General features: G+C 33.7%; 2 protein-coding genes across 2 annotated transcripts; one reads left to right on the top strand and one right to left on the bottom strand.

Moving 5' to 3' along the window:
• Positions 1-5,735: 5,735 nt before the first annotated feature.
• On the bottom strand, positions 5,736-34,557 carry Cp7Fa (Chorion protein a at 7F). Its single transcript, XM_072524930.1, has 5 exons — positions 34,487-34,557; positions 24,811-25,170; positions 14,525-14,827; positions 11,823-12,072; positions 5,736-6,360 (listed from the first exon to the last, which is right to left on the bottom strand). The coding sequence occupies exons 1-5, from the start codon at positions 34,532-34,534 to the stop codon at positions 5,966-5,968; spliced, it is 1,356 nt and encodes a 451-aa protein (XP_072381031.1). The 5' UTR covers positions 34,535-34,557; the 3' UTR covers positions 5,736-5,965.
• Positions 34,558-40,401: 5,844 nt separating this feature from the next.
• On the top strand, positions 40,402-52,757 carry Es2 (ess-2 splicing factor homolog). The gene is made up of 5 exons (XM_072524929.1): positions 40,402-40,770; positions 41,110-41,621; positions 45,700-45,887; positions 46,433-46,570; positions 52,394-52,757. Exons 1-5 carry the CDS (start codon positions 40,467-40,469, stop codon positions 52,689-52,691), a joined length of 1,440 nt encoding a protein of 479 aa, XP_072381030.1. The 5' UTR covers positions 40,402-40,466; the 3' UTR covers positions 52,692-52,757.
• Positions 52,758-64,906: the final 12,149 nt, after the last annotated feature.

Here is a 64,906-nt window from a genome sequence, read left to right as displayed (position 1 = left end):
CTTCTTCAAAACCGATACTGACTAGAATGTTACAGTCAATGGTGACCGCTATAGAGCCATGATTACTAACTTTTTTATTCACCAATTGAACAACCATGATGTGCAGGAGCTGTCGTTTCAATATGACGGCGCAACATGTCACACAACTCGTACCACAACTGATTTATTGAAGGAACTGTTTGGTAACTGCATAGTTTCACGTTTCGGACCGTCAATTTTCCTCCAAAATTGTGCGATTTAATACTGCTAGACTATTTTATATGGGAAGGTGCTAGTCTACACCGATAAGCACTAAACGATTGACTACCTGGAAGACAACATTCGCCGCATTCTTGCCGATATACAGCGACAAATATTGAAAAAAGTGAACGAAAATTAGATCTCCAGATAAGACTACGTCAGAGCCAGTCATGACGTCATGTGCCAGAAATAATATTTAAATTATAATGCCAAAAAATTACCTTTCGAATAAAGTCAATTTTATGTCAATTAGTAGTAGTAGTAGTCAAAAGTAGCCTGCAGCTATTATTTAGCTCTTTAGGTGCCCCTGGGCCTAAAATATGCCCCTCGAAAGGGCCAAAAATAGCCCTTCTTACCCTATATTTGAAGAGCTATATCCCTGAAGCCAATGGACCAATTTTAACTCACAATATCTCATTTTTTTTTTTCGTTATAATGTCAACTTTTTCATGAAATAATTACAAAACCGCAAAAGATAAGTTTTATTTTATAGGTCAAGAAAAACGAAAAGAAAACTTACAAAATTTTATGATTTTCAATTAATTGTCAAAATTTAAGCATACGAAGAAAAAATTGTAGAAACAGGTAAATTAAATTATTTTTAAATACCTTTCAATCGAGCATTGGTAAACTACAATCCATTTAATAGATTCGAACATACAGCCTTTTAAAAATAGCCAGTATTTCGAAAATCGCATTTTTTACATTTGTATACTTATGGTAGTTTTTTCTGACAATCTCAAATTACATAAAAATTTAGGAGAAGGTAGGTAGCTGTCTCTATATGTATACAATTTCTACTTATCGAATTTCTTGGCCCGAGCCTTCAACTATTTTTGTTTGACCGCCTAATAATTGAGCCTTTTTACTCTATATTTAAGGAACTATAATGTATATCTCGGAGCCCAGTAAACCTATGTTAACTCACAAAGTCTCATTTTTTTGTTATATTGTCAACTTTTGATGAAATAATTTACAAAACCGCAAAAGATAAGTTGTTTTATTTTATAGGTCAAGAATAACAAAAAGGAAACTTACAAAATTTTATGATTTTCAAATAATTGTAAAAATTTAATCAAACAAGTAAACAATTTTTGGAAACCGGCATATTAAACTCATTTAAATACGTTTTAAACGAGCATTGGAAAATTAAAATCGATCTAGTAAATTCGAAGATATAGCTGTTTAAAAATAATCAGTTTTTCATAGCTGAAGAGAGTCATAACTCTGAGCTATGTTCACCGAAGACTCCCAGCTGGTACCACTGAGATTCGGGATAAGGTACTAAACAATACAATATAACCAAGCAATATAAGAATTTAAAATAAACTCTTCTTTCCATAATCTTTTATTCTGTGCTACTTATAATTAGAATTTAGAAAAATTATATTTTAGAAAAATAAGGAGATATACTGTAAACTAATAATGTTGTGTGTGTGTGTGTGTGTGTGTGTGTGTGTGTGTGTGTGTGTGTGTGTGTGTGTGTGTGTGTGTGTGTGTATGCAAGTGCATATGCCGGTGTACATACCGTATATACTGTCTTGTGTGTGTGTATCCTCGTGTACATGTATATATTATGTGCTGGTGTGATTATTGTATGCATTCAAGTGTACGTGCTTAGTACAATAAACTAATCACAATCAGCAACATTAAGTCTAGGCTGGTATTACTTAATATAACATTTACTTCTTTGTATTTAAAACGTCTTCATTGTTGCCTATCTAGAAGTACAAATTAGGTACATACAAAAAAAGTTATTGATAAACATTGATCCTTGTATAACAAATTATTGTAAAATATTTTTATTATTATATTATTTAACGATCGGTAATGTAGGTCATAACTTAAATTAAATTAAATCAAATTTTAATCTGGAATTCATTAGTTTAGTTATCCCATTAGGTACCACAAGTTAAATACTTTATCCTTCACTAAAACAATAAATACTAAGAGAGAAGTAGAGAGAAAGAACTTAATTCACAAATATTAATAGTAATATCAATAATAAACAAACAATGGCAGCAGGTTTGTGACAATCCAAAGGAAACTGTGGTGTACTGTGGTGTAACTGGATGATTGCGAATACGCCGATAAAATAAATATATCTAAAATATATAGCAATATGTAAACTAATCTAAAATCACAACAAATACTGTATGTAGAATAAGTTCATCCAGGACATTGTCGACATAACTTACAGCGTCAAGGTTACCTACCTTTAATTACTATAACAAATTAGCTACTAATATCTGCTGGCTTGTCTAAACTAATTTCGATCCAAACCACAGAGTTCCATCACTCAATTGATATATTTCTTAAGCGGTAACATATATAAGATATAGAGAATATATAAGAGCTAAGAACTACATACTACCACAAAAAGATTCTTACAATAAATTTTTCAAAAACACCATTTATGCCAAATTTAGTCTACAGAAAAAATATTTCAGTTGAAAACAAGGACATTGAGCCAATTGACTCCTACAAATATTTGGACCATAAGATCAGCAGCCAATACAACCACATAATCGAGCTGAAGAGAAGAATATACCTAGCTTGGGCTACATTTGGAAAGGTAAAGGATATTTTAGGCCAAATATTTCAATGTGTTTGAAAAGAAAATCATTTAATCACTGCATTCTGGTATTAATGACCTATTTTGCAGAAACCTTAACGCTTACAAGAAGAACAGTGAATAAAAAAAACGGGTGTGGCAGTCCAGTGGGACTGCCGATAGAAGTTATACTTCTATACACGCGCTCGTCGTTACAAATTTATATGGGAGTCAATCTGCACAATCATTACATATGTAGTGCTATAGGTAAGAGAGAGCAGAAAGAGAAAAAGAATTAGGTATACAGGTATATGGTGCATCGTTTGCTGTATATAAACATTTGACCTGTAATAAGAGTATAGTAAGTTTGCCCTTAATTTTGCAGGCCAAAATTAAGGGCAAAAGAAGTGTGGGACGAAGAAAAATATCGTGGCTTCGTAATCTACGTGAATGGTTCGGGTGTAGTTCGATTGAACTTTTTAGGCGCGCTGCTAACAAAGTCGCAGTGGCCATGATGATTTCCAATCTCCGCTAGGAGTGGCACGAGAAGAAGAAGTAAATAAAGGATTGAATCAATATTTTGATGAAAATATATATTTTTATTTTCATATATGTATAAAAGGAATTGAATTAAAAAAACATTTTTACACGTACTCTGCAGTAAAATTCAATGTTTATTTTGTTATTAACATAAAAGTACAATACAATACACTGCAACATAATTCAATATAATAATACAATACAAAGTAAAATGCAATATTGATAAGTATTTAATAATGACAATATACATAACTTACTTACGCATATGTTTAATTTGCCATGATAACAATATTAATAAAAAAATATTGTTTGGAGATACTGTCAATTTATCTGACATTGACAAATACAATATTTAATTGTTGTTTGTTGTGTATATAAGTACACATTTGAACTTTCTTGAGATATTTACAAGTTTTCATTTATAATTTAACATGCCTAACGAGGCTTGTTACTCCCGTGCAAATTTCCGATTCACTCCCGTGCAAATTTCCAAAGTCGAACGCGAGTATAGAAGTATAACTTCAAAAATCAACAACTCGGATTATGTTGTAAATTTTCATTTTATTTTAAAATTTTATTTCTAAATACGAATTTGATACCAAAAGTGAAAATCTTAAAATGCTGCATCTAAAATTGTCGAATAAAAGCGTTTCCCGTAGATAAATTAAGTCACGCATTCAAAAAAGCTCCGGGAGAGCAACATTGTGGCAGAGAACTTAAAATATGGAGCAGAGGCCTTAATAAACCAACTTAGTGAGCTAATACTAGAAGTGTGGGATGCCGAAGAAATGCCTCAAGAATGGAATAAGTCGATTATAATTCCTATACACAAAAAGGGAGATAGAACTGAATGCGCAAATTATAGAGGAATATCTTTATTAGGGGTAATATATAAAGTGCTCGCCATACTAATTAAAAAACGATAAGAAATATATGCAGAGAAGAATCTAGGAAAATACCAGGGAGGATTTCGGAAAGGAAGATCAACAACCGATCAAATTTTTATGCTAAAGCAAATCCTGATCAATTGCTATGAATACAATATTTCAGCATTAGTACTTTTCATTGATTACAAAGCCGCCTGCGATACAATACACAAAAACAAATTAATACAAACGCTAAAAGAATTCCAAGTGCCAGAAAAAATAGTAAGATTAGTAAAAATGACAATTAGACAAACCATTTGAAATGCAACGGTACAGTCTCAGAAGAATTCGAAGTGAAAAAAGGTGTTCGCCAAGGAGACCCGTTGTCTACATTGCTATTCAATATAGTTCTAGAAAAAATTGTAACGGTTAGTGGGATAAATAGATCCGGCACGGAGCACCAATGCTTAGCATACGCTGATGATGTGGTTCTTATTGCAAGAAATAGAAAAGAACTGGCAAATATAGCAAAAAGATTTATTCGGGAAAGCTGTAAAATCGGACTGAAAGTTAATATTAATACATCAAAGTACATGGAAATCTCGAGCAAAAAAGAATAAACACCAGGGGATCCTTTAAATTGAAGGTGGAGGATGGATGAGTTGTAGAATTCGAGAAAAAGGATGAATATATTTACTCAGGTACTCTTATTGACCAGACATGTAAGGAAGAAACTGAAATCAACCTGAGACTGACCAAGAGCAATAGGTGTGCTGGAGCCATGCGCAAAATAATTAAGGCAAAAGATATATCTCATAATACAAAAATATGAGTATACAAAACTATAATTAGACACACAATGCTATACGCTACACGCCCACTGTGCGGCGTCCCGAAGCCCTTCCTTACCAGCCGCCACTGGCTTTCGAAAGGTAAGTTTATACAAGGATACTGGGAAAATAGAAACAAAACATTTACAGTCATTGCTTTTAATTTCACAAGCAATTATATAAGTAACTAAAGTAACTTAAAATTAAAATCACAGATAAAGAAACGCGTGTGCGCCAAAACAAAACCTAAAATAATATATACAAAAAAATTGATACAATTCAGTAAAAAAAAGTAAACTTAAAAATAACTAAAAATAAATCACAGGACAAATGAGACTTAAAAATAAACCTAAAGTATAAATAAAAAAAAGATCACAGATCGACTAACTATAACTAAATTAAAAAAAAAACTGAAATATAAAAAAAGTTAAAAAAAAATTAGAGAAACAAAAACAAACATTATAAAAACCGAAAAAATTGTACTACTTGAAGTATATTTGTTGCGTCCTTGTTTTTAATATAATGCATTAAAGTTTTATTAGATAACGTGTTATTATTTGAAAATGTTAAAACTAGTTCTATTAAAATAAAAATTGTTTACAAAGTATATTATTATGTATATTAAGTTCAAGAAGTAATACAGAATTTAAAAAAAAAAGCAATTCACCCAGAAAAAAATATACTACAATGCAAAATAAGGGACTTAACGATATAACATTTCAATAAAATACAATAAAAAACGCTGGTCTACTTTTAAAAACGCTAGTCATGTAGACTACTCATTTACTTCGACAGGCTATTCGACAATTATTGAAATGTTAGAAAAGAAAACTAAAACAAAAATAAAAATTACTGAACAAAATAAAAAAAAACTAAATCATAACATTCATATATCAGTGTCATACAATTGCTTGCAAAATGATATTAACATAGTTTTAACATAGTTTTTCAATGGTGACGCAAGTTTTCTTGCATGAGTGATTGCAGTGATGCTGCTTGACGCAAACCGGAACGCATGCACACTTAACTTGGTGGCCATCATCTTCTTCGATTTCGATCTCAGCAGATTCGCAGCTGTCTGGAACCACTGGTGGTTTCAAGCAGATTTGTTGTGGTTTAGGCTTGCACTCGTATTTGACATCTCCCGGAATAATCTTGCAGTCGCATTTGTGGCCACCGCAGGATACGCACCCGCCGATTTGACCGCACGCGTGGCCACCGCAACCATGGTGGTGGCCGTGTTGGTAGTGACCACAGCCGCAGTTGGTTGAGACATCTCCGTGGCATGTGGCCTTGTGGGCTGGTACTTCGGTTAGGCAAGGTTTGGGTGCTGCAAAAATAAATAATAAATTATCTGAATAAATTATTATGATAAAGTTTTTATTTATGGTCCTTGCTTACGTTTACTCTTATGACCTTTGTTTTTCATTTACTCTTGGTATCTTCGCTACATTGCCATTTTTGTTGCCATTAATATACCACTTTCATACTTTTCTTTATGTTTTGTTGAAATTCTAATCTGGTTTATTTATTAATTTAATTTATTATGGATCTTAAAACAAATTTACCATTTTTGAGTGATTTTGTTCTGTAACAATAATTTAGTAAATCAGTTTTGTCTCTATCACTAAGCCACTGATTTGTATTAATATTATCATCACCCAGCCTTCTGCTTCCAAAGTTGAACTTAGGCCTCCCCTAATTTCTTCCAAATCTATAGGTCTTGAGCTTCTTACAGCCAATCCTCCTCCTCCTAAGTGCCTTCTCTGTTGAGATTGCCGATCAATATGGCAAATTTCTCTCTGTTCTGGGCTTGATGAATTAATTCATTTCCTTTTGTGTGGGTCCAATCTCTGATGTTTCGTAGCCAAGATTTTTTCTTTCATCCTATGCCCCTTTTACCTTCAATATTGCCCTTTAATATTACCTGGAGCTGCTCAAATTCCCTATGGCGCATTATGTGTCCTAGATATGACGTCTTTCCAATTTTGATAGTATTGACCAGATGAGGGCGTGTGTTCATTGCTCTCAGTACTTTTTCATTAGTAGTTCTGCTGGTGCAGCTTATTCTTAGCATTCGGCGGTACATCCACATTTCAAATGACGTCATACTGTTTTAATGTCCAGGTCTCACAGCCATATAGTAATAGAGACCACACAACACTTTAGCGTTCTCAATCTTATTGAGACTGATAGCTTGGGGTTAGAGAGCATTTTACGCATATTCATGAAACCAGATCTTGCTATTTCAATGTGTCTTCTAATTTCTTTTGAGTGGTCTCTAGTGGAGATTATTTAGTTCTCTGCCCAGGTATATGAAGCTTTGGGAACTTTGAAGGGTGATACAATTGATTTGTATGTTAGGTGTAGCTTATTCATGGAGGTTTTTGTGAAATACCAGAATTTTGGTTTTGGAAAAGTTAATATCCAAGCCTAGCCTGTGACTCTTCTGATAATATGTTCATCAATATTTTTAGTAGGTCTTCTGTTTCTGCTAATACGACGGTGTCATCGGCATATCTTATATTGTTAATGATGACTCCGTTGGCTCTGGCAACTTCAGGATGATCTTCAAGAGAAGCTCTAATTATATGTTCGGCATATACATTAAATAATAGGGGGATAAAATGCACCCTTGACGCACTCCTTGTTCTATGTTAATGTACTTGGTGTTTCCGTTCTCTGTTCGAACGCATCCTGTGTGGTTCCAGTATGTATTACTTATGATAGCTATGTCGTGTTTGTCCAACCCTACTTCTTTTAGCACCTCGATCAATTTTCCGTGTTTGATGCGGACAAAGGCCTTTCTATAATCGACAAAACACACATACAGCCGTTTATGAACCTCAAGATACCTTTCTGCCATCAGTGTCAATCCCATAATTGCTTCTCTGGTGCCTGTACCCTTTCTAAAGCCATATTGAGAACGACTCAGGTATTCTTCACACTTATTTTGAACTCGGCTATAAATTAATCGCATAAAAATCTTAGCGGCATAACCCATTAGGGATACACTTCGATGGTCTTCACATTTCCTTGCTTTTTGTTTTTTAGGAAGAGTTATATATGTGGATGTTAGCCAGTCATGCGGTATTATGCCATGTTCATATATAATGTTGCTTTGTTGCCTAATTGGCTTTACAGCCAATAGCCAGCTATTCTTTTTACGTCGTTTTTCCGTCGTGTAGGTGGTCTACCCTTCTGTCTCCAGTCTCGGCTCGTGGTCTTCACAATGTATTTTTTGGGTTTACCGCCCGTCATTCATTCTACCCAAATGGCCCGCCCAGTTTCACTTCAGCCATGCTATGCCTTCTATGATATCTGTGACGCCTGTCCTTATTTCTTCGTTTTTAACCCTATCTATCAGATTCAGTCCAAGAAGCGAGCGTTCCATTCTTCTTTGAGTTACTCTGAGTATAATTGCTGTAGCCTGGATTAAGGAAAACGTTCTGGCGTCGTAAATCATGACTAGAAGCACACAATATAACATCGTTTAATTCTCCCCAAATGATCATTATTCTGGACCGAACCTCTTTATCGATTTTATGTTTTTGATTATCACTTTTTCCAGTCCTAGTGTATCCTCGTAATACTTTCAATTACATCTTAAAATTTTAAATCATCTTGACACTTTGAAGATTCACACCTGGCTTTGAACGTTTAGTGGCTTCTTGTGGTTCTGTGAATTTCTTTACAAACTTTTATATCTGCGATGCCTTTATATACATTATAATTGTTTTACTTGAGACTCATAAGGTTAGAATTAGTATACGGTTTGTTTTCTAGATAGCGACTTTCCAAAAATCGTCCTTTATGTTTTTGTTATATCTTTTATTTTGTTAATGTCTAGTGGAAAGAAGTAGAAATAGATTAACTTGAAGAGGGACTTTCATAAGAAGTATAAGATTTTGCTAGGTACTTGTATCTACTTTTATTGACGTAAATAACTCTGCCTGCGAAGTTACCGATGAAGATCACAACGACGATGGCACAGTAGAGAAGAATGGCGTTGAAGTCTTCAACCCCCCAACATTACTCATCGCAGTGACTTATAAGGAAAGGTTGTGTAGATAGGCAGGACAGGAACGAATAAGACGTAGCCACATAAGTAACTGCGGATCAACTTGGGACATGACAGTAGACAGTAATTCCTGAATTAAAGCTATTTAAAGGATTTCTAGCAGGTTCGATCTCTCAAAGAGGTTAAGAGATTGCAACCACATAATCATAGACATATAATACAAATAGATTAAACGTTGCAATACAGAGTCGATCCCCCAGTACGACAGAGACAACTGACGGAAATCAGTCTCTGCATCTCTTTTTAATGGACCGAATTTTTGACCACGTGATCTTCTTCTTCTTTCTTCTTGTATGTAGGCTTTAAAGCCTATTTCTTCTTCAATATTAGCCTCCTAATTTGTTTAAATTATCGCACCATCTTTTTCTTGGTCTGCCAATACTTCTTCGTCCATTTGGTGACTTATATCGTGCTATTCATACTATGCTATTCTCTGCCATTCTACTAATGTGTTCGTTCCACTCCTGTTTCCGTTTTGCCACCCATCCATTGATGTCTTCTATATTACATGCGCTTCTTATGTTTTCGCTTCTCTCCTTATCCAACAGACTTTTCCCTGATATTCTTTTCTGAAGTCTTTTCATCTCTGTTGTTTCTAGTAGTCGTCTCGTTTTAGTCATTTGTCAGGTCTTGTCTCTGCCGTGTATGTTACTGCATATGGACTTATAATTAAGGTCATATACGATCTTTTAAAGAAGAAGTAATGGACAAATGAGAAAACTAAGTTAAAGCCTTATTTTTAAAGATGATCAGGAAGAACTACCTAACTTAAATTAAAATATTGTACCATCAATCTTAACAGCTCCAGTGACAAAAGCAATATACCAAGTCAAAAACAATAATAAAAATATACCAAATTAATTCATTGTTCTATTCAATTAAATATTCGATCGTATAGGTCAAAATCAAATTTACTTCTCTCACTAAGAAACCATTCTTCTTCTTCTTCGCGTGCCATATCAGAATTATTCGACGTTGGCGATCACCATTGCGAAGGCTTTTCGATCTTCGGCAATATGGAATAATTGTCCTGCATTTGATATCTGTGTCCATTCACGAATGTTTTTTAACCAAAAAACTTGTTTTCTTCCTACACCTCTACGGCCGTCTATTTTACCTTTAAGGGTCAATTGTAATATTTTATATCGACTTCCCCTTACTATATGTCCCAGATAAGACATTTTTCGATGTTTAACAGTCTTTAGCAGTTCTCTATCTTTGTTGACGCTCTGTAGTACTTTCATTAGTTTTCCTTGCTGTCCAAGGTATCTTCAGCATTCGTCTATGAACCCACATTTCCAATGCTTCAATTTTGTTCATGATCGATACTTTTAGCGTCCACACTTCTGCACTATACAAAAGTACGTACCAAACATAATACTTAACCATTCTTTGTCTTAGTTCTAAACTGAGTTGATTATTGCAAAGAAATGACTTCATTTTCATAAAAGTAGTTTTAGTCATTGCTATTCTACGTTTTATTTCTATGTCCGGATCTAGTTGGTCCGTTATCACAGTTCCCAAATATGTCATTTTGTGAACTTTCTTCAACTTGGACTCCGTTTAATTGAAGTTTTGCATCGGGATGTAGGTCACGACTACACACTTAACATTTGGTTTTGTTTGAGTTTATTTTTATGCCCATTTCCCCTCCTACCTCGTGAATACGATCAAGCAGAATTTTGGAGATCTTCAATACTATCTGACAGAATTACTGTATCGTCTGCATATCTAATCACATTAAGAAACCATACGTTAATAAATGTAGCAATAGTAAACTCATTGGTTTGATAAGCAATGCCGTTAATTAGCAATAAGTGTGACGAAAAAATTAGTCAATAGCAGCTTGTTTTTCAGAGAAACCTTGGAAATAGAAAAGCACTATTTTCTATGGAAACGTAAAAGAAAATTAATGTATTAAAGGTAATGTTTCAAGTATTGCTACTTGCCCGAAGGTTAACTAAGGCTTGGTCGATATCAGGATACCACACCGATTATTCTACTGAACTAGTTTGGGCAAAGAATATTAAGCTATTCAGCATTGCTTAGTGCAAGACGAGCTAAAATACTACCAAATGTGCTGGCAGATGTACGGGTATACAAGCCAATAAATAAAAGAAGACGAAGAATTACCTGCCCAAAAAGAAGATATTATAATCAACAGGCAAGTTTTAAACAACATTGGATTCGTAAAGGGCGCCAGAATATAAAATAATTCAATATTTAAAATCTAAAACACTTATTTAAAGATTAAATGATATGTACCCAAGACAAAGAAATAAACCTTAAAAAATGTAATTACCATTAAAATTCGTAAAAGCAAGCGTAGATAGAAAGGTTGGTGGATATAAAGACCTACGCATTTGGGAGCTCCATAATATTTCTGGCATAATCAACACTTGTTGACTGAGCAATATATTAATTGGACTGTTGAATAGAACAGAATTCTATAAGGTGAAAATTAATCAACGCCCTCAAAAAGAAAATAATATTGACCATCTTGAACATATTGTAACAGGATCTAAATATGCATTATTACAAACATAATGAAAGGTAGAATATAAGATAGAAGTAGTCAAGGGAAAGAAGAACTTCAATAGAAGAAGATCAATATTATTATATTGATCTCAAACCTCGAACAAGGAACTGGAATATAAAGAGCAATATTCGTTTCTGTAAAGAATATAACCTAAAATTTAAACAATACTTACGTTTAGCTACTTTGTATCCAATTTCGCAGAGAGCTACTTTTCTGATTGGACATTGTACTCCCAATTGTGCTTCGGATCCTCCGTTGGCGAGGATCTCTGCTTCCTCCTCTTCAAGAGCTAACAATTGTTCGGCGGCTTCTTCAGCTAAAGCAGCTGGACTGTTGCCCGCTGAAGCTCTCACTGGCATCAATTCGACGATTTGTCCGTTCAAGTTGAAGATGCCTTCTTCAGGTACGTTAGCTTTGATTATCTAAAAATCCGAATTTAATTATTTACCTTCTCGTTATCAGTCTAGCGTTTGTATTACAAAGCAAGCAATGTGATATTTACGTTCAAGAGTAAAATTAGGATGAACTAAATGGAAGAAGACAAGTGGGAAGTTGTCCAATTTGTAAGATACCAACGAATCTTACACAAAACTGCAACTGGAATTATAACACAAAATTATTTAGGCTGCGCTGCTTTGGTGAAACAAAACAATGCAATGCAAGATAAGAATACAGATGAAAAAACTGAAAATACTAGATGGCCTAGGAATCACAATAAGATCGTATCTCACTGAAGCATTAAAGTCAAAGCTTGATCTACCCCAATTATCTATAAATGTAAGGAGGATCGCTCCAGAAACTCTCTTTAGGGTAAGATTATCTAAGAACTGACAATCGTATCATGTAAAAAAAGTGAAGGGAGGGATTCAATGCTCTTTGGAATGCTCCTTGCAGATGAAATCATATTAGTGAAGGAAAACAAAGAAATTTTGAAGAAGAGGTTGGAGAAGGGCTAATAAAAAAGGAGGATTTTAGTTTAGCAGATCAAAAATGAGGTATATATGGTTGAAAGGAACAGGAATGGTAAGAAACATCAAATTTCTTGGAGAAAACCTAGGAAAAGTAGAAGAATTTAGATACCTCGGTTCCTTATAATGGAAAATGGGACACTAGATCAGAAAATTGCCCACAGAATACAGGCTGGTTGGTTTAACTGAAAGCACATGAGCGGAAAGAGCTGAAAGGAAAGATACATAAGAGTGTGGTGAGGCCAGCTTTGGTGTACAACAGTGAAGGGTGGCCTGTAAAGAAGGTTTAAAGATGGAGATAGCTGAAATGAAAATGTTACGGTAGAGGTTAAGTAAGACTAAAAGGGACAAGATTAGGAACAACGTGATTTGGAAAAAAAACCATTACAGTCTCAAAAAGGTTCAATAACAAATATTGCAATAGTTTGGTCACTTCAGACGTTCAAATGAGAAACATATTATATAATGAAGGAGATAGCTGTTAGAAAACGTGGGAAAGAGGAGTAGAGGAAAACCGATAAGAAGGTAAAATGATTATGTAGCAGAGGACTTGAAAGATAAAGGTTTAAAACAAGGGTTTAAAAAAAGAAGATGTACAACATATTATGGTTGGAAAACAACATTTAGAATTCTTACTAAATATTATCTTACACGACTGCCAGTTAACATAAAACTGTCAATATTATACTACGGGTCAAATGCATACAAAGGAGAAGGAATAGGAGTTATTGCAGCAGCCTACTATCTAGTCATAAGTGGCAATAGATTATTGTGCTCAAAAATAACCTCGCTTCTACTAGAATATTTATTGGCTGAAGTTATAAGCTGTAATCTGCACTGAGGACTCTGAAGTTTACAACATGTTAGTCTGTAACAACTAAATCTGCAACAAACAGTTGGTTAAGTAGCTAATATTTCTTATATCAGGTCAGAACCATTATGCGTTATCACGAAAAGTAACGCGTAATAGTAAAAGATTTGTAAAAATAGAAAAAGGGACCTACTGCCTACTGGAAAAGTATTCCCAAGGGCAAGTAAAACATTATTAAAAGTTTTTTTTAGCAATGAAACAATACTCTTTAAACTTCAAAGAACTGAACTTAAAGTAATTAGAGCTGTTTTTACTGTGGACAATCTTCACTCAAATGTTTCAGTAATGTAGGTAAAGTGGAAAAAGCCACAAGCAGATTTTGAGAAAATATATAGGGGGATCGGCAAAATCGATAATCTAGAACTTCAGGGTTAGTATTATTCAAGGTGATAGATATCTGAAACAGGTCCTTTAAGAACCTAGTCGTATAAAAAACTCAGCTGCGAAATGGATAATAGGCTTTCTTGGAAGATAATTATAAAACATAGATATAAAGTCTAATGACAAAACATCTTTTAGATCCTAGTTTGAAAAGAAAGCCAGACGATACCTTTAAAATCTTAGAAAACTTATTTTAGTAGTAGGACTAAAAATTAGGCATAGTTGTAACACAATATCAGCACATTGTATTAGGAAAATTAAAAAATGTTATTAAACTAATCTAAAATTACTGATTTTCTAATTCTTAGACGATTTTAGTTGGACAAACTGGGCTAGAAAACGAATGATACAAAACGAACTGTAACACAAAATATTGTTGATAACGACCAAACAATATTAATACTAAAAGTAATATAATAAAGTAAGAAAACCGATTTTCATAGATAAAAACCGGAGTGGTTGTTTGAGGGATTTTTCTGTTAACCAAAGTTCTAAAAAAATGCTCGATCAAAAATGTCTCCATAGACTAAATACTAAAAAAAGGTTGTTTGGAAATTAAATATTCTTTGAATAATCTACTACTAATTAATATACAGGAAAAGTTAAAACTATCTTTATAAACTTTACATAATTTCTATATTTACTGGCGCTTACCTTCTTGGGAGGAAGTTCGATGGGGATCTTTCTGAAACCAAAGTTGAGTTTGTCTTCGCTTTGTAATCTTACAAGATCAGCTTCTCTTGCTAGTTTATATGCGAGATCTAAAGAAACTGAGTCTGCGGGAGATAAGGGACCATATCCATAACCTGGGGCTCCTGATCCTCCGGGTATACCTACTATTCCAGATCCACCGGGAAATCCTCTAAGATTTCCGTTAGATCCAATAACTCCACCGTGAGGAATGATAGGCCCGTGTCCGTAGCAAGGACCAGTACCGTGCAGTGATCCACAGCAAGACTATAAAAGAAGAAATATATTAATGTAATAAATTATTTTTAAATTTAGCGTGAAATGGTCTTGATTGAAAGAAAATTTAAAATTTTCATACTTGAGATACGACAATTTTTAACTGAATAGGATATCAGTAATAATGAAAAAGAATACTCCAAACATAAACATATTATAAATGACAAACTAATTGAACAAGTTGAAAAGTTTAAATATCTAGAATGATGGGTATATGAGATCTTAGGCTCAAGACAAGAAATTAAATGTAGAATAAAATAGACCGTGTTTATTTTATTTATTTGGTTTTATACTTTTGTTTATACACATAGGTTTAGTATTTACATTTTACTTTTTAACATTTTAACCTTTTATTTATACAATTTTCTATACAGTGATGAGTGTCTTACCACCCGGCAAAATAGCGGAAAGGATAGAAGACAGATTAAGTTGTGAGATAGTACGAGATAAAGCTAATTCTTAGACGTGGCTATTTTACTTCAGTCATAATTATACGGATGACCTCGAAAATATTTTATTTTAATAATTTTTGATGTTAAAATAAATGGTTGAATAAATTAAGATATATTATAGTAAAAAACATGAATTAGTAGCGATTTTAAATTATAAATCGTTAAGTTTATTTAATAATAAAAATAACTCAACTGAAATATTTGACTAAACTAAAAACTTTGTCAAAGCTTTGACAAAGTCCTCGTATACATACCGTCTCAGGACTCGCAACTAATGTAGAGTCATATGTCGCCATGTTACCAATCCAACGGTAACTTTAACATCTTAATTGTAAATTAGACATAATGTAAACCAAATTTTATTTATTAATTTTTAAAGGGTTTTTACCCACATATTTAGTGGCTACATCCATGTATTAACTAGACACTGATGATGGAATATTTATTCCGAAAACGTTTTGTCAATTCAACATAGCCCAACTGGGTTTTTTATATACCTTTTTATAAAGGATTTTATTCAAAAATTTTTAATATATGGTATACAGCCAAATACAGGAACTTTGTTTCCTTGTGGATTTTAATTCAAATTCAATTCCAGTTTTACAGTCTTCAGTTGTGAATGCAAAATAATCCGGTGAATCTCAGTGTTAATATCAATTCCTCTGTACAGATAGATTTACAGTTCTCTGTACAGTTTATTTTTGTAGAATTTTTACTTATTTCAATATTCTTTAAACGTTCTTTTAATTTTGAAGAATTTTTACTTTATTTTCAAAGTACAACGATACTTTTTTTTCAATAAGATATTTATGTTTAACTTTAAACACTTCTAACACTAGTAACGAGTGACATAAATGTTTAGTGATTCAAAGCAAAACGATCTCTGCATAATTTCAAATTATTAAAAAAAAAAAAAAGAAAACCACAATGTGGGTTTTGAACTCTAATCGTCTGCGACGTCTGTGTCGCAGTGTCGAATTCTTACCACTAAGCCACGAAGGATTGATAATTATTCTGTGACAAGAGTGTATAAAACTCCTCAAATTATAGTAGAAATTATTCTTGGTTAATAATTTAAAACTTAAGATTAAATAATCACTATTAATTAAATTATTTTATTCACATTTTTGCTTTATTGTGGTCAATCAGTTTTTACTTTATGCCAAATTAAAAATGGAAATACGTCACACAAACGACGTTACACATAATAATTATGACCAAGGTGATTTAGCTCGAAGTTAATGTCTAAAGGTGTGAGACTATCGATAGTGGTAATGTAATGTAATGTAAATTATAGGTTTCTACCGATTATTTCCCACCTCTACGAGTTTCATCTCTTTTTATTTCACAAGGTAACTGTGTTTTCTATCTCTTACGTTAAAAAGCCGGGTGGTAAGACACTCATCACTGTATATTTTACACCCATTTTTTTACATTTTTACATTTTACTTTTACATTCTATCTATACACCAATTTTATTTATTTATTTATACAATATTTTATTTTACATTTACACATATATGTTGTCCTGTTCATGTGTATGTGCATGTAACCAAAGAGGGGTATTGCCCAGTTAAATCTGGGCATATACCCAGAGTGTTTGTAGAGAGTAAGGACTTCGAGCGTGCGTGGTTTTTTCCAGAGCGTCGAGTGTTCCTTTTATAGTAGAGAGTTGTGATTGTGAATATGTACCCGTCAGGGGTACACCTTATTGATACCTTGTAGATTGTTTGATAGAGCGAGGAAATTCCTGCAAAGAGGTGAGCGAATAAATCTGGGAGGCACCAAAGAGATGGTATATCCACACAGGATGTTTCCATTTGGCGTTCTCTGGAGAGTATGGCGGTGGTGGTTTTAGCTGGTAGCGAGCCCTTTTGGCTCGAGTCCGTCACTGTTCTATGGAGCCTTTAGCTCTGCAGTTTGAACATAAAGTCTTTCCACCACCGTGAACAAGAAAAAAAAATAAAAAGGATAAAACAGACCAAAATCGCATTTCTAAAAATGAGACTTTTTTCACCGCCTGACATCTTGATCTAACTGTACATTACCGCTTGATAAAATGCTATATACACAGTATCCTACTACATGGCATGTAACCCTAAAGGCGGGTACACATTTGCGAACAGAACTGTTCGCGAACCGTTTGTGAACGCTATATTCGTTAATGTGTAAGTACGGCAGAAAAAACCGCTTGCGTACTGTTTCATCGTGACTCGTCGCGAACCAAATTGTTGCGGTTTATTTCACGACTTCAAAGGAAGCTCGGCTTTCAGTTTGGACGGCGCTTACTAGACGCAGCGAACATTTTTATTGTGTCATCAAATCGACATTGTGTGAATGACGTGTTCCTTCCTAGAGAGACGTGAGAAAACAGTAAACTGATTATTGTCATGGACGTATAAATAAAGATAAAATCTTTATTTATACGTCGATGATTACTGTACATAATTTTATTTTTGTTAAACAAGCAAAAACAGGAACATAAATCAGTACCCAAATTATAAATAAAATGAATCATTTCGCACGTTTGTTCGTTGTTGGTTTGTCGCTTTCCATGGATCGAGATAAGTATGCGATTAGTACGATGTAGAATATTTTTCAAGGATCTGTACGCGTACTGTACGTATACCGTTCGGCTCGCATATGTGTACCCACCTTAAACGTTGATAAATAGCTCGTTAGGAAGCCTGGAAAAGGCTTTGCCACATTCTAAAAATTCTATAGACTAAACTTGCTAATAATGAAGCAGTTTTAAGACGTGTAAATAGAGATCATAAACTTATAGAAATTATCAAAAAGATGGAAATCTTATTTTGGACATATATTGAGACACGGGAGAAATAACTTCCTTCAACTAATAATGGAATGAAAAATAGAAGGAAAACGCAGTCCTGGCAGACGACCAATGACGGCTGCGTAACATTAAAGGACTAAACCTCCAAACCATAATGAGAAAAGCTCAAAATAGAGCTTTTAAAATAGAATAAGAATTTTTAAAAGTCGTCGCCAACCTCCATTGGAGACGGCACCTTAAGAAAACATGTGGACCGACCACGGAAAAGATGGAAGGACAATATAACCTATAGGCACAATTAAAGAACAAAGAAATAGGCAGAATTGCCTAATAAGAAGGTAGAAGAAAAAGAATAAAGAAGTTACCTAAATAACAAGATCTTAATAGTGCCAATAAGCTGTATATACGTATCATTAAATAAAATTCTTGTTACCATTATTACTATTATTACTTATTACCATGTATTTCGTTTTTCTACTAATATCTAACTTTGTATCTACATTGATAAATATGCTTTGCAAATAGAGTCTGCACAAAAGTGACATTAATTTAATAAAATTGTATTCTGAGGACAAACAGCATCCCTAAGAATTAGTAATAAGCTAAATAACAGCACTACCATCAGAAGAAGTGTGAGGCATACTTTGTCCAACTCTTTTTAACTTGTACTTACAATTAATAGAATTGTAATTTCAAATCGTCCTTGACAATATTCCAAAAAGCATAACGGCAACACTATTATACTAGCTGGCAGTCAAGAGAGACTCCAAAATGTCATTTATGCAGTAACAAGGCAGGGTACGCTTTTAAATTAAAAATAAACACAGAAAAAAAATTATTTCCCAGAATAGAAATGGGAATACTTAGTTTTACTTAGTTAGGAACACTGGTTTCTCTAAAGAAGACAATACTCCAAGAAGAAGAAGAAACGTGTCACTTTATCTGATATTGTGTTTATCTAGTATTGTTAATTATCATAATTATGAGAGGTTATTAATTTGTTTCTAATGGCGTAGATCTTCTTAATAAGAAAGATCTATTGGTAAAATCAATTTGTGATCTCAAATGGAATAATCTCATACGACGTTGCCCCATCTTCATTGCTTGTTCGTGTGAATGTGTATACTATGTATGCATCTTCATTCGACTGCGGCACGTATTTTTCTCGCTTTACACCACTTGTAGACACCGAACATTTCTTTTAAATATAAATATTAAGATAAATATTGTGTTTATATGGGAGTAAGCCACAATTTATTGTAATGATAATTACATTTTTATCTAAAAAATTTGACGTTTCGGTTTCAACTCGGGAAGAAATCGTTCTCAAAAAAGATTATTTAAGAATTTTGTTAAATCAAAAGTGCCAAAGTTGTTGATGAGGTTATGTAATTTCATAAAGTTGAAAATTGACACACTTGGCCGCGGTTTTATGGGCAAGTGCCATGCTTTGGCTTAAAAGATATGGGATGGTATTTTTGCACTGTGTAACCTTAAATTCCGATTATTCTGTGTTCTGTAATATTATTATTTTCTATAAGCATTTGTGTGTGAGAGTGTTCCTGTATTGTGTATGTGTGTTGTATGTTGCATATGTATTGTGCATGATTGAAGACGATGTGTCTCAGAGTTTCATAATCCGCTATTGTTGGTATATTCTTGTTGTTGACTTCTTCTTTCAGTATTGAAAATCAAAGACTGCTACATTATGCTAATAGGTTTGCTAAGATGGTTCTTTATATAGACACAGTATATATTTCATAATTTTATCTGATTCAGCACCTACAGTTCTCTTTTATAGGGCCTAGTAACAAAGTAACCAATCGTAGCTTTACTTAATCGTAGTAAGTTAAAGAGCAGGTACTGCAGAATATACTCATAGAATTTCTCTACAATTACAGTAACAGTAATAATTAATCAAATTGAAATAAAAAATTAAAAGCATAGATTAGCCTCATAAATAAATCGATAGAACGGAGTGTTACATCAATCCTCTCGGTACGCTACTGATCCCCATCCTAACGGCGACGTTTTGACGTCGACAAACGTTTACATGACTCCACAATGTTCGAAAACGCGAGATTCCAACGGATTGATGTCGCGAGGGGTCTACGCACCGATTTCGAGATCATTCCAAGGTATTTGAGCGGCGCTGATACAGTTCCAGAATCACTGAAGCGTCTATATATGGAGATAAATTGAATGGTAAGAGTTAGTCTAAATTAAGTAAGAAGAAGTCTGTGAATCAATTACAAAAATTGTAAATAAAACATTACAGGAGTGTCGAAGAATCCGACAGAATTCTAAACACATTTGCATTTTTTAGCATTTAATGAATGTATGCCCTTAATCTTAACAGATACTGATAGAGTCTATATAAAAGTGGTAGTGGTAGTTTACAAATAACCCAATTGCTAAAAATATACTCAAGATAAAATAATTGTACGTTTCGATCACAGATTTGACACACTATTTATGTCCTAAAGGAACTGCGTATTAAGGTTCCAAGGTAGTACTACATTTTAATACTTTACGTCCTTTCTATATGGAGGTATCTGTTACTTTAATGACCTTCAATCTATTAACCCCTAATTTGAAGGTTCTTCCTTGGAAGAAGAGGAACCAAGTACCAAGTTTCAAGATTCTTGGACTTGTCTTCAAGGGTTGTCGCAGAGAAGGGAAATAGATAAACAGGCAATGACAAGATTTTGAAAATAACTTTTCCTTACAAGTCAGAAGGGTCCTTAATAAATAAAATGCATATTAGAAACACCGTCTCAGTAATACAGTTATGGGTGCGGTATTCTTCAGGCAAAGGGAAATTTTAGTAGGTCAAGAGTTCGAATTTCGCCGAGTATGGCGAATGACTAAAAAAATATCATGTTCTTCAGAACGGTATCGGAGGCTCCGCAGTTATTCACCTTGGATATAATAAGTGGATTCTTGTCTTTAACAAAAAAGACAATAAAACCAGCTGTTCATAGTATCTAAAATATCTAAAGTAATCTAAAATATATTGGAATGAATTATAAGCCAAGTCCACATTGTCTCTTCTCCTAATTTTTGAATTATAGACAACAGGAAAATTTTAAAAATACAAATGTTGGCAATTAATGATAATGATGATTGCTATTGTCAAAAAATATTTAAGATAATTAGAAATTATTCTAAGGTGACGACAGTTTCTTGACGAAAAGAGTGTTCTTCTTCTTATTCTTTTATTTGTGTAAACATGACTCTGACTGTTTTCAATGTGCCTCTAGTAACTTGTCGTTCCATCGTTTTTATGGTCTTCCCACTAATCGTCGTCCTATTGGGGAACCGTCTTTTGCCGTCTTTACTACTCTATTTGTTGTCATTCGGCGTATATGATCTTGCCAATCTATTCTTTCATTTCTTACCCAATTTGTGATGTTCCCCACCTTGCATCTCCGTCGTATATCTGTACTTCTAGCTCTGTCTCAGAGTGTCGTACTATCGATTTTTTAAATCTTATTCATCTCTGTTGTTTCTTTATTTTTGTCCTCTTTGTGTGGAAAAATTCAAATGTAATTATAATTTTGAATTGTTTCTAATTCCCTGTGTCGTCTGCACAGCAGATTATTTTAAGTTGTTTGTCTCCCATTTGGTATCCTTTTTAGTTCTTACCTTTCGTATAATTTTATCTATGAGCTGAATTTCATCCATGAATAGTAGTAGACTTAAGGAATCTCCCTGTCTTCTCCATTGTCAGCTTCAATTGGGTCAGTTAGCTCTTCTTCTAATTTTACTTTTATTGTGTTGTTCTGGTTGATATTTTCGATCGTTTTGAAAGTATAACTATACCAAATATATATACTTTGGTAGTATTTTCGAGAATATAAAGCTTAATAAGATAGGTTTAGGATGTTCATTTAAATATGGAGCCACTTATTCAACTACTACTACTACTACTTGTCGGTTTATAACGTTCTCCGCCGTTTTCCGACTTCCAATCGCCACTTAGACCGGTTGTTCCATAGATCTTCTTCTATGGCCCTCTCTCTCAGTTCTTTATTTATTCCTTCGCTCCAACTTTTTCTCGGTCTACCTCGTTTTCTCTTTCCTTCTGGTTGCCACTTTAGTATTTCTTTTGGCATTCGTTGTTCGTCCATTCTTTGTAAGTGTCCGAACCAGATAAGTTGTTTTGTTGTTAGGTCATCTGTGATTGTTCGTTTGATTCCCATTATTTCTCTAATGCGTTCGTTGGTAATCCTTTCTCTTCTAGATCTTCCTGCGGCTCTTCTCCAAAAATCCATTTCCGTCGCTTTCAGCGTTGACAGTGTTCTTTCTTTCAGTGGCCATACCTCACAGCTATATAAAGTGATACTTTTTACTATAGTCTCATATATCCTCTTTTTATTTTCTTTGCTGATGGATTGGTCCCATAAAATGGTGTTTAACATTGTGATGGCTTTTCTCTCTGACGTATTTCTCTCTCTTATGGCTTTGTCTAATGTTCCATCTTGTGAAATAGTGATACCTAGGTATTTGTAGTCACAGCAGTGCTTTATCGTAGTGTTATCGTCTAATATGAGAACTTTTTGTTCTGCTCCAATGCACAGGTATTCGGTTTTCTTTTTATTTACTTCTAGACCCCATATATCATACTCTTCAATTAATTTTCGTGCCATATAGTTTAAATCGTCATAATCTTGAGCCATTATTACTTGATCGTCTGCAAAGTTAAGCGTATATACCATAGTATTGGTGAGCGGTATCCCCATTGTCCTGCATTTTTGTTTCCATCTTTTTAAAGCACTTTCGAGGTATATTTTAAATAAAGTGGGAGACAAGCAACATCCTTGCTTTAATCCTTTTGATGTTATAAATCCTGTTGTTATTTGTGTCCCCGCTTTTATCTTTATTATTGGTTGGTTGTATAGCACTTTGACGGCTTTTATTAATTCTATATTAATATTCGTGCTTTCCATTGATTGCCACAGCTTCTTCAGTGGAACGCTGTCGTAGGCTTTCCGTAGGTCGACGAACAACATATGAATCTCTTGATTCCTTGCCATCTTTTTTTCTATTATCTGGGTTAAGGAGAAAATGTGGTCAATAGTGGATCGACCCGTACGAAATCCTGCTTGTTCTTCTGCTTCATAATACAAGTATTCTCTCTCGATTCGGTTCTTTAACACCTTCCCATATATTCGACTCATAGATCCAGTTACAGCTATTCCTCGGTAATTTTCACAATTATTTTTATCACCCTTTTTATGTATAGTGCTGCCACTTATTCAACTAGGGTGTTAAATTTGGATGGTAAAATAATTTTGAAAAATACTTGTACTAATTGTCTAGAATTTATATTAAACAGAAATGGAGAAATGCATATAGATGTATGTCGTAAAATAAGAGCCGAGTGGATGAAATGGACGGAAACAGGAAATATTTTGTGTGATAGAAATTGTTCAACAAATTTAAACGGTAAATTCTATAAGATAACTAGAAGAACAACTATGACATAAGCAGCTAAAAGAGAAAAGTTTTAAAAAATCATGTTTTCGAAAAGACAATGTCTATCTGGATCGACGAAGTGACAAAAAATTGATAAAATTGATAGTGGCATCTGTAAAAGTCAAAATGGGGAGCATATTTTAACACGATGCTGGCAGTTTGCAACATTGAGATAAGGATTATTCAGTAAAAAGCGTCATTAACTATCGAGTATCAGAAAGGAGTAGAAAATCTCAAAATAACTTGGAGGAGAACAAAGTATATGTGTGAGAACAATTAATATTGGTATGACTTAAGAGAGAAATATCTGGAAGAATATAATGAAGTAAATCGACTTCGTATAGGGATACAGGAGAAAAAATCATAATGATGATAATTTCAATGGTAATATGGGTGACTAAGATAATTAAGATCAATAATAAACACAAAATATAGGTTTAAACACTGAGAAAGCAAGGCTATAGTAACAGTGAAGAACTTACTTATCAAATCAAAATTTGTATGTTGTTGCAAGCAACTTAATAAACTGGCACAAACCAAGACGGTGTCTTTAATATTGGTGCTGTAATCGAACAAGTAGACTCATTAACAAAACGATTTTCAGACGAAGAAGAAATCCGTACAAAGAAACTAATAAACAGTTTCCATAAAAGACTCTACTGTAATTTGATCAACCTCAGTAAGCTAGATTTAAAAACAATCATTGAAATGGTGTATACAATATATGTAAAGTGAATAAACAATGGTGCATACAATTTAAACTGGAGGAATAAACTGCGGTAGATATCATTTGAAAGTCTGATTGCCTTAGTGGTTTAAGGAGGACATGCAAAGAAGTTCCTAAATTATCAGTAAGTCAGCTGCTATGTTTAGTCAAAACACAGGACTTATTGGTAAAGGATATGTCATAGTACGATGGTGTTATGATCAAGGGCTAGACATACTCGTGTCACTGCTTTCTCTGTTATCTTCTTTATACATTATTTGATGCCGTTGCTGATTATTTTATACATAATATATTTTCTTCTTTATGGTAGATTTAGAATGAAAAGCTAATTTTAAATTTTAAAATTTCTTTACACTTGAATATAAGCAAGAAGAAAGTTAATTCTTTATATAAATCTATGATAGTGGTCTTTCAATTGGAGTAATGAAAATGTGAATTCCTGATACTAAAATTTTGTACAAAAATCATCTGCTAAAAAATAAAATGCATTATACATACAAAGAAAATTCTTAATACTTACATGGTGTTCGTGATGGTTATCACATCCGCAACTTTGGCGATGGTGATGTTTGCAAACTGGCTTAGGTAAGACTGCTGGTTTAACGATGGCCTTTTTAATGGCACATGGGTTTGGCTTGACGCAAGACAAATCGACTTCCACTCCTGGATTTACGTTAGGTTTGGGAAGATCGTGTGGTCTGACAACCAAAGGAACGCAATGGTGACCTGTATTGCCACACCAATCCGACTGAGGTAGTTCCTCCGTGTTACAATGTTTACGACATGGAAAACGGAATCCACATCCACCATGGTGTTCCTCATGATAGTGCCCGTATGAGCCGTGGCAGCTAGAGCAACTGCTGCATCCAATTGCACTATTCTAGAATAAGTAATAAATAATTAAAACTAAAAAATAATTTAACTATTTATTAGGTTAAAAAAATTATTAGGGTACGAAATATAAAATTGATATATTTAATATTTCCCTAAGTATAATTCTGTTTCCAACAAATACAGTGGCGGCTTTAGCTCACCAATTATGTCACTAGCTTAACAAGCTGGAGGGCACCCTGATTCGAAGGATATATAAAGCATTCTGTTCCGGCTATGTAAGTGGTCATTAAGTCATGTTAGGAGTAGCTTGCGTGACTCTAACACTAGACTTAAGCCAGATAGTTCCACGAACTTTACTTTACTAAAAATATAAAGTATAATCAAAAGAAAAATATGAGATGCAAAAGAAGCGCACTCTTAAAAAAAATCACTTACAAAATAAATATGACAACTTCAACTTGCATAAAAAAGTCAAAGAACTAACTGCAATAAGAAAACGTAATAGGTAAAAACATATTGTTAGATGATGAGGGAAAAATTATTATGGAAACGCATAATAATTTGCATGGAAGGAATGCATAGCGGAATTATTCTAGACTAGAGTAAAGGAAAGTCATCTGGAAACTGTTGAAGCGGATACCATTAAAATGTAATATCACTATAAAGAAATTAATTCATAAAGAGGTTATTCATGCAATATGATTCATGAATATCAATAAAGTAACCTGTGATATCAAAAAAGTAATACAACAATTTCAATGTGGGAGAAATCGCAAGACCACTTAGAGTCAGTAAAAATGAGTCTGAAACAGCAATAACAGAGATTTCGACAAATCTCAGATACGAAAACATGCCTGGAACAATGAATAAACCGTACAAGGAAAAGATGCATCAACAATCATGAAAGAAACAAACATGAAAAAAGAAAATCAAAGATGCAGCTCTCATCCTACTTAACGAAGAAAACAGACAAGAAAAAAGAAAGATGAATAGCAAACCCATCAGTAGAATGCAGCTGGCTTTGGTTGCAAACACTAAAATAAGAAGTCACCAACAATAGCGGATCGAAGGAAGTGGCATTCATTATCTACAATTATACACAATACAAATGCAACGTACAATACACAAGCATATAATCTATATTAAACACAGTTTTTACAAAAAAATAAAACAATAATGCACACACAACAGAATTTGATATTCCGAGGATAAAAACACCACCCTCAGATTTTTGTCAGCCAAAAGGAAACTATTGCCTACAAGACCGATGCCAAGTAAGTCAACCATCAATTTAAAAAAAAACGTAACCTAGTAGAAACTGTTAATTAGACATTTTCTCTTAATTATTTTAAAATACTCAATCAATTGTGGCTTAACCCCATTAAACATAATATTTAATGGTTCATAAAAACCAGAACCACACACATCAGAAGGCACTATAATTACAACTAGACATTAGGTGCTCGTAGTTGGGTTTTAGTAATGATGTGAACTATTTATTGTAATGGTTTTATTTAAAGATGCTTAGATACTAACCAAGACATTTGCGTCTGCCACATAGACTACAACAATGTCTTAGATATGGTTAAACATGATAAACGGATGGATATCCACAGAGACCAAAACCTGGATAAACGAGACATGTCATTAATTTCAAATTTCCACTATAAGCAAACATATGTAAATATCAGGATTGAAATTATTATTTAATGCCAACTCAACGGAAGTTAATAAATAAAAATATATATTAATGCTATAATAGGTGTAAATCATACATGTAGTCCAGGCGAGATCTGTCGAAAGCAGTCCATAATGGACATTTTTCGCAGGAATGTTTTTTTTAACAAAATTTGAAACAATTTTGGCGCCCATATTTTCGCATATTATTCTAGCTATATTTATTGGGAAAAAAGTGCAAAAAAATGCAGTTTTTCCTTAAATTTTTTCCGACATCTTAGATATAATTTACAGCCTTCATATTTCGCCTATAAAAACTTTATAATAACGACTAAGACGTGTGCTAAATTTCATTACAATCGATTTAATAGTTTCTAGATAATAATTTTGCAATCCATTATCTGCAATAAAAAATTGCAAATTTTGAAAAATTATGCTGAGCCAAAAATAAGGATTTTAAATAGTGGACATACAGAAAGATTTAAACCTTTAAACACACTTTAAAAAATAAAAATAGGTCAACCAGATGAGTCTAGGAAATTTTTTTAAATTATAAACAATTTTTTCAAATTATACCAAATTATAATATTTGCAAATAAAAATACGTTTTCAAATTTAATAAATTAATGATTATTATAAAACTGATAAAATAAATTAATTTTAATATGTAAATTATTTTAAAAAGGTAGATTTTTTTTAATTTTTTTTTTAATTGACATATTAAATTAATGGTATTATTTAAAAAAATTGTTTATAACTTTTAAAAAAATTCTAGGCTCGCGTAGTTAACCGATTTCAATTTTTCAAAGAGCGTTTGAAAGACTAGAAGAGCCTTTATATGTAAAAACAGTTTCGACTATTTAAAGTGATTAGGCTCCAGTATAATTTTGCAAATATGCAATTCTTTTTTGCAGACCCTGAATTTATAAAGATTATAACTGTTTCTAAAGAATATGAAAGTGTAAGTTATTAAGGCAGGTCTTACACCAAGGCGATATCCAACATGCAATATACAACATCCAACATACGATAAATGTTGCATATTTCAGAATAGCATACATCTGTACAACGCAACGTGAGATAACGTCTCATATTTCATAAATAGAATACAAAAGCGTACCGATTCTGGAACTTGGGTAACTGAAATGTCTTCAAGTGAAAGAGATGTAATTGTAGCTTGGCAATTTCCAAAAAGACGTCAGAGAAAAAAAGAGAAACAAAAAAAGAAAAAAAGTGGCGGTCTAGACTAGCGCAGAGCTTCATACTATGTTTTCTATTATTTATTTATTATTTATATTTTAAACAAATTTAATAAATTATTGAATTGATCGAGAGTAGTGAATCAATGTCAAGAACCGCTATTCTGTGACCCTACCCGTGACGACGCCATCTTGTGGCGTTAGTTCCGAGACGGTTGCCTCAGCATTTTACTGTAGAGAAAAAAACTAATACAACGCCAGTACAGAAGCTTCGTTTCAAAATGGCTTAGATATTGGATTCATCCGCTGCTTGAATTTAACATATTGAATAGTGCAGCAACTGTTTTTTCAAAAACAGTTGAACCTCCATCCTGAGAAATTTAAGGAATATTGTAATATCTTAGAAGACATAGAAGATCTACAGATTGATGACAACGTAACAATCAAAGGAAAGGATAAATTCAAATACTTGGAGTTTATAATCACGAAAAAGGCAACAACAGAGGAAGAAATTACACAAAGATTAGGACAAACAAGAACAGAAATCCGACAACTTAACTCAGTATGGTGGGATAGACACCTAAATATGAAGACAAAAACACAGATTTATAAAACATTAGTGCGAAATGTTATGACATATGGGGCTGAAAATTGGATCATAAACAAGAAAAACAGCAGTAAGATAGTAGCAACAGAGATGGAATGCCTGCGAAGATGCTGCAGAGTAACAAGAATGGAGAGGAGAAGTAATAACGAAATAAAGAAAAGAACATCAATAGAAACAGACATACTAACATATATAGAACAAAAAAGACTAAAGTGGTATGGGCATGTAAGAAGAACTAGCGACAGCAGATGGATAAAGAGAATAACCGAATGGAGCCCCATAGAAAGGAGAAAAAGAGGACGACCCCGAAAATCCTGGAGGAACGGAGTAGACGACGCCATGAGTAAGAGAGGCCTAAACGATGGAGACTGGGACAACAGAGAGATATGGAAACGGTTGAGTGAGGGAAGGCAGTGAATACTGTAGAATCCCTGAATATATATATATATATATATATATATATATATATATATATATATATATATATATATATATATGTAGTATCTGGTTCCTTAAATGCTTCTGTCACATACCGTGACGAAATTGGGAAAATGGGTTCTTAGGTTATCTGGTTTGTCCGTTTCATGACCTTCAGGAAGTTCTGCGATTTGAAGAAACTGTAAAGAAAATTGTGAAGGTGGCTTGGATTTTAGATAATTTTAAACGAATACGAGGAGGAGAATTATTCTCTTCAACGCAGTTGGGATATGACAAATCAATTTACAAATGATTGAACGATGATTGAACCAAATGATTTGCGACCATCAAGATGGTCGCAAAACAACATTGGCAATAAACTAATGTGAATTTAAGTGAAAATAATATAATTAAGTATGCAATTATATCATATTATATTCATATTATTTACTTATACATTTATAAATTAATAATATAATTTTTTTAACAACATTAATTTTAAATAGGGAATCGTCACACGCCACTGTCATATTCGAAGAAATATCTCAAGAATTGCACAACATACATTGCGAGAAGATATGAACCGAATGTTTAAAAAACTCCATTTTTTGCACTTTTTTCTGAATTATTGCTATTTTTTTAACAGTAAATACACATTAAATTTTCAATTTCTAGCTAGTGAAATATTATGTAAAAGTCTTCTTCTTATTATTTTTATGTATACATGACTCTGTTTTCAATGTGCCTCCAGTAAATTGTCGTTCTACTTATCGTGTTCCTATTGGGGAACCATCTCTTGCCATCTTTACTATTCTATTTTTTTTTTTGTACGATCAATATCTCTTTAGTTATAGGCGAAAATTTGGACGTAAAAAGCAAAAATTTTCGATTTTTTTTTCAGATTATATTAAATAAAAAATTAAGCATGTTTCCGAATGGCGCATATCGTAATTATTGATACAAGGTATATTCTGAAGTGATTCCAGTAAAAAAAAATAGACATATAGAAAATGTCCAATTCAAATCAGATCCCGCCTGGACCAATGTGTAAATCATTATTATCAAATACATTATCAAGATTCTTCACTACAATAAGTATAAGAGATATACTCAACTAATTTAAGGAAGGGTAAAGGATTAAGTACACAGTCATAAAAACTAACAGCACATACACGCACAATAAAAAAGTTATACTGGAAGCTATCGCATTTTAGACAGCAGAAATAAAAGTGAATGGGTTTTTCAATAATAAAACTAGGTATACTATAGCTCCGTAATAATAGATAATTCAGTATATCTAGAAAGAATAGTCAATAAGATACTAAGGTGTAGTGGAGCACAGTGTAGTTTTAGGCTGGTTCAGAGTCCATGTCTCGCTTCCATACGTTATTATGGGACGAATTATTATCTTATACACTCTTATTTTTGCTGATATTGAGAGTATTTTTGATTTAAGTACGGTCATTAATGAGTAATATGCCCTGTTTCCTGCAATGATCCTGGCTGCCACGTCCTTTTCATATTTATTTTTAGATGTTATGATCGCTCCCAGGTACTTGAATTCTTTGACGACTTCAAAGTTGTATTCATTGATTGTTACGTTTTATCTTACCCTTGGTCTTGGGTTCTTCGTGACCACCATGTACTTGGTCTTGTCCTTGTCGTTGACCTTCAGACCAACTTCCTTTGCTCAGTTTTCGAATAGGGTGAAAACTTCTTTTGCATCTCTGGTGGATTGTGCAATTGTGTCCACGTCATCTGCAAACGCCAATAGTATTTTTGATCATTGGGCGGCAATTCCGTTTGTCAGTTGTGGTTGAGCTTTCCTTACCGCATGTTCCAGTGCAAAATTAAATAGCAGGGGGCGAGAGGATCTCCTTGTCTAAGCTCGGTATCAATGAGGAATTCCTCCGACGTTGTGCTACCAATTCTGATCCGTGCGGAAGCGTTCTCTGTGCTCACCCGTGCTAATCGTACCAGCTTTCTAGGTACTCCCATTTATACCATGGTCTCCCACAATGCTTCTCTGCTAATAAAATCGTAAGCTTGTTTAAAGTCCACGAAGATTTGGTGTACATTGAAATGTTCCATCTGTTTCCTTGTTGGCGTTGCTATCTCGTCTTTAGCCTTGTTCTCATTTTTGTTCTGACCAGGAAGTGGTCAGAGTCACTTTCTGCTCCCCCCAGACTGTGTGCGCTGATGATATTGCTAGAATATCTTCCATTGATAAGCACATGGTCTATCTGGCTTCGTGTGATTCTGTCATTTAACACCCAGGTTACTTTATGTATATCTTTTCTTTGGAATTGTATCAGTACACTATCTATCCAGAAAATACAGCCAAAGAAGAAAGCGTAATAATTATTAAACAGAACATTCAACAATATTAGAATATGTGAAGGCAAGCAGATGAAATACAAGCCACGGCTGTGGTAGTCTCAGCTATAGTGCTCGCCAAAAACATCAAATATAGGCAGATTTGTACACATCATTTTAAAACTCCCAAGGAAATAGATTTATCATCGAAGGTTATTACAATGCCAAATATAATAAATAGGGATCAAGATTAACCACCACTAAAGGAAGAGACCTCGCAAAAGCCTGCAGGCAATTGAACTTGAAGTAGTATCGAATGGAAAGCCAACCTATTAGCCAACGGATCAGAATAAAATCCCTAACATAACTATTAGGCTGTTGTTAAAAGACAAGTGGAGAAACTACAAAGGAATAAATACTGTATGCATTAAAGAAACGGAAAAAGTCCTGAGCCAGATCCACTGACTATCAACATGGTTAGATATAAAATAATAGATCATAAGTAGGTACATGGATGTCCTGGTAAAACTATTTATCGAAATTTATCAATCGGGTGAGAAAGCTAACGAAGGTTTGACCTCAACATTCATTTGTCTCCATCGCACAGAATGGAGCGACCACCGCACCATCAGTCTGATGTCTGACACACTTATACCATAATATTATTAAAGATCATTCAGAGACGAATTAACCAAAAAAAAATTAATGTGCATATTAAAGAAACCCAATTTGGATTACGTAGAGGCATATGTACTCGAGAAACTCTCAATTCTACTCTCATTAGATGCTTGGATATTACAAAATATGTACGTCTGTTTCATAGATTGGTATAAGGCTTTCGATAAACAGCGAACGGATGTTCTCAAAACAAAAGCAATAAACTACAATGCTCTTCGAATTAATAAACACATTTCATGAAATTTCATACAAGAGTTAAAAAAAATCTACAAAAAACTGCTTGGTTCACCAAAAAAAAAATAATAAAACAGTAACAAAATGCGCAAGCCAAGGGAATTGAACATCAATTATCAACATTAGGTATGCAGACGATACTGTCGTAATGGTGGACAACCTCCACGACCTCCAGACGCTAATTAACAAGATAGTTGAGTATGGAGAATGTCTTCTTATCTTCTTCCTCTTTCTCGGCAACTCCTTAATGTTTAGTTTGGGCGTCAGAGTAATTTTCCTATTTTTTGTACCCACCTCCTCCATTCCTTCCAGCTCCTAGGTAGTTCTTTCATTTGTTCAAATGATTTTCCTTTTTATCCTCCTATTTTTAGTGATTGTTCCAACCATTCCTTCCTTGGTCCTTCCTTTCTTCTCTTACCATATCATTACTCATCCACTTTTGTGACACCAGCTATTTTTCTTAGTTGTTTCATTTCCTCTCTTCTTAGAAGTTATCACAAACTCAAAATAATGATGAAAGCCTAGTAATTAACGGTAATACTTTAGAACAACTAGAAAACTACAACTATCTTGGCACAATACGATAATACACATAAACGATTACTCCAAAGAAATCAAAGGTCGAATAGAAAAGGCACGAACAAACTTCAATAAAATGGGAAAGGTATTTTGTACAAGAAAACTAAAATTAGACTTAATAGTTAGGCTATTAAAGTACTATATTTACTCGACTCTGCTTCACGGAATAGTAGCGTATGCTCTTAACGCGGCAACTACTAAGAAGCTAGAAACATTAGAACTGTGGATATATGAAGACATCAAGCACCGAGCACGTAATAAATACCAAAGTAATGAGAAGAGTTAACAAAAGAATGGAAATAATGGAAACCATCAAAAGACGAAAGCTGCAATACCTGGGGCATGCCATGAGCGGTGAGAAATACGTCGTGCTTCAATTGATTATACAGGGGAAGATTCAGTACAAGAGAAGTATGGAAGGAGAAGAATCTCATATCTGCTTAACTTGAGGGAATGGTACGGATGCACATCAATAGAACTATTAAGGGCAACCGCATCTAAGATCAGAATAGTCATGATGATTGCCAACCTCCGTCGGTCGCGGAGATGGCACGTAAAGACGAGGAAATATCATATTTTAACTGTAAAATTTGTTATAAAAAGACTTCATTTTTCTCTAATTTGTGTAAAGCATTTGAATAATATAAAACATTGCTCACACACAAACAATGCTCACCAGAAACAGAAATATTCACAAAAACATTAAAATAAGCTTAATATATCTATAATCAAGCAAAAACTTTATAAATGTAAAAAGTTTTATAAGATAAAAATAGACAAAAAGATCAGAATACCGACGACAGTTTTTGGAACTAGTTAACGACCGAAAGGAACAAAAACTAATAATCAAAAACAGTGAAAATGTCTGATATTTGGAATTTGAAATGTGATATTTTACTTCACAATAGACAAAGACTTCCATACGCTATATTTGAAAAAAACTGAGCATTCGATCATGGTATAAATACTTAAAGAATAAATTTTTCTATCTCTATAATTTCCTATAATAATTTAGAAATCTGAGAGATGAGAAATATTTTAGAATATCATGGATACAACACATAACGAATTGAACAGTATTAAACTACATAAATACAAAATTAGAACTTATAACACCGATTAAAAAAAGAAAGACTTGGTTTCTACGCTGTGTATTGAAAAATGACAAATATAACCTACCACGAATAATAATAATAATAACTGGAGGCAAAGAAGGCCGAAGTGGAGTAGGCAGAAGAGCAGTGATCACAAATATCTAGTAATGGAGTACCAGAGCACCAGAAGAAGAAGAAGAAGAGAGATTAGTTATAGCAGCAACAGAAAAAATCTAAACATGGATTGAAAAAAAACAATAGCACTGGACTGGAAATTCACAAAATGAAAGTGCTGAAGATTAAATAACCCGATGATGCAATACAGGCATTATGACTACAAAATATATAGGAAAATACCACAAATGACATAGGCAGATAAGTTAAAAGATGAATTTTACTTATATGATCAGAGCACAAGACAAGAAGCTATGAGAAATAGAAAGAAAATACTGTAGCAGTATGCCAAAATGGATATCAATTCATGATATCAATATTTTTTGGAAGTTTAGATATATTTCTCTATTTTTTTTTAACGTATTCAAAATGGATTTTTCAACTTACATGATGGACCAAAGCCACTAATCCGATAAACAATATACCCAACTTCATGGTGTCACTTTAGATCTATAAACCTATAGACAAAAGTGAGTGGATGCCTCGACCAGGAAATCGTTACGTTTTATATGTTTAAAATTGTTTTTATTTTGTGACGGCCGGCAAGGTTATATTTGCAGGAATTTACGTCTTCAGTTTATGAATATTATAGGAAAATATTTAATGCAATCGTAATACTATACGTGCAAATTAGTTCGGTTATTGAACTTCGACGATTACGTTATACTGTTGTTTATTATGAGTTTTTGAGACTACGACAATCTTTATATAATTATTTGTATAATAATCTTTAAGGAAACAAACTACAGATTACAAGTGCCTAAAATGAGTAAAATTAAGTTTCAGCAATACAAAAATAAAAATTTATACATTTAAAAATATAAATTAATCAAAATTTAATGAAAAATATAGGTGAGTTAATTTGAATTACGTAATTAGGTAATTAATAAATGTGTATGATTATAATGAAATCACGTCAACTATTAAAAGAACTAAAGATGGTAAAGCGGTAGGACCTGACGAGTTTTGTGCAGAATTCCTAAAACTTATCGATGAACAGGGAATAAAATGGATAACAACTGTATTCAACAACATATACGTAACTGGAAAAATACCCCAAAGCTGGTTAAAGTCGACCTTCGTGACCATACCAAAAAAAGTAAATGCCAAAACATGCGAAGACTACAGAACAATTAGCCTAATGAGCCACTTACTTAAAACGTTCTTGAAAGTGATACACGGCAGAATATATAAAAAATGCGAAGAACAAGTATCATGGACGCAGTTTGGATTCCGCGATTCCTTAGGCACCCGAGAGGCTTTATTCGCTGTCCAAGTGCTTATGCAAAGATGCAGGGATGTTAACTGTGATGTGTATACTTGTTTTATCGACTACAAAAAGGCATTTGATAGAGTAAAGCATGATAAACTTATAAACATCTTGAAAGAAGTGGGGTTAGATGATAGGGACTTAAGAATCATCTATAATTTATATTACAACCAAACAGCCAATATTAAAGTGGATGACTAATTGACAGAGGCAGTCGCCATAGATAGAGGAGTGAGGCAAGGATTCATTCTGTCCCCGGTGTTATTTAATTTATACTCTGAATATATCTTCGGGCAAGCGCAAGGCCAACTACAAGAAGGCGTATTAGTCAACGGAATACGTCTAAACAACATCAGATATGCCGACGACGCAGTAGTTTTTGCAGATAGTCTGGACGGTTTGCAAAGAATAATGTCGCGTATATCAGATATAAGTAGAGAACATGGACTTGATCTTAATACGAAGAAAACAAAGTACATGGTAGTCAGTAAGCGCGAAATATTAAATACACAGCTTTTGGTTAACCAACATCCAATTGACAGAGTGGACAGCTACACATACTTTGGTACCAACATTAACAGCCAATGGGATCACTCCAGTGAAATAAAACAACGCATAGGAAAAGCGAGATCGGCGTTCATAATGATGAAGTCTCTTTTCAGAAGTCACGATTTACCACTTGCTACCAAAATCTCTCTCATTAGATGCTATGTATTTTCTACGTTATTATACGGAGTAGAGGCCTGGACACTTTCCGAAGCTTCGTTAAGAAAACTCGAGGCATTCGAGATGTGGTATTACAGACGTATTTTAAGAATTTCATGGGTGGATCGTGTGACTAATGTTGAGGTCCTACGTAGAATAGGCAAGGAATGCGAGATTATTAACACCATCAAAGAGCGCAAACTAGAATATCTTGGCTATGTTATGAGGAATGAACGGAGATACGGCTTGTTGCAACTCATTCTTCAGGGCAAGGTATTTGGAAAGAGAGGACCAGGGAGAAGAAGAATATCTTGGCTTCAAAACCTGAGAAAGTGGTTTAATACATCGACAACCGGACTATTCAGAATAGCAGCAAGCAAAGTTAGGATAGCCATGTTGATCGCCAACATCCGGAACGGATAGGCATCGTAGGAAGGAGAAGAAGAAGATAATGAAATTCAAAACACAGGGCAGAGTTTTGTTCGCGAAATGGATAAAGGAACTATCTACTTAAAGGTAACTATGGAATGTGCCTAAAGGAGGGTATTATTACCACCATTATGGAACATGACTCGAAGCGGAAATCCAATAAGATTGAAAAACCAATAGACATTGGTCATATCTATCACACACAAGAAAAGCAGAAGGGACGACAGTAACAACTATAGAGTCAGCGCTCTGACAAACTCACTCAGTAGAATATACGGAAAATTGATTAAAGGTAGAAGAGAAAATGAATACAAAGAACTAGAAGACGAGGAACAAGCGGGATTAACAGCAGGTAAATCAACTATTGACCATTTATTCTGTCTTACACGTATGTACTATTGAAAAGAAACTTATCAATAATTATGAAAGTAAATCATACAATAGTAGAAGATATTGGTAACTAACAACTAAAGATTGAGGAAGCGTGAAGATGAAAAGTTTAAAAACAAGTTTTGAAACGATCTATGATGATCTAAAAAAAGATTTTAGGATTATTAAAGAATCTACCACTGGCAACAAATCAATGGTTGTGCTGAAAATGGTGCAGATGTCAAAGGTATCGATGCAGTTTTTGGAGAGATACAAGACAAGACCCGGAGAGACAAAAATATTATAATATATAATGTACCTGAAAATCATTCCAGTGAATCTAACATCCGTGCTTAACACGATAGAAGAGAGGTCCAAGGAATTCTCAATAAAATAGATGTAACGAACAGCACCTTTAAAGCTTTTCGTCTTGGTCGACTAACAGATAAACCAAGACCTCGCATTTCATGATTCAACAATAGTTATCGCACGTTTAAAACATCGCACAGCTTTAATGGTTTCTAATTTGTGCATTGAAGTTGATCTTACCCTTTTACAACGTGAGAAAGTGAAGGCCGTTTATCAGGAGTTAGAATTCAGAAAAACACAGAGTGAGAATGACTTGAAGATCGAGTACTTTAATGGGGTACCCAAAATTATTGTCAGTATAGACAATAAATCAAAAAACGATCATTGAACTTATATTTTCAGAATGTTGGCGGTATGTGCACCAAACTTCAGAATTTCAGACATGCTGTGAGTCTCTCTAGTTATGATGTTATTACTATTATTAAAACATGGCTTACATTTAGAATCTTAGATTCTGAATTGGGATTGAGTGACTTTAATGTGTATGGACATGACAGAGACACTCAAACTAGTTCAAAGACTCGTGGTGGTGGTGTTCTTATTGCTATTCATGAACGCCATCATTCAATAATGGTTAGGCCTATCGATTCCTCTGTAGAACATGTTTTACATAGGTAATATGTGGCACAAAAAAGTTAATCATTGGTGCTGTGTACTTTCCTCCACGGTCATCTAGGTCAGTATATGAGGAGCATTCCACCTATATGTTGGACTTAGCGGATAGATTCAGTGATTGTGAATTCTGTATTTGTGGTGACTACAACCTACCTGAGGCATCCTGGGATAACCTTAATATTGGTGTTACAGTTGAGTGTCCGCATCACTCTCCAGCTGCCTAACCTTAATATGTAATAAATTTTTAGATCTAGTTTTCTGTACTCAAAGGGATGCAGTTTTGTCGATTTCAACTGATATTCTATTGAATACTTCGTAACATCATTCAGCTTATACTATAATGTTTATATGCAGTCAATTAAAATTTGTTTCTTAAGTATGATGTCTTCTCACATGATTTTAAAAAATGTAATTATCAAGTTTCAAATGAATATTTAGCCTCAATTTTTTGGAACAACGTATTAGATAAATCAGATAATAATTGCTGCATTGAAAGTGTTTATAACATACCATATAATATACCATATTTTATATAATGCCATCAATATGTTTATTCCTATCAAACGGTTTAAACCATTGAACTTTCCAGTTTGGTTTTTGCGAGAATTAATTGAGCTTGTCATACAGAAAAAAATCGCTCACAGGAATTTTAAAAAATCAGGCAACTCATATGAGGAATTTTTGATGTTAAGAAAAAGATGAAAATCATTACAAGCAGTATGTTATAAGAACTAGTCCCTTTCAAGCCCGCTCTTTTTGGAGGCATGTTAGTGCTGCACGTGGGTCTAGTGCTTATCCTAATGTAATGTCTAATAAAGGTAGGGATGTAATAGCTTGAAGTGGTGATGAAATAGTCAATCTATTTGCCACTTATGTCTCAGGTAGGTACAGTTGAATAATCTTCAATCATTTATATCCTAATAATAGTATAACAAGGTCGAATGTCAATAAATTAGTAAAAAGTTTAACGAAAATTTTGCAGGAAAAAATTTATCCAAATCATAGAGCAGAAAACCTACAGCAGCTGAAAACAAATTCATGTTAGTGGTGTATCAATTTTTGTAGAAAAATTAGGAATTATAGAAAACCACTAAAGGCGATCGCAGAAGCTTTTCAAAATGTAAGTCTACTTCAATACAACAATCCATGCGATTTTTAAAACTTTGCAATACATTTTGCAACATCCCTGGCTGTCCAATTCTTCTTATCTCTGTGGTAATCCTATGTTTTAATTTTTCGTCACGGTTAGGCACATTAAGAAGGAAATGATGTAGTCACTCGAAGCAAAATCTAGAGAATATGGTCACAGTATAGACAACAACATATGGTGCTCCACAATTTTTAAACATGCATCACGAATAGCAGACAATCAAAGACTTGTGAGCTGGTGTGTTGTCCTGAGCACAGCTTTCCTTAACTTTCCCCGTCTCTATTTCTTTTATGTATTCTACTTTTTCTGTATAGGTAATCTAAATAATCAATCCACAATATACTTTGTGCCTCTCAGAATACTAAGACCAAAACTTAAGTGGCTGACACCACGGCTCTAAGCTTGCGAGTTAGTGGTGAACCGCCATACTTTCACTGCTTGCTCTAAATGTTTCTCTCTGTTATATACCCATATTTCGTTCATTGTCACATACCGTATACCGTTCAATAAATGACAACGCCGGTTTTATAAAACTTACAATAATAAAGAGATATTGCAGAGTCAATTTTGCACTTTGGCTTAAGTTGCGCTATTGAAAATAGGTCCTGCCGTTATTAGGGGAGCCGTTACGATGTGCAGAATTCGTTGCGCTATTTTCTTTCTCAGGGTATGTACCTATGTTGTTTGTCTCTCATTTAAACCAAGTTTATTTGTAATAATTTTCTAAATTGAGTACATCAGACAGTAGCATAATGCAACAATATAATTAATATTTTGAGATAATGATTGAGGTGACCAATTGAATAAACGCTGAAGATCTTTAAGCCCGCTGGGATATGAAAGCCTTCTCATCGCTCCTAAAAACAAAAATATAAGGGCATAATTTCAAAAGTAATGTAGAATGCAAATGCATTTACCACTAACAGAGTTTCTAGTATTGGTATGAATAAAATCTGGTGTAAAGCTCTTGCAAATGTAGGAATATCTTATCTGCTAAACCTAAAATTTATTTTTACATCTGCTTCCAACATGTTTTCTAAATTAAATTCTTGATTTTGTAGATGTAATACATGTTCACCCACAATGTTATTTAAAATGATGTACTCTACATCATCATCATCAGCATTTGCTAAAATAAGTGCTTCAAAACATGATCCATTGTCAATAATTTGCGAACAAATGAAAAGAAAACATAAACAACGTAAATAACGCAACAAAATATGCATAAGTTCAAGCAATCGGTGTAATTTTATCTATGAAGCAATATCTCTATATATTTGTGATGTGTCAGCCGTATGCCAAAACTGTCGAAATACCGCGGTGTGTAAATAGTGCAACGCTAGCTAAGGTTAATACTTCTGAAAAAAGAAGAAGAATGTCATTTGTCACTGTCACTAACCTCTTATAAAACGTAATATAAACATTGTAAATTGTATATATATTTTGTGTTTTTGTGTAAAATGAGTAATAATATTCCTGAAAACTCACCTGGAAGAAAGGCAATAGAAACCATGGAAAACCTTCACAAAGACCTTGTTTTTAAAAAACCATTCGGTATTATTAAAAAGAGAACAAAGAGAAAAATTCTGGAAGAAGATAACTATGTAGAAGAAATAGGCAAAATTATTCAGAGGGATTTCTTTCCAGACCTAGAAAAATTAAAAGCACAGAGTGCTTATTTGCAAGCATTGGAGACGAATGACACATTGAAATTAAAGGAATTATATGCAAAATATAGTGGTAGTCAACATCCACCAGAAAGAAGTAAGTTCATTTTAATCTTTGATTGTTATTTTTTATGTAATGAAGTATAACTTTTAACAGAGCTATAATCAAGTTGTATGAGAATGGACATGTATTATAAATTTAATGATGCAAATGTTATATTCCTATCAAACACAACTGGAATGCGTCTAACTGTTTTGGCTTTTGAATTTTAATTGGATACAAAAAAGTACTAAGGCAAATATATAAAACATTCAAAATTGCTTTAATTTCCATTGGTACAAAACATAATGTATGTGTTTGGTTTAGTGGTTTCAATTGTAAACCGATGGGCCATATGTTATATACAATATTAATCTCTGATTCCATATTTTACAGTACCTAGTCCAGCCACATTTGAAACTCCTGCTAACATTCATGGATCCCAACAGCAAAACCAAGCAAGTACAAAAAATTCAGACAATGTAGAAAAACCAATTGAAAATAAACTGAGTCTGGATCAATACTTAAATTCTCATACCTCTCAAGATAATGAAAGTTTTGAAGAGCTACTCCAAGAGTCTGAACAGAAACGGAGAGAAAAGTATTCATATTTATTTAATGAAGAGGAAAAGAGTGAAGAGCACCAGAAAAGAATATTAGCTTTACCATCCGTAGAGGAACAAGCTGCAATACCAGAGAAAAAATTTGGTTTGGATATGTGGGGCTACAAGAACAGAAATTATATTATGTATGTACCTGATGGTGTGGATTTAAGTGAAGAAGAAATTAGAGAAATTAATAAAAGAAGGCAAGAGATAGTTCATTCCAATACAAGATTAGCCATTAATCCTTTTAATGAAGTTCAAAGTGCAGAAACTATTAATGAATTGGCCAAAAGTCAAGCTAAGGTATGTAAACACTTATACTTATACATATGATAGTTTTTTAATGGTGAATTTTTCTATCCCATGCAAAAATAGAAACTTTTCTAAAATATAGTTATTATATTGAAAAACTACATGTTTGCATGTGTGTTGAAGAATTTGGATTTAAACCTAACCTATATAAGCCAAATAATAATAAGAGTGTGACAGTTACACAACCCCAATTTATTTTTTAATAAAAGTAAGAATATAATGCTTGGGAGTTATGTAACTTTGTCTTGAAGAAATGAATCTGTTTCTGAAAAGGTTTGAATAAGGAGACAAAAATATTTTTCTTAAGAAATTAAATTAATGGTTATGGGACTGTATTCGTAAAATGCAGATTGTATAATTCTGATCATTCTCTAGATCTAAGGTGTTATTTTATTAGATTCACAAAATGGATTGTGTAGTATTCAGATTTATAAAATATAATTAATTTAGATTTCTTGTGAGTAATGCCTCTTAGTCATTATTATTGCATAATTAATTATATGCATTTATTATGTTTTAAAATGGATGTTTAAAAATAAACTACATATATTTTCATGTAGTTTTCAGATCTGACATGTTTTCGTGTTGTTGGCCACCAAACTCAACATGAAAACTAATTCACAAAATAATACTATACTGTTACTGTGGTCTCCAATGGATGCAATTTGGTTTAAGCCTGGCTGAATTTCGCTATTGTTTATTTTTCTATATATTTTAATTGATCTATTTTGAATAAATATAGAAATAGAGAAAAACCTGCAGAAAGCCGAAAAAATGGTCAGGGTACCTTTTCATGTTCTAAAAAGACTTGTTCCAGGTCTTTTTGGTGTTGTTGAACAATTTCTCTACATTTTGAATGGTATCAATAATAAGTAGTTTTACTAAAAAGATTTGTATATAAATTCAGAATATATTAAACTAACCAATTTTACTTTCTCTCTTGTCCTATACTCAGGCAAAAATATCAAATATTTTGTAATTATCTACATTTTTTTGAAAATAAATTCTGGTCAATCAAGTCATTTATTGTGAAGAAGAGTTTATTTTAACAATGTTTAATAAACAATTTTATGTGGAGAAAATTGGAAAAAAATCATTTTTTGATGTTAGGTAAATAAGGTTACTGTATTCTAAACTTAAATGCTAATTTAAATTGCTTAAACAAGTCTTTTTAACTGAAACAAGTGCATGATCAGTAACATGTATTCCCTTCTAGCTCTTATTACTGCTTGCATCCTTCTCAGCATGCTTGCAAGTAAATTTTGGACATATCCTTAGGGAATCGCATGCCATTCATCCTGTGCAGCAAGCTGAAGCTGTAGTATCATATTTGGAACGAGATTTCTTTGTTGTATGCAGCGTTTTAGCTGATCTCACATTTACTCTAGTTGATTTAAATATGGGAAAAATGTTGGCCAATACAATCTTTGAATTTGAACCTCATCGAGATAATAATTACTCACTATGGGAGAGGTCACTACGGGCCAGATTCCAAAAGATTGGCTTTGATCTACATTTATCGCCCTACCAAAAACACCACGTGCGAACTTCTGCAAGGACCACCGACTAATAAGCCTAATGAGTCACTTTTTGAAACTTTTCCTGAGAATACTTCACACTAGATTGTTTAAGAAATGTGAAGAGGTCAGTGGATGGAGTCAGTTTGGTTTCAAAAATGGACTTGGCACGAGAGAAGCGATCTTTAGTATGCAAACATTGATACAGAATTGTTTAGATCAAAGAAAGGATGTTTTTATCTGTTTCATCGATTACGAGAAGGCATTCGATAATGTAAAACATGAATTGATGATAAAATACCTACAAGAGTTGGGATTGGATGCAAAGGATATAAGAATCATTGCCAATCTGTATTGGAATCAGACAGCAACAGTCTTCAAAATTCCAACGAAACAGAAGATTTCTCCATTAAAAAAGGAGTAAGGCAAGGTTGTATACTGTCTCCAATGCTGTTCAATTTATACGTAGAAAAAGCCTTCACAGAAGCAGTGGAAGACTCTAATAAGGGTATTAAAGTTAACGGCATATTTATTAATAACATCAGGTATGCCGATGATACAGCCATAGTGGCAGATAACATCGAAGATCTTTAATGCCTTTTGAATGATCTAACTCTTGCAAGTGAAGCTCGGGGTTTGAAAATAAATATCAAGAAGACAAAATCAATGATTATAAGTAGAAATGATTACCCCAACGCAAAGATATATGTCTCTGGAGAAGAAATCGAACAAGTCAGGCAATTCAAATACTTGGGATGTTTGCTGAATGAGGGTTGGGACCCCGAGAATTAAATAAAGAGCAGAGTTGAACAAGCCAGAAATGCTTTTTTGAGGCTTCGTAAGTTTCTGACTGATCGCAAATTGGACTTCAACCTCCGATACAAGATGCTTAAGTGTTACGTGTGGCCTGTTCTCCTGTACGGAATGGAAGCATGGACGTTAAAGGCCAGTTCCATTAACAAACTTGAAGTGTTCGAAATGTGGTGCCTGCGTCGAATGCTCAGAATATCATGGACGGACAGGGTCAGAAATGAGGAAGTACTCAGAATAGCGGGCTTACAGGATAGGGAACTTTTTAATTATGTAAAAAGTAAGAAGACTGCATACTTGGGGCACATTATACGAGGAGAACGATACACTTTTCAGCAACTGATACTCGAAGGGAAAATAGAGGGTAGGAGAGGTCTCAGACGTAAAAAAATGTCATGGCTGCGCAATATTCGACAATGGACAGGAATCCACAGCTATCAAATGCTTCGCAATGCTGCTAAAAACAGAATTATTTAATCCAGAATATTTAACATCTCACCTGACAAGACAATGTACGGTGGACGCCTACGCAGAAATGCATGGCACCTTAAGAAGAAGAATGGGAGAGGTATGTGGTTGAGCATTATTGTGCATTAACATGAATCTATCATATCCAATGTAACTAACATAACAAAACATTATCTTGCAGGATGTTTTGAAGATAAGAGTTACCAGTCATCTGTCCAATTACTTCCACAAGTGTGTGTATCCCTCCCAACTAATACCTTCCCAAAGCATTATGCTACCACCTTTAAAACTAAAGGTCTGGGCAAGATTGTAGGTGGAGAATTGTTCTCTAACTCTTCTGTAGATGTGGTTTTGACCATCTGGCTTCCATGATAGGATTTTAGTCTCATCAGTGAAAAGAACATTTTTTCAGATGACCTGCTTTATGATTTTGGAGAAGACATGGAACATTGGCAAGGCAGAAGTTTACTTCTTTTAATCTTCATCTAATTGTTTTTGAACTCGCAATTACTTGTCTAACATTTAGTAGCTCATTTCTGAGGTACAATGATGTCAATGAGCGATTTCGTGTATAATTAAGAAACAAAAAATGGTTATCAATTGCCGGTGTTCACCTTGATCATCCTTGATCAGGCCTTTATACAAAATTTCCTGTCTCATGGTATCTTTTTAAAGTATTTGAAACTGTAGATTGACTTCTCCCGAGACTTCTTCCTTGTACAAAATTACAATATGTGCTGCTTGGACTTCATCTCAGTATCGAATTGGTGGCATAATTGTTTTATATTTAGTTAAATCGAAACAATATTTAATTAAACTTAAACAATTAAACTAAAAATAACTGAATTACATGAATATGGTTTTTCTTTTATGTGAAGAAGGTTTTTTATGATTAAATGCACAAATGACACTAAACGCTGAGTAAACGTCAAAATATTTTAAACCAATTGAGTTGATTAGCCTACTATGATGAACATCAGTTATATAAAATTTATTTTGAATTAATAGTGACTTCAAAAAATAATTACAAAATTCCAAAATATTCGATATTTCTGTCCATGAGTGTATAAATAATTAACAAGCTAAAATTTTAACATCGTGAACAAATTTATAATATCTCGTTTTATAATACACAAATAATTATTTGAAATATATTGTAATTAATTTGGTCAAATTTCAAAAGTTTCACGGAATGTTTTTCCTAAAATTTATGTTCCATAAGTTGGTAAAGTGTTGTATGTATGTATTACTATAGAAAATATTTTATTATGTAGGTCCTTGATGGAAAAATTGGTGTGGATGGTAAAGAACTTCTCCAAACAGACATACCTAACGTAGGGGGATATAGTTTTGTAAGAACTCCATCGCCTTCACCAAGTTTGTTGGGAACTCCTTTGATGACCTGGGGTGAAATAGAAGGAACACCGTTTAGACTTGATGGAAGTGATACACCATTACCAAGGTAAATGTTAGTATATTAAAAATGTGGTAAAAACAAATAGACCAGCTTTTGGTTTTACATATGAAACAATGAATAGTTGTCCACAGTTATATCATTATCGAGATATTAAAACGAGATTTGGTACTCCAGGAGTGACCGAGGAGCAAGCTTTCTTATCATCTACGCTTGGAGCGATGGTTTTTAATTTAATTTAATTTTAATTTTTTTATTTAATGTTATTAAGAAACATGTGTGGGAGTGCGTTTACTACTCTACATATTGTGTGGTCGCGTGATCTGTCGTTTCATTGCATTTCTGTCGTTTTTATTTTGGCATACCACTGCGCAATCCACTGCACCAATCAATGCCTTCAGTCAATAGCCCGTGATAAGAAAGCTATGCTGCCAAAATATTTACTCTTTTTGCTCAGTGTTTCTGTATGTTTCTTTTTAATATCGCCATATTTTAATCACTCCATAGATTATGTTAAAACTTTAAAATTTGATGTTAAAAGACTTGTTTACTTTTTATATTTATCACATTAACTTAAGCTTTTTCTTTATTAGGAGTCAAGGACCAACTTTCAAGATATCAGAACCTCCTAGGAGAGAGCAACTAGCATTGGCTTTAGCAGAAAAAGTAGGAGAAAAGAAGAATATAGAGAAGAGGAAAAATATTGATGCACAAAGAAGGCAATTTGCTACGTAAGTTTATTTTTAGGGGCATATTTTTTGATAATATTAGATTAATAAAATATGCCAGCACCTGAATGTGAATTTAGAATAGATTTTATTCTGTTCTATTTAAGGACATTGGCCAATTTATGCCAAGTTTTTTGTTTACTGCCAGCTACTTACTTGTCTTTATCGGGTCCTGACATCTTATTTATAGTATTTCTTCTCATTACCAGGTTGGGCAGGTTTCATGTTCTTTCACAAGGCACAAATGTTTTAATAGTACACCAGTGAAGGAGATTTTGCATGTAGGTTGTTCCATATCGCGTATTTTACTATCATTATTAGTATTAGTTTCCCATAGTCGTTGTTTATAATCGTCTTAGTCTTTGTTTCCACATTGTATGATATTTGTGTTTACTGAAGCAACCCACATTTTTAATCTACAGTAGAATCTCTTTATTCGCGATGTATATGTTTCGTAAATATGCCGCGAATACGGAAACCATGCATATGGAATGGTAATTTATATGGGGTTATAGGAGATATGTTCCTAAATGACGAAATAAAAAGTTTAATTGAACTTTTTGATCATACACATTGATTTATTACATATTATCTTCAGTTTAAAGCAATAGTTTTAAGAACTTAGTAATTTTCTCTTGCTTGGTAGTTTTTAAAAACGCCTTCAATTCAAACTGATAATCAGCAGTGGCATTAGCAATTTGCTTCGTAAAAATAAGACTTCCATAGATGGATCAATTTTCATAAAGAAATCAAAAAGCTCATTTACCATTCTTAAACCTTCACGAAGATTTTTCAAATTAAATGTCAGGTTTCCAGTGCTTGTTGAAGCCTCTTCTACAATGGGTTGTAAATTTAACATTTCCTCCAAGTCGGGTTCAGGTAAATCTTCATCTTGCGATTCAAGCTACTCCTTAACGTCCCTTGATTCTATCTATTCGAACCCATCTTGCAGTTTTGTTTGAATGTTTGCAGTTAAAGTTTGAACTTGCAGAGATTCTTCCTCTTTTCCCGAAAGGAAGGAAATCAGAACAGACCACACTTTTTTCCAGCATGATTTCAATGGGTATGGCTTCAGTTCTTGCAATGATCGTTTTATGTTCACGATCCATGTTGCTATGTCAAATTTCTTTCAGCATTCCATAACATTCATATCAGGATCACATTCCATATTATTCTGTATCATTTTGAAGGTTCGTTTAATGTACTAGGTCTTTAAAGCCTGGATTATTCCTTGGTCCATAAGTTGAAGCAAAGCCGTCGTATGCAAAAATGTCACTTTTATATTTTGTATGTATAGTTTCAGTTTCGCGATGATGACCTGGTGCATTGTCCTAAACTAGAACTGCTTTTAAAGTCTAAATTATTTGATTTCAAATAAGTTTCAACTTCAGAAACAAAACATTTCCGGAACCAGTCACAAAAATAGAGCTTGTAGCCCACGCTTTCTTATTAGTACGCCAAAATACTGGCAGGCCGTCCTTGTTTTGATTTTTTAATGCACGAGGATATAAACATCTCTAAAGCAGCAATGGTTTTATAACATAATCTCTAGATGCATTAGACTAAAGTAGCAATCTCTATCCCTTGCGGCCTTAAATCCAGGGGTGAACTTTTCGCTTTTAGAAATGAATGTTTTATTTGGCATTCTCTTCCAAAACAGTGCAGTTTCATCTGCATTTGCTTAGGTGTATATCCTCCACAGGCTACCAGTTTTGCATATCCTTCTGGATATCTTTCTGCTACAGCAGTGTTTGCAGATGCAGCTTCTCCAACGATTTTAATGGTATGCAATTATTATCGCACCATAAATTTATCGAACCAATCTTCCGATCCTTATAATCCTCCATCTGTACTTTCACCACCACCACTACCGCCAGGTTTTTTAAAATGTGCATAAATACGCTTTGCCTGCTCCTGGACGATTGGACCACTCAGAGGCACCCTTTTTTGGTTGCTCTCTTGATCCATAATGACAATCACACTTTCAATTTTTTTATTGTTGGATCGTGAACAATTTTCGCTGACAGTGAAGCTACAGATGACCTCGGATTTTTTATCAATCGTATAATGGATGTGAACGACTCTCCCAGGCGTAAACTATCAAGCATTTCTATTTTCACTTTAAGCAGTGACACTGATTTTTTTCTCATATAAACTCGTTTTTCATTCTTTTTTTTTTAGTCGAGTCAAGTCTCAGGAGCTCATTGCCTTTGTTATTCCCTCCTTCCATGTTCTTTTTGGTCTTCCTCGTTTCTTACGATTTGGTGGTATCTATTTCATGGCGATTTTTGGTAGTCTTGTTTCTGGCATTCTTTGAACATGGCCATACCATATAAGTTGTTTCCTTTCTATGTCTGTTGCCAGTGATCCATCTACCCCCATCCGATTTCTTATTTCATCGTTTCTAATTCTGTCTGCTCTAGATATTAGAAGTGATCATCTAAATACATCCATTTCTGTTGCTTCGAGTTTTCTTTTATTGCTTTCTGTTAGTCTCCATGTCTCTGTACCATAGGTTAAGCTGGTTTTTATGAGAGATTCATATATATTGTATTTTCGTCTTTTACCAATTTCTGAGCTCCAAAGAACTCCGTTAAGGCATCCAATTGTTCTACGGGCCTGGGTTATTCGTTTTCTAATTTCCCTATTGTCTGTGCCTGTGGTGTCGAAATCAATTCCTAGGTAGGTATATTCAGTGCAGAATGCAATTTCGGTTGTGTCCATCTGAATGTTGGATAGTTCTGCGCCTATTGGGAGATATTTTGTTTTTTGTATATTGAGTTCTAAACCCCACTTCTTGTATTCTTCCTGTAGTTTTCTGGCCATATATGTCAGGTCTTCTTTATCGTTGGCTATAAGGACTTGATCGTCTGCAAACTGTAGGGTATATAGGCAAGTTTCTCTCAGGTCAATGCCCATTCCTCTGCACTTTCTTTTCCACTGATACAGTGCTTTCGCCACGTAGATTTTAAACAATGTGGGGGATATGCAACACCCCTGCCGGAGTCCCTTGTTTACAGGAAATTTTTTTGAAAGTTTATTTCCAATTTTTATTCCCGACGTTGATCCTTCATAAAGCTGTTTAAGGGCGTTAATTACTGTGTGGTTAATGTTTGTTTCCTGCAAAACTTTCCATAGCTTTTTAGCGGGTACAGTATCATAGGCCTTCTGAAGGTCTATAAACATAAGGTGGGTTTCTTGATTGGTACTTGATCTTTTTTCTATTATTTGTTTCAAAACAAACACATTATCGGTGCAGCTCCTTTCCGCTCTAAAGCCAAATTGTTCCTCTTCTTCTTGTTCCTTATATTCTTGTTCGATAATGTCTCGAAGTATCCTTCCATATAGGCGACTTAAGGTACTGGTTACTGATATACCTCGATAGTTTGAGCAGTCCAGTTTACTTCCCTTCTTATGTATAGATGATATGAAGGATACTTTCCACTCATGCGGGACTGGTGCACCGTTTAGATATTGGTTTATACACCAGGTTAATCGTTCAAACAGTTTGTTAGTACCGCATTTGATTAGTTCTGCTGAAATTCCCTCCGGACAAAATTTATTACCTTATGTTTTTGAGTAATAAGTTTATATTACCATTACCCAAACATACTGTTTGTTTACATTCTTAAAAACAACGACTGCAGCGAAAGCAGCTTACCTCAAAGAAACCGCCGAACCAAACAAACAACGCCGATAGCTTTTGAAAACACAAGCTAGGTCATTTTTATTTTTTTATTAGTCCACTTGCTGACACGTTAACAAAGCATATCGAATGCTTTTTATTTAGGTATAAGTATGTACCGATTCGATTTGCGAATATAAAAACTTAGGCCTTTAATATAGGAGTTGGATCGCATTTTTTTTTTTTCGCCAATAATGAAAAGGCGAATGTAGGAAGCGAATAAGGAGCTTTTATCTATTTATGGCTTTCTGTGTTTATTTAAAAAATTTTCTGATTTGTCGAATCTGAGGAAAAAGGAAAATTCGTGAAGGTTAACCTGCACTGTTTCATTTGTACTGCACCTGTCATGGATTTTTTTTATTTTCCTGCATGTCCTATTTAGCACCTTAATGACGTGGGAGGTGTGTTTCAAATGGGGCATATATATTCATCGAAGAACAGTCTCTATGGCTTTGTTCTCAACATACCAGAACTTGCACTCTAGTGGCTTCGCGTTAGCTTCCTAAGTAGACTATTTATTTGTACATAAACGCTCTTTTGCTTGGATGTTTAAGTCTTCAATGGTTCTCAGGACCTATCTTTTGTCAAAAGACTAGATCTGCCTTCGAATTGTTATACATAAGCCAATTGGTGGATGTACACTGATGAATAGTCATGTCTTTTGTTCATGATTTCCCTCAGGTTTTTTTTCTCAGTTGCCATAATGGTGTTAATTGGGCGTGTGTTGAGCATTGCATAGAGACAAGTTCTGAATTCGACAATAGGTCTACGGACATTTTATAAGTGTGGAGAAGAATCCGGTGGTGTGTTCTCCCTAATTTACTTATAGTGTTTCCAGGAGTACTTTGCTTTGTTACCCAGTGTAGATTGTTTTAAAGCAGTATTCTATTTGAATGTTTTAGAAAATTGGATACTGAAATAGGACACTGACGCTCAGAAGCTAAACTTTTCTCCTCTTCTTAAAGTTCAGCCTTCTATCGAAAGTTGGATATAAACATGGCAATTTTTCACTTTATTTATGGCAGCTCTATAAAGTTTTTCTCCAGAGAGTATTATTTAGTTATCATCTTCAAGATACTATCAAAGACTAGTTCCTAGATTTAATGAAAGAGAAAAATAATTTAACATAACGATTTCAACTCAAGAAACTAGAAAAATAGTAATCAGTAAAGAACCAATAATATGTAAATTGGAATTCGATGGAGTTAACATTGAACAAGTAATGGAAATAAAGTTCCTAGGGATTACACTGTCCCTAAAACACTGCATGGCTTAACCAACACATTACCTCTGAAATGAAAACAGAAATTGCATGAGTACTTATCAGAAAAAAGTCTCAATACAACCAAAACATAGAGTGCTGAAAAAGCAGAAATGAAAATACACAGAAGAATTACAGGGTATAAACACCAGTGGTCATTATATAGAAAAAAAAGAATGTAATCATCACATCAGTAGAATGGCGGTAACAAGAGTCGTTAAAATAGCAAGGGACAAATCACTAAGTGTTGGAAGAAGTATCGGCCGACCGCGCAAGAGATGGAGTGAGAATCTTCCAAAGAGGCAACAGCCCGTCAATGAAGAAGGAAAATTGCTTAATAAAGGAAGAAAACAAGATGATGTAGCGTGTTTGAACAGTAACAATTGTATTTTCATAGGATTTAGCGTGACTGCATTTGTTTCAACAATCCACTATGGAGTTAAGGTGCATCTGAGCTTCATCGAATTCTGAGCATTTCTCTGCAGTGTGATACAAAGGTACTGCGGATCTACTATTAAACTTAAAATGTGTGAAGAGTTTTTCAGCCACTTTGAGTCGAACTGACTGATCAGAAAGATAGGATTTTAGAATTTAGGATCTTTGATGATTTGAAACCATGAAACCACTCTGCTAAACCCTATTGCCCTATATTATATATTCATTATATTCATTACTCATTCGTAATGCTCTTTCGTTTATTTTTAGTTTACTTTAAATATTTTTTTTAAGTCAAATATGAACTATGCCTTTATTACTTAGTCTGATTTATCTACCGTACTGCGATTGTGTTTAATTAAATCCACAAAATAAAAACATTCACTTAAAAATTCTAAAAAAAATTTAATCATTCAACACTTTTACAATTTTCAAAACATTTCAGACCATCTCCGAGACCCCATACTTCAGCCATCGACAGGTTAGCAACGATGTCTCCCGCTGCAAGGAAACTAGCGACATCGCGGCTTAAACTCGGAGTCAATTCAGACTTAAGATCTCTATATTCACCTAGTCCAATGGCGAAATGTCAGAAGACTCCAACCCCATCGCCGAGAAGAGCATCTACTCCATTGGTTAACTTAAAAAATAAAAAGGCTGCAGAGGTTTCTACGGATGATTTATTGAAAATTGAAGTTCCTAAGAGGATTCTTAAAAGGAAAACGGCAGCAGATTTTTTTTAAAGATAAATATATATACATTCGTTTTATTTATTTATTGTACATATAATAAAGTATTTTTGAATTTGATGGCTCATTTTATTTTAATTGACTGATTTTATTTTCTAGATGTTTTAATCACAAAAAAAAAGAAGATACAGAATATGCAACCAGTTTTCAGAAAACCAACCCACACGAACAGGCATTTAAATTACCAGCCAGACCTCAACATAAACATCAAAAAGAGAATTATCAAATCATTATATGATAGACCCAAAACACCTGTTCTAATAAACATGCATTTCAGAAAGAAAAAACCTGATAACAAAGGTTTTAACAAAAAATTATTACCCATTATCATTTATAAACAAGGAATTTCACAAAATTAAAGAAAGGAAACAAAACAATAATTTATTCCGAAACGCTCACAAGAAGGGATTTAAACAACAATAAACAATACCATGCCAAATATGTAAAGGGCTTATCTGAAAAATTAAAAAGATAGATAAATAAGTACAAAATTCAAAACAACCAATACACAGATCTGTGAGTTCAAAGAGAGATCAAAGAATTGCATCTATAAAATACAATGTAAATGCAACAGTTTTATGTGCGAGAAACCGCAAGACGACTAAGTGTCAGGATAAACGAGCATGAAACAAACATCAAAAACAGAGACTTCGACAAATCTCAGACATGCAAATATGCCTGAAACAATGAGCACAAAGTACAATGAAAGATGCATCAATAGTCATAAAAGAAACAGACACGAAAAAAATGAAAATCAAAGAAGCTCTCATCTTAGTTAATGAGGACAATGTGTAGCACACAAACCCATCAGCAGATTGTAGCAGGCTCTTGTTACCAATAGTAGTGTTTGGGAAAGTATGTACTATTTATTTCTTATTTTTACATTTAATATTTTTCTGTTACGGTACTGTAATGTGATCTAATTCAATACTGTATCCTAACGACTTTGGTAAAATATATTGTTTTCTGTTATTTCGTAAAATTGCTAAACTGTCTATCTCATCTATTATGTTTTAAGTACGGAGAATTTGACTTCCTTTGTATTCTGTGTCACAAATATGCACACAAGTGTACGGTTTCGTATTACGGTCTCAATTAACTTAAATTATCGCATTCAAAATCACAATACAATAGGGTGATTTATTGATGTACCCTCTTCCACCCAACGGCCAAAAGGTTCTTTTCTGACCTGCAATCTGAAGACACTTCATCCCCAGACAGCGAACCAAACGGACCTAGTGTGTTATAGGTTCTCGCCATCGAGCGTCGGCGGGCGCCCCGACGCGGTATCAACGAGATTTCCCTGGCTAAGAACACATCAATATTTTAAGGGGTAAGTCTATATTCTTTGTACAAACATCAATAATGAGTAAGACCAGTTAATTTCTTAATTTACTGACAGTTGTGTTTGCTTTTTGTCGCTAATTTATTCACAAACAAAATATCGCATTTTTACTTTATAATTATTTATCTAATATCATTTAACCACCGACCTCTTAAGTTTTATACAAAACAAGTAGAGTAATAGAAAGTTGGAATCACATCATATATACAAACACACAAAACAATCATAACTTGATATCCTGAGGGTACAAACGCCACCTTCAGAATTTTTAACTAAAATCAGGGCTATTCGCCTACAAGATCTAGCCCAAGCAAACCACCCGTCAATTTGAAAAACATAACCGTCACACAACTATTGGTTATCGACTAAAAATAGCAAATACTGACAGGATGTCTTAATAATACTATATGGCGAAACTGACATATTAACACTGAGATGAAGTCATAAATTTATAAAGCCAGTGTAAGACCAATAATGACATGTATCAAGAACAAGACCCGACACAGGTACAACACAAAGGCTACTGGAAACGGCAGAGATTAGAGAACTGAGAAGAATTACAGAAGATGCGCTGAGAGATCAAAAGAGGAGTGATGACATTAGAAGAAAATGTAACGTACAGTGTATATTCGAATGGAGACTAAACAGGAAAAAGAATGGAATAACCACATAAGCAAAATTCAAAAAACCGTGAGGTCAAAATAGCAAAAAATAGATCTCTAATTGGTAGAAGAAGTATCGGACGACCGCGCAAAAGATGAAGTGACAATCTTCCATACAGGTATCAATCCGCCAATGAACAAGCAGAATTTCTTATTAAAGAGAAGAAGAAGAAGAACTATTTAACTCCTGATCTTCTAGAACAAGCCAAGCAAATGAAGGCAGCTGGGAATTGCGAGATTGGAAGAACTCTCAACTTCAGTGAAGGTGCAGTTCGCAAATGTCTGAAAATTGTTACTGGGGTGAAGTCACTTGGTCGATTCAAACGAGTTTTTACCCATAACTTGAAATTGTGTTGCAAGGATCTTGATCTTCGATCGGAATTGAATCTTTGATCTAGATTGACTTTAGAATCTCTCAGATACCTTGCTTTCTCCTATGCTCAAAGGAATAATTTGGTGCATCGTTTCGATACTATTAGCGAATTAGCTGGTCGTGACTGAACAAGGGATTTCATGAAGAGGAACAAATTATCATTGAGAATTTCAAGCAAGAACAACGGGGTTCAATATAATACAGTTGGCAACACATTTTCAAAATTCGAAGACAATGATTGAGAACTTCGATTTTGGCCCCTCACAAATATACAATATGGATGAAAGTAGTTTTCACACAAGCTTCCAAAGCACATCGCTCCTGTTGGTAAAAGGTAGGTGGCTTCAGAGCAAAGTAAAACAGTGAAAGTAGCTTACTTAATGAGTACTTCTATTCATTTTGTACCCGCATTTTTAATTTTGCTGAGCTTGCAGCTTTCAAATGCCTTCACATAGTAGCTCCTGCACTCAGCCATTAGATAGGAATTTCTTCAGGCCTATGAAAGCCTATTGTAACGATTTTTGCTGGACCACAAACCATGCTCGTCAATCTTTGACAGAATACCAGGTGGCCAATTTGGTCAGGCCGGTATTTGAGAAATCAGCTTCACTAGATAAAGTCAGAGAGGAATTTAGAATGTTTGATGAACATCGATTTAATGATGAAGACTTCCTGCCTTTGACTGTAACTGATTAAGATGAAATGGATAACATTGATAGAAATGACAGCGATCTCCACTGTTTTATCTCTTTTGGTGAAGAAGGAGCAGAAAGAGGTGATGAGCACGCAGGTCAAGCAAGGGGAGAAGAAGAGGGAATAATAGAAGCAGAAGAAAAGGGAATTGAAGAGGAACTAGAAAGAGCACAAAATAGTATTGAGATTGAAAATGGAAGAAAGTGTTAAGAATCAGGAAAAGGCGAAGAAGAGATAATTAGAATAAATCATACAAGAAATAGAGCTGACATCCTCCCTCCTGTTGTGATTTCCCCTGCAGACATTCCACTGCCTAAAATCTCCGTACAAAGGAAACGGTCTGAAAGAGGCTTGAAGTCGACAGTACTCACGGGAACTCCAAATAAAGAGAGATTGGAAGGCTTAGAGAAGAAAAAAAAATAAACAAGAATTGAGAAAGAGTGGGACTACAGCAAGACAGCTTTTTGTAAAGAATTATAAAAAGATGAGTGTTAAATAAACCGTCTATCCTACAAATAATACGGAATCTGAAATTGAAATATCCATACATGATGACGCTGATATACCAAAATCATGTGAAAGTGATTTAGATTCTGAAAATATGAAATTCAAGTCTGGCGATTTTGTAGTAGTAAGAGTATACATCGAAGATGAGAGCATTCAAACTGTATGTTATCAAAATTAACAAGATTGTTGAGGATGAATATGAGGGTGTCTTTGGAGACAGAAGAAGTATATTTTTCAAAATCAGACATTGTTCAAAAGCTATCTAAACCAGTAGCTAGTAGCATTGCAAGATTCAAAAATGTTATCATTCAGTACAGATCTCAGTATATAATTTTTCAAATGTATGCTGTTTTTCAATATTTTCCACAGAATTTTGTTAGTGTGAGTATTCCAGGATTAATCTGTTACATTATGTAATGATATATTATTCTACTTTCAATAGTCAACATAATGTCAAGAAAACTGCTAACATTACCAGGAATTAAATTTACGAATTCATTGGAATCAGTCTATTTACGTCACTTATAAAATTACCTTCAAGTAGGCCCTACTGCAACTCTATCCTACTACAAACTCTATCCACACTTGTGTGTTGGAAGCCAGGTAATTCAGGCAGAACATCCCAAATCATTTTAGTTTTATTCTATACAAAGCCATATATTATGGTTCATTCTTATTTAAATAATTGGATTATGTAACCTAATACAGTGTTAGTAACACAAAATAAATCTTGTCCATAAAAAGCGGTCTGAATGGCCGTGTCGTTTGCATGCAAAATATCAACAGTGTGCAGGGTTTCTCTAACAGAGCAGATAAGTAGATGTACTGTATCTTTTATAGCGCCATACTCACATTTAGTATCTGACTCATCACGTAATCGTCCCTATTTCTTCAGGTTGGTTTTGCACTTGGTACTCAGACTCGCATGCAATTGAAAGTTGTCTGCACAAGATAAGAAAGGTTGATAACAAGTAAGAGTTCTCAAGGTTCTAGATGTTTAGGACTACCTTATTTTCATTTGACAAGACTAGTTCTTTCTGAGACTTTGGTTTTTATGCTTCAATGTAGTTTTTTCGTTCCACATATTAAGCAAAATCTTTTCTGATATCAGATGTAGCGACACCACCAACAAGACAGAGCTTGATAATAGATAGGTATGTCCACTAATAATTCCTGTGACTCATTGATAGCTACATATTCATGCCTAGATTCCTGATCCTTCTCATACTGATTCAGCCGAAATGTAGAGTGCAAGCGCCAATGTTTTAAGTATGGAAGAATGTGGGTTCCACTTTTGGTTAATGATTTTAAGGGAAATACTGGTTATGGTTCTTAGTTTGCCTTTTAGTTTTAAAGAGAACTTTTTGAATAAAGTATTACGATCGAAGATCCATCCGAGATGTTTAGGAGAAACACTATTTTTAAACATTTCGCTACACCATTGAATCTTCAATTTTTTTGGATTCTTGCTTATTAAGAAAGAAGGAGCAGCACACTTCAACTTTTCTAAAATTTTACTTGATATAGATAGAACGGTAGTAGGTTCCCATTATTTTCAAGATTTCAGTTGTCACCGTTCAGTTGGGATCGTTTTGGGGACAGTCAGGGAATGACCCCTGACTGAAATTTCTGATTTAGAGAGTTTAGAGCAAAGTATTTTACTAATATTTCCAGCATGCCTTTAGGATCATTAGGGAGTTAGTGAAAAGCTCACTTAAGCTTTACTTGACCGTCTTTTAAATCTTTTTCTTCCATTGAATCTTTGAATTGAAAGAGCGGAAGACCAGATAACAGCTCAAGCTGGAAAAGAACTACAAAGGGAGAACACGAAAAAAATGGACTAAGTTGGGGTTAAATTAAAAACAGAGCAAAAAGTAAAAGAGAATAGAAGGAAATAGTACACAATTTATCCACCGAATAAACAAGAAAGAAGATGAAGACCCGGCAAGTCAGCATTCTTATACTTTTGGTCAAGAAACGCATAAGCGCCCAATACTTCACAAGGAGGGATGGAACTAGAGGGAGAGGCGAATATTGAAAATATCCAGGTAGTATTTTCATATCATCGATGAAGAGAAGCAATTGGTCGTAACAGCGTTCTCTGTTGACCGATGAGTTACTCCATGTAGACTAATTACACCGAAACTTATGTTATACTACTGCTCGACTGCACAAACTCTTAAAAATTAATGCTAAATTATACTTGGGAATCAATTGCTCCTAGTAAAGTTATTATTTTATTTGTTGCTTTAATAAAAATAGATAGAATTTTACACATTCCCACCAAAATGCGGGAGGACTAAAAAAATATACGTATGACCTACTTCTTAACTGTAACGCTATTTTATAGGGATTTTTTACAATAGACGAATACCTGTTAAAATTATGGTGAACGAGTCTTCGTTACTATTTCAATACCATTCTTCTGTTCTGTTCGTTTTGTATGTATTATAAGCCTTTATAACCCTATTTTGCTATAGATATCTACAATTTTAACTTCCATTAACTGCTAGTCTGAGTTACGGAACATAAAACGGTTTATGCTTATCTTGCTCTTCAAAAGAAAAGCATTTGAATGAATGTAATTAAAAACGACATCATAAAACGGCATGGGCCATATCTTTTTAGAAATATGATATTAAACGCTTTATTAAAAATGTAAAGGATATGTTTTTGTTAGGTCTAGACAATTTCATGTTACACTATTTATAGATATTTTATGCTAGGTCAGGTCTGCTTTCGCCTTGTATAAATCTGTTATTGATATTTATTTTATATCTGTATATACATTTGTTAATAGAGTTATGTTAGTAGGTTACCTTCTAAAGTTCTTCCTGCTTTTTATTCTGCATATTATTTTTTATTATAATTACGATAGTTATATTAGTGTTATTGTATAGACTTCTATATTGAACAGACAGGCCCAGAAGTAGGGCTGAGCAGAGGGGGCAAATGTTCCGGGCGGCAAAATTTGAAAAGTTTCTAAAAAAATAATAGGTTATCTAAATTTTTCAAAATAATAATACTTACCTCAATCAATATGGTTTAATTTTATTTGATTTTATTGCACAATTTAGCAGCTTTATTACACTATGAGACACAAGAATTAATGTAACTCATGAGGCTGACTGTAACTTATGAGTTCACACATACCTGTGATGTGACCGTAACGGGACCGTGACGTGACGGTAACGGGAGAGTCTCGTATCAGTGCTTCACCGGCCTGTGATTTCGACTGTTTTACTTCGCATTCACACATCGACATTACAGTGCCGTGTAGTGAAGGTTACCAGAATGGCGGTTTTTTTTTATTTTCCAATAGCTATCTGTTGATGATTGTTGTGATCTTGGATGAAGATGAAGATTAACAACATGAAAAGGAAACATACACATTATAAATAAACTCTTGTGGATTCATTAAGCTTGGAAGAAGATAGCAACGGAAGAGGAATGTTTTACTTTAAATAAAGAAGTGATGGACGAGGTTTTTTGAATATTTCAAAGCTCCAAATAATTCAAGATAGACACGTGATCTAGGTATAACACGCAACTGAAAGCAATATTACCAGTAACTACAAACACTAAAAATATCGTACGATTAACAGGTCTGAGGTCTCTGAGAGACACCACATATAGGTTTACAGTTTTTTTTTTAATTTGTACCTACCATTTTGCATGTTTCACTTTTATATATTTATCAATTAGTTAGTTCGTTAAGGAATTTGGGGAGTTACTCAAATAGTAAATAAGAAATTTAGTAGGTAGCTAATTTTGTTTAATGTTAATGTTAGTGGTAATGTTAGTCTAATAATATCCTAACTATACACCTTTCTTTTGGTAGGTAATAGAATTTTCACTAATCTATAATATAATGTGCTATCTACAATAATGTAATATATTGAAGTAGTCCATAATTTTACTTCTTGACAGCAATTATGTATACAATGTTTGTATTTTTCTTCCTAGATCTGTATTAGATCTTTTGTAACTAGACTAACCCAGTATTAACATGTCGTATTTAAAATATATTATCGCATATAATATATTTTTATATATACAATATATATATATATATATATATATATATATATATATATATATATATATATATATATATATAAACAATATAATTAATGCAATTTTTATCTGAAGGATGCAATCTACAGCGCTTTGTTCGTAAGAAGTGACAGTTTCGCGTATTGTTAACGTGAACATCAGACTGCTTTATTAAATAGGCCCGTTTTCTGTAAAATTTAGTCAGAACTTGAAATTTCAACAGAGTAGGCAGCAGCATAATTTTGAATTTGATAAAGCAAGGTCGACAGTGTTCTACATAACTAACCCCTGCTAAAATCCTGATAGCTTTCTTTTGCCTTTCTAAAATTTGAAGTGCGTTTGTTTAATTGTCCCATATGATTAATCCATAGTTTAGGTGAGAGTGGAATAAAGAAAAATATGTAATTTTTAATGTTTCAAACTTGAGACAACTCTTGCTAGTTGGCGAATAACAAATAATGAACTTGATTGCTTTTTATTTAGTTGTGACATATGATTCGACCAATTCAGTCTATTATCTATGGTTATTCCCAATAGTTTCTTTGTGATTTGGATCATTATGTTAATTACTTGCAGATATAACCAAATTTTGCGTTTTATCTGAGTTAAATTTTAGTTTGTTTGCAAAAAACCATGTACTAGATTTAGTAGAAATTTTCTCAAGACATTTTTAAATCATTAATATTTTTTCCTGATATACGTATGTCGTAGCATCTGCGAATTGTACGGAGATATGAACCTAGGAAAATCGTTGAAATAAATAATAAACAAAAGAGGTACTAAGACCGAACCTTGTGGGACTAAAGATTTTACGAATAGAAAATCAGAGAGATGACCTTTAGACACTAACACCTGCCACATAGATAAGAAGTTATAAGCTTAAGACTGGTTTTAAAAGGACAATTTAATTTGTGAAGCAAAATGTCGTGTGAAACGCAATCAAAAGCCTTCGACAAGTCGCAAAGAGAAATTGCTTTGCGATTGTCGCATTGAAGCCCCTCAATTACCTCGCTGACAACATTAAATATCGCGTTCGTAGTAGAACTAGCACTTCTAAATCCATACTGTGAGTTGCTAAAGTAATTATTGGACTCAAAATAGGAATAAAATTGTTGTTTGATTACCTTTTCAATCACTTTCCCAAAAGTAGAAACAATTCTTATGGGTCTGTAATTGTCACTTTTTGAGGAACCACCTTTTTTGTAGATATGTAGTACTCTTGAGTATTTTAGTACTTCCGGAAATACTCCAGTTGATAGAATTAAGTTAATAAGATGAGTGAAAGGTGTTAAAACTATTTGGTAAGTTTCTTTTAAAATTTTGCAATTAATTTCGTGAACGTCCCTACAATTATAATTTCTAAGAGACTTGATTATTTGAGAGACCTCTTCTTCCACAACGGGACGAAAAAACGACTTGCTCGGAGAAGGATAATTTCTATAATAATTGTAGAGGACATCGATATTAATAGTGGGAAGAGACGTAATTATATTCTATGCAATTGTAGTGATAAATTAATTTATTTCGTCTGGAGGTAGATCAGGTTATACCGAACTTGATCTTGTATTGTTTTTTTTTTCGATATTTACTATTTTCTAGCAGTCTCTAGATGTAATATTGGAATTAGTAATAAAATCACAGGGGGTTAAAGAGGTAGAATGCTAAAATATGGAGTTGATACCAGTTTACTCCAATTAGCCTCTTCAACTCAAATCCGACTCTCACCTTCACGCTGCTGGTGCCATCTGTAAACCGAGCAACCCAACTGGAGATCCGGTATCCATCCCGGGTGGAAAGTTGGGTCGAGAACTGACGAGAGCGGGTGCAATGGCCCTCCGAAAAGGAGGTTTGGCGTTGGGTTAACTACCCAACCCTGTAAAAAACCTTTTGTTATGATAGTTACAAAGAAAGAAACCGGGACTGTCTAACCTACGACGAACTCGCAAACGAAATAAGGAAACAAGAAGCAGAGGACGATCACGAATGAGATGGATTGATGATGTAGAAGAAAACCTACATATTCTAAGGGTTAGAAGATGGAGGGAAGTTCCCAGGAATCAACAGGAGTGGCGAATTCTTTGTGAGCAGGCCAAGATCCACAACGGATTGTCGAGCCACTTATGATGATGATGAATAAAAACACAGTAAGCTTTTTAGCATTTTGTAACTGCCGATTATATTCAAATTTTTGTTGTTTATATACTTTGAACAAATCGGGATCCTTAGTGGCACCTGCAATGTATTTAATATTTAATAAGAGAAAGATCTGTAAGACCTTAATTCATTATTAAATCATTGCACGGGTTTTTTTAGCAGTTTGTCGTACTTTTTTATAGTGGAAAATACTTTAATATTAAGTTGTTATATGTTTCGGTAATGTTAAAAAATCAGGATCGTTATTAATATCATTGAAAAAGTCCATCTTTGTAATAGTTAATGCACGTTTAAGCTTCTATAAACCAGAAGAAGTAACAAACAATTAAAATGTTTAATGGTTGATATGTGATATGTCACATGTCACCTAACATTCTCGTTAATACCGGGAGCCATTCTCTCTCCTGTTGCCGACCAGAATATAGCCTCGACTTTTTTAAATAATTTTAAACTGTTTGTCCTTGTTTAGTGTAGTGTTATGTTCAACTCTATGTTTAATTTTATGTTTATGATATTCTGCAATTGTTTTTTTTTTTTTTTTTTTTTTTTGCATTATTGGCTTCGGAGTCTCTGTCCATTCGCCATCTTACCTTTATGGGATTATTTTGTATTTTTTATTCGGAAGCTATAAAGGAGTGACCCTTGCTTTCTTCTCGTTTGCTATACAATCATAGTCCTGCTCTAATTTTACAAAGAAATATTTCCTATATATCTAATTTTACAATTATACCTTAGATTTTTATTTCTCTTATAACATATTCAGCTTGTTTTGAATTATTTAATTTTTGTTGTGTTTTTTTTATTTTATTTTTTTTTTTTTTATTTTTTTTCTTTTTTTATATATACATATATATACACACATATATTTATTTATTTGTTTTTTTTTTCCTATCTTTTTATCTTATATAATTTGGGATATTAGACTAGGATACAATTTGACGCTCAGGGGTCGATCAGAGCATTTAGACGAGACAGGTGGACCTCGGATAGACTTAGGGCTTTGCACAAAGGGAAAAAAAACATAGGCTATAAACTTAATCTAATACATAAAATATGTTTATACAAAATTTGATAAATATTACAATCTTCTAAACTTAATAATTGGGTTAGGTTATATGGTTTGGTGATTTTGGGTATTTTGGTTATTTCTTCATTTAATACTTTTACTTCATTACTTATTTTAGAACAGCCTAATATCATGTGCTCTGTTGTACCTTCTTCTCCGCATGTACAATTAGGAGAATCACTTAATTTTATTTTATATTTATACTGCGGAGTTAAAACATGGTTGAACCTTAATCTGCACAATACAGAGAAAAACCGCTTACTTCCCGACAGTCTTGAGAACCAAGATTGGCTAGGAGGCTCGGTAACTATGTTTTTATAAAATTTTCCTTTTGGACTGCTTCTATACATTTCTCTCCATTCTGTTAGTAATATGGGCTTTACGTGGCAAGCAATTTCATTGTGAGGACATTTATACTTTAAATATTCTCCTGTTCTACTTCCTATTTTAGCTTCTTCGTCTACTTCTTCATTTTCTTTTATTCCACAATGCCCTTTAATCCAAACAAGTGATACATTAACCTTTTGAGCTTGTAGTTCATGAAGTTTAGTAATTATTTTGGTAAAAATATAATTACTATTGACCTGGTGGATATTTTTTATTTTGATAACAGCACTTTTACTATCTGAACAAATTGCAAATGATTCTTCTGTAACTTTCATATTACTTATATATAGAAGAGCTTCTAATATAGCGATTAATTCTGCCGTATATATTGTTAGTTTTTCATTTAATTTATAAGATTTTTTAATGTTATTATGTGAATCAAATATAGCGCAACCTACTTTATTGTTACTCTTTGATGCATCGGTGAATATATAGCGACGCCTGGGAAGATACTTTTCTAAATCTTGCTTAAATATGTATTGTCTAATTCTTGGGTGAAATTTTGAATAATCTTGGAGAAAAACACAGTTAATTGGATGGATGTTGTAAATATTTATACTATATAATGGATCTATATCTGAAGAGTGTATTTCTTCTATTACGTTATGTATTACATAATATGACTCTGTAATAGTTAAACTTTTTTTCGACTTCCAATAACTGTGGGTAAGATCCGATGTCAACAGTATATTAATTTTTTGGACTAAGTCGCTTTTTTTGGAGCTTAATTTAGCTATAAAATTGGAAGCTAAAATCTTTCGGCGATATTTTAGTGGAGTTTCCGCTACTTCTGCAAATAAACAATCAATTGGTGTACTTTTTAAAGCCCCTAGGCATAGCCTTAGACACTTATTTACTACGTGGTCTATTTTTTCTAGTTGACTTTTTGAAGCTTGGTCGTAGAAGAAACAACCATAATCCAGTATTGACCTAATGTAGGATTTGTACAGAAGGATTGCTACATTT

The sequence above is a fragment of the Diabrotica undecimpunctata genome, chromosome 3, assembly GCF_040954645.1.
Source record: "Diabrotica undecimpunctata isolate CICGRU chromosome 3, icDiaUnde3, whole genome shotgun sequence".
Classification (NCBI taxonomy): domain Eukaryota; kingdom Metazoa; phylum Arthropoda; class Insecta; order Coleoptera; family Chrysomelidae; genus Diabrotica; species Diabrotica undecimpunctata.
This window is presented reverse-complemented; position numbering and strand designations above follow the sequence as displayed.

What these genes read in the sequence shown, in the direction of transcription:
- Cp7Fa (XM_072524930.1), bottom strand. Translation starts at nt 34,534, where the DNA reads ATGAAGTTGGGTATATTGTTTATCGGATTAGTGGCTTTGGTCCATCAT. An exon ending in TAGTGGCTTTGGTCCATCAT is followed by an intron (nt 25,171 to 34,486) that starts GTAAGTTGAAAA and finishes TACTTATTCTAG; the next exon opens with AATAGTGCAATTGGATGCAG. An exon ending in ATAACCATCACGAACACCAT is followed by an intron (nt 14,828 to 24,810) that starts GTAAGTATTAAG and finishes CTTCTTTTATAG; the next exon opens with TCTTGCTGTGGATCACTGCA.
- Es2 (XM_072524929.1), top strand. Translation starts at nt 40,467, where the DNA reads ATGAGTAATAATATTCCTGAAAACTCACCTGGAAGAAAGGCAATAGAA. An exon ending in TGGCCAAAAGTCAAGCTAAG is followed by an intron (nt 41,622 to 45,699) that starts GTATGTAAACAC and finishes TTTATTATGTAG; the next exon opens with GTCCTTGATGGAAAAATTGG. An exon ending in CAAAGAAGGCAATTTGCTAC is followed by an intron (nt 46,571 to 52,393) that starts GTAAGTTTATTT and finishes AAAACATTTCAG; the next exon opens with ACCATCTCCGAGACCCCATA.